This window comes from Trachemys scripta, chromosome 13 (assembly GCF_013100865.1).
Source record: "Trachemys scripta elegans isolate TJP31775 chromosome 13, CAS_Tse_1.0, whole genome shotgun sequence".
NCBI lineage: Eukaryota > Metazoa > Chordata > Testudines > Emydidae > Trachemys > Trachemys scripta.
Window position 1 is genome coordinate 9,173,221 of NC_048310.1, and position 69,715 is coordinate 9,242,935.

General features: G+C 43.3%; 1 protein-coding gene across 3 annotated transcripts; it reads right to left on the minus strand.

The window, feature by feature from the left end:
- Positions 1-2,363: 2,363 nt before the first annotated feature.
- Positions 2,364-49,197, minus strand: LOC117886616 (hepatocyte nuclear factor 4-beta-like). Of its 3 annotated transcripts, XM_034788602.1 has the most exons (12): positions 48,892-49,197; positions 45,023-45,028; positions 44,246-44,324; positions 39,816-39,987; positions 36,358-36,452; positions 16,843-16,949; positions 14,885-15,040; positions 14,158-14,245; positions 11,535-11,687; positions 7,754-7,990; positions 6,955-7,068; positions 2,364-5,036 (listed from the first exon to the last, which is right to left on the minus strand). In XM_034788602.1, exons 1-12 carry the CDS (start codon positions 48,961-48,963, stop codon positions 4,900-4,902), a joined length of 1,416 nt encoding a protein of 471 aa, XP_034644493.1. In that variant the 5' UTR covers positions 48,964-49,197; the 3' UTR covers positions 2,364-4,899. The 3 variants fall into 3 exon arrangements, with proteins under 3 accessions (XP_034644493.1, XP_034644492.1, XP_034644491.1); XM_034788601.1 differs by lacking the exons at positions 44,246-44,324; positions 45,023-45,028 and having other exon boundaries at positions 48,892-49,194; XM_034788600.1 differs by lacking the exons at positions 44,246-44,324; positions 45,023-45,028 and having other exon boundaries at positions 7,706-7,990; positions 48,892-49,194.
- Between the last annotated feature and the right edge of the window lie 20,518 nt (positions 49,198-69,715).

Here is a 69,715-nt window from a genome sequence, read left to right on the forward strand (position 1 = left end):
CACAGTGTCACCTGGGCTCTCATGTTACACGCCCAGGTATTCGCCTTCGGGCAGATTATCCCAGCCCCACTCCCCTGTCAGCATTCACAGACCACAGTAAGAACAGTCCCAGTTCGTCACACTAGTTAATACTGTAACTGTCCCTTTGAAGCATCACAAAACAAGCTTTGAAAATCAAGTGGTGGCTTTTCTTTAACATGCATACTTTGATAATTGGGATATTTCAGTAAACTCTTGAAAACTAGGAGCTAAAGACGACTCATTGCAAGACTTCTGCTTGGCGTACTTTTGTTCAGTTTTCAGATGTCTGCTAAAACGGCTTCTGAGCCTCAACTGAGGCAAAACCTACCTCCTGGTGTGCTAATCGGTAATTAAAATCTTATCCAAACCAATGCAGCCTCTTCCTTTACACTAGCTGACTCAAGTCTCTGGTTTATTTACAAAGTTGTGAAGGCTCCCATCATTATCCTTTCTTCATTCATGGCAGCTTGTATAGAAAACTACCTTAAATGCATTTATATAAACTTGTGCTAACACTTTTTAATTGTATTTTGTAGCACATTTTAACAATTTCTGATTTTGAGACGTTCATACATGAGTAGTTAAGCCGTACTGTAGTCACGGTTGTCTTTAAAGGTATGTCTATGTCTACACTGCAGCTGGGAGCGAGTCTTCCAGCCCGTTTAGACAAGCTTGAGCTAGTACACACAAAATAGCAATGTGGATGTTCTAGCTCAGGCTTTCAAGCCTAGGAGGTTGGGTGGACTTGAGAGCCTGAACTTCTGGCTGAGCTGAAATGTCGGCGGTGCTATTTGTAGTGCTCTACCTCAAGCCCTGTTAGTGTGTCTGCCTGGGTCATGTGTCCTCTCCTTCAGCTGAAATAGAAACTCCATAGCTGGAACTAAGGGGGAGGGATAGCTCAGTGGTTTGAGCATTGGTCTGCTAAACCAAGGGTTGGGAGTTCAATCCTTGAGGGGGCCACTTAGGGATCTGGGACAAAATCAGTATTTGGTCCTGCTAGTGAAGGCAGGGGGCTGGACTCCATGCTCTTTCAGGGTCCCTTCCAGCTCTATGAGATAGGTATATCTCCATTTATTATTATAACTAGCCAATTTATCCTTTGCTGGTTTAATTTAGATCAGGGGTTCTCAAACTTCATTGTACTGTGACCCCCTTCTGACCACAAAAATTACTACATGACCCCAGGAGGAGGGACTGAAGCCTAAGTGCCCCACCCCCCAAGCTGTGCTGCCCTGGGTGGGAGGGGCCAAAGGCTAAGGCCCCTCCACCCTGGGTGGGGTGGGGTCGGGGGGGCCAAAGCCAAATCCCAAGGGGGCCTATAACTGAAACCCTCAGGTTTGTCCTCAGGCCCAGGCCCCAGCAAGGCTAACTCCAGCCCTGGTGATCCCATTAAAACAGGGTTGTGACCCCCAGTTTGAGAACCTGTTTGAGAACTGATTTAGAAGTAATGTGGTCTATTTCATACTCCTTTTCTGAAGTCTTGAACTGCAGCTGAGACTAGTGTCAGTTTGTCCAAAAACATCTTTCCATATCCTAGAGGAAGCTGTCGTGTATTCATTTAAATACCTTCTCCATTCATTTCTCAGGGCTGTCATAATGCTCCATTGTCTTCAAGGCTGATGATGACTTCAGCAGAGAAAAATGTTCTAGAACTGTGCGCACTGAGAATGTGCTGAATACATTACCTGAATGTGGCTAATTAAGGTAGGAAATGAAACACTGTAGATGGAGTCTCTTAAGTGAGTACATGAACATATTGATGATCACCTGTTCTGCATTCACATTTTTTCATTCTGTTTGGTGCCATCTGCCTCAAGTGGCAATTAAACGTCTTTGCAATGCAAATAGAATATGAGGGAAAAGGGTCCTGCTTTTTATTTTGAAAATGTGACTTGGGCTGAAATGTCTGTATTCAGGTATAGCTTTCTGGTTATGTTCTGAATTTCTTATAGAAATAGGTACTGCTAGTAGCAGTCCTTTCAACATTTTCCAGCAGTCCCACAGTAGCAAATCAGAGTAACTTGTATTGCAACGGTATTTAGTACCAAAATAACAAAGTGGATGGTCACCACCACACATCACAGTTGCATAGTCTAGTCATTAATATAAGTGAAAACTTACCGTGTACTGAATATTTAAATAGTTTCCCTTGGGTCTATAATATAGTAAGAAGTTGAAGTATACACGAGACTGTACCTTAATATTTTCCACATGCTTTGATCTGGTATGTAAAAGACATATAAATAAAACATGAAAGAAGAGGTAACACCGTGCTTTCTAGGATATCTGTTTCTTTCAGTAAAGCAGTAGACATGCTGTCAAAGTATAGAAAGGTCTCCAAATTCATTCTTGCACCTTTATTTAAAAAAGAAAATCCAGAAATCTGATACAGCACGTGCTATAACAACTACCAAAGCATATTTGAATACACCTTAACAAATACATTAAATTGTTTTCTTTTTGAAAGGCCTGTGCTCTTGGTAAGTGGGGGGAAGGGGGTGTGTGGAAAGGCCAAAGAGGGTGTTTCCTTGTGAAAAATCATTCCAACCCTGAGCAGTGGTTTTTTTTAACAGATAAGAACAGTGTTTTTAGTAATGAGATGCTAACAACCAATTTGCAAAGATTTAATGTGATATCTTCTTTAAATGTATTTATAAGATCAAATATCAGTATGTTGCCATAGCAAAATATTCCCCTCCATCCTATTGAGCGATGAAGTGCTAATTACACAATGCTTATAAGCTATAGCGTGACTTTGTGGCTATGTCCAATTAAACAGGTTGGCATATATTACTTGCATGCTTACCAGTATCAGTTTGTTTCTCTAACCTTTATATGCTTTGGGTGAAAATCTTTAGCGAAAGCTCAGGAAAATCAGTGCAGAAACTTGAGCAACTTGCTACTAAAATGATTCGCAGAAACAAAGTAAATCAGAATGTGGAGCCTTTCCATCTGAGCTTTGTTTATACATTGCCATATTAACAATCTTCAAAGAATGGAACTTGCTCACTTGATAGATTTATATTTAGCTACATTTCATTCATTATCAATACATGAGCTCTGTGTACATGGGGGAAGAGAGGGGAATGGAAGTACATAATGCTATGTTTGTACGCAATGCATCTTTTATACTGAAAGGTTGGTTGTTTGCACAAACTAAAATCAAAATATTCTTCTAGCTTATTGGCATCGAAGGCAATTTCACAGAGTGCAAATTTGAGGAACAAAAAGTACATATACTGTTATATTACAAATTGGGTTCATAGCAGAAATTCAACCCTTAAGTATCCGTCTTTGTGCAACACTGGAAAAGACTCACAAATCATTAAAGTGGGGGAACTAGTTGCTGTTGGAAGACAGCAGTATTAATAACAAGTTCATTCTTTTCAACTGTGAGCTTATTCCTATTCCTCCAAAAGCCTGTTAAAAGTTCAGTGAACTTTTGTCTATGTAAAAAACAAAAACAGGGTTACGGTTAGTGGTCTTTAATGTACTGTTGATCAATGTAGGCAGCCAACTAAGGTCGTGTTTGGCTGCTTTTTAAGAATACTTTTGTTGTATACATTGGTTATTTGAAGTAGTTGGAGCCTGGCTAACTTAGGAATTACACATTTAGTACCGTGATACCCCATGATGTAATAGCACAGAATAACATTTTTTCAAAATATATAGCTCAGTGACAGATCCTTGGGAGAGTTGCTTTTTATATTTATATTATTATATATATTTATATATATAATATAATATATATAAAAAGTCTATAATTCAGGGCTGTGAAGTTTTTTTGTTGTTGTTTTTGTTTTTAAAGGATGTTTGTGTACTCTTTGCTCCATGAAGCTACAGCAAAACTATATATCTACGTGCTAGGGAAAGGATCTTCATGTTTTAAAACTGTCACTTTTCCAGATACAGTATGAAGCCAAGATGTTTGCATGTGCATAGTACAAGCAAATATTTTGGCAAGCCTATTTTGTTGGTTCCTTATACTTATTAGCAGTTGCGTTGTTCCCAAGTATTACCTACAATGTCATGATCAGCTCTCCTACCAACACATTAGATTTATAAAAGCCCTAATGGAAGTATCGAAATGCGGTAGCTGGGTTCCAGATATATAAACAAATACTGCCTCCTGCATAGTACAGCAAGTTTGTTAGAATCAGAATAAAGAACACTCCTTCCCAGGATGTTTAGCACAGACCAAATATGGGCTTCAGCTATTAAAATATAACAATTCTTGAAACCTGAACAGCCCTAAGCACAGGTTAATCTAAATTTAAGGTCCGTGACTCATAATCCACAGCATTATATGTTAGTAAATAACAGCATAAAAATCTTGTACAATACCAGGTCTGTGTGGCATAAGGAAGCCATAATCTCCTGTAGGTTATAAAGAGCATCTCTGATCTATGCTTCAGACAGGCTTTGTAGATTTAGCTTGAAGGACAGCAGGAGTGATGGGCATATACTTCAACTTTTAATAGGCAGTGTGAGAAGGTCTGTTTCTATTTGAGGTATAGCATGCTCATATAGCTATTGTTGATTGCTAATGAGATACTTATTTATATTTCTGTAGTCAGAGCCCCCCAGTGCTGTACAAACATGAAGTAAGAAGTCCCTGCTCCAACGAGCTTACAGCTTTGGTGGTTCTAAAATGAACAGCAGCTTCAAGTCCAGGCTGCTCCAGTAAAGAGGGTGATGATAGAGAACATTGGTGAGCCACCGTCTAATGACAGTGCCATTTTAATCACTGACAGGAAAGGGTGTCATCAGATCTCGTTATAAGCAGGCAATTGCTGGGCATTGCCATGGCAGAAAGCAGGGATGGTTTAACTTTACATAGGGACATTGGGTATTGCTGTTGGCTTCTTTTCCTGTCCCTTATAAAATCTCTTGCTTGGGTACGATGGTCTGAGGCAGTATTTTCACAACGGCCTCTGGCCCTGCGGTTGGGCCTAGTTTGTAGTCTTCGCTTCCTGTGCTGGTAGACGGAGAAGGAAGGGATGTTTCTGGAGATGCTGCAAGGGAGAAAAATAAAAACAAAGAATTAAAACCTATTGGGAGACAATATTTTTAATAGCACGGTACCTGGTTAAAGACACCAAAGTACAGTCGCAAGAATCAAGATGGTGGGGTAGATGCAAGTTCATGAATAGCACTAAATGTAGAACATAAGCATAGTTTCTTGACTATCTTGAGTTGTCTTTATGAAATAACTGAAGATGTGCTAGCTTTAATACCTTTTTTTCATAACAAAATTTCAATTTTTTTTTATTAGATCATTGTATTTAGGAAATGACTCTTAGGAACTTACATGGTCCCCATTACCAAAGTGTCTGAGCCCTTCAGTCTTTAACACATTTATTCTCACAATACCTCTGCAAGATAGGGAAATGCTAATAGCCTCATTTTAATAACCTGTTCTTAGTATTCTTCAGCAACCACTCTCAACACACTGCGTAAGGGAGGTAAGTCTCATCATACCCATTTCACAGATGGAGGAACTGAGGCATCGAGAGACTAACTGAATTGTCCGGGGTGCCGCATGCAATCTGAGGAACTGAATCCAGCTCTCAACTCGCAGCAAAACACTTAGGAGGACAGGTGGTACCAAAATGGTGTGGTAGCCGGTTGTGAATGCAGGTAGCCTCTTCCCCCTTTCACTTTATGATCAGGGACTTGGTGGAGGGTGGGTTATTAGGAGTTTCACCAAGCAATGTACTGCATTGTCTTATAAATAGTACTTGGGAAACTGTGTTCCCACTTCAAAGTGCTGATCTCTAATTAGAGCAATGGCTCTCATATTGTGCTCTGTGAACCAGTGGTAAGCTGCAGAGTGCTAACTGGTCACATGATGCTGGCTCTCCTCATTGTGCCTAGCTGTTAAATAGCATCGAAAATTGAGCTAAACTATCCTCCAGACATTATTGCTAATTACTTTTCCATGCACACATTTGCTGTCGTTGCTACGAGACAGGAAATGTGAGTATGAGCGGAAGAGGTGGTTTGTGGGAATGGGGAGGGCCAGTTGTCCACAGCGTTTCTATTAAGTTGCAGTCCGTGCTATGGAAAAAATGTAAGCGGGACAGAATTAGGGCCATTTGCCAATTCAGTGAATACCAACCTTAAGCTACCATGAAAGGAATAATAAAATCAGTTACCTAATAATGGGCTTTCTTAAAAAACCTCAACAAAAGTTTACTGGACGCTTTAAAGATTCTACACCTAGGAACTAGCCTTTCACGCAGGGTGAATGTTATAATTTCTATTTTGCTGACAATTTACTTTGCATATAATACTGGCTGCTGTGTGCCCTACTTTCTGAATGTTTACACTTCTACCTTTGCGCATATAAGATAGCGTTGCCCATGCTCCTGCTTTTTATTGAGAGTCTCATGCTATTTGGTGGTCTTAAAATCCCTGCTCCTAGATTCACTTTTTATACATGAAAGCTAAGTTTCTTGTCCTCATGGTTGTGGAAGAAACCTGGGAAATGTGTAATCTAAAGGTGCAAAAACTAGAAGGCAAATAAAAAGGACCTGGAATGTATTTTTAAAATCTCATAATTTGGAGGGATAGGATGGGGGGTGACTCATGACTTTTGAATGCTTGGGGTGTTGATTGTGAATATTCTCTTAAATTATAAGTGGAATGATGACACTGTCATAATAGGGCATAGTGAGATGTAAGGCCCAGTGCATCTTGAACCTATGTCTAAAGTTCTCCCCTTGCCTTCAGTGGCAGTTTTGCCAGGAAGGATCCTGAGGTTTGGACCCCTATTTTGTCTCCTGCTGCTGAATCTAACACGACAGGTCCCATTTAGTCCCACAAAGTCTAAGCGTGATGCTTAAATAATCAAACTAAGCTTATAGGCCCAGCAGCTTCCTACCCAATCCCCGCACTATGCCTGCCAATAGCATAAAGATGGACACCTACGGTTTGGAACTGTGTGAATCACAGAACTCATGTTTGTTAAAGCTGCGTGTCCTGGCAGAGGTTCCAGGTCGAGGTTGGAAGGTCCTGATTGGTACTGTACATCAAGAGTGGTTCCTGCATAGGAGCATGGAAAAGAAGTCATTCCCCCCATTGTTACTAAACTAAAAACCAGCAGAAGCATTCCGATAACCCGAGGCATATCACATATTTGTACAGGGAGTGGAAGAATTGCTTGTAGCGGGATGATCCAATTTCCTCAGTCCCCTGTGTCCCCTCCTCCTTCTCCCCTCTCTCCTGGGGTACCCCACCATTTCCAACTATCCCACTGTCTGCTTAGTTACCTAAAAGAACTTGATTTCTGCTGCTCCCAGCTCCAGCATTTTGGCTACTCATCCATGGCAATGGCTGACCACACTGTTTGCAGGTGCCCCCAGTTCAGCCCTGAATATGATGTTCTCACAAGGTTACAATTTACTTTTTGTATTAATACAAAATGTTGTACCCTTGGAGGTGTGTGTGTGGGGGTCGGGGGGGGGGTCAGTTCCATCCATGCGCTAATGAAAAAGGGTCAGATCCTCAGCTAGTATGAATCACCATAGCTCCATCACCTTCAATACAGCTATGCCAATTTATATCAACCTCTGATCTGGCTCCAAAGTCTCTTTAATCTGATCAATCTGAAAAGTTCCCGGGGCATCCCTAAATATGGCATTGGTGCTAGGACTGGTGTTAAGGCCTTTGAAATACTCACGGTTTTCAAGGCATGCAGGTAAGAAAGAGGGTCTCAGTAGGGTCGTACCTCCCAGAAGCATTTCTTGCAGCAAGCTGTCAATCCTCGCCACGCCAAAGAGTTTCATGAATTGGACCTGCTCTATCATTTGCCAGGTGATGCTCTGGAGGGGCGGCAGGAGGAGAAGAATGTCGCTGAACCGCCCTCGAGAGTCGTACTGCCGGTCGTTGATGTAATCCTCCAGGTTGACCTGCACCTGGAATCGCATGTTCTTCACCTTCCCAGGCTCACTCAGGCCTTTACAGTCTGGGAGGTAGAAAGATACAGACAATTTACATCCATCCACACACACACAAGCTGGAACAGCTCTGTCAATCATCCAGATTCTAGAAGAAAAGATTAAATACACCTCTATGGCAAGTGACTTTTTAAACAAAAAAATTCTCCTTTAGCCTAGAAGTTGGAATGTCTCCAGAGTAACGAGGCAGCTCAATGTGAATCTGTCAATAGTTCACATCCCACAGACAGCAGAGCAACGTCTAAAGGGAATGGTAGGAAAATAGGAGTTTGGTTCCTGCGGGTAGGATGATTAACAAGCATGGGGGGGGCGGGTATCAGAGGCCAGGGGAGGCTAAGCCTCCCCTAACCCAGGCCTATGGCCCCTCCCACACACTGTCCTGCCATCCCTCTCCCCTGAAGATGTCAGGGTGGCCTGGGGCTCAGGCCCACCAGTAGCTGGCCCACCAGGGGCAGCTCAGGCTGGAGCTGGCCAGTAGCCTGGTGCTGGGGCTGGCCTGGGGGTTGGGTTGGCCAGCACGGCTGGAGCAGGCCGGCCAGTGGCTTGGGGTGGCTGGGGCAGGCCAGCCGGGGCACCTCCGGCTGCAGGAGCAGAGGCTCTGGGCTTCTTCGGCCATGGGGGTCATGGCCTCAGGTGGAAGGGATAGGGCCGGTGGGCTAGCCTCCCTGAAGGGGGTCGTTCACCTGCCACCCATGTTAACAAGCAAAGGCAAAGATAGGAAAAACAGGAGCTTAAAATTATTTATGCCCCAAAAGAAGTGGGCGAAGTGCTGAGGACCCAGCCACTGCCATTGAATTTAGTGCATGCTTGGCCTTTCTGAAAAACCAGGCCACTTCCTTTGGGGCATAAATATGAATGTAGGGGCCTGTCTTTTATTTTTCAAAACCAGGGCCAGGATTTTTAGGTAAAACAAAGGGTGTTCCTTGGGGTGGAGAGGCCTGTGGGGAAATAGATTGTGAAGGTGGAGCCGAGAAACAGCTGTTGCATGAATGCCTCGTGTAAATATACAGATTTTCAATAGATTCCCCGTAGATTTTCTAGTAAAATTCAGAATCTTTCCCCCTATCTTCAAAGCACTCCACAGCCTGGGCACAGGAAATCTGAAAGATTGTTTGAAAGCTGCAGGATAAAAACTGCAGTTGACAACTCCCCTCCTTTGGCACAATAGAACTCTCAACAATAAGAATAAAGCTCATCTGTGTGGGGAGACACAACTTTCTCGGGGGGCTGGTCTGAGACTGCGGCATGAACTCCCCCAGTAACTAAAGACCTTCCCACACCGTACCAATTTCCATTTCTGCTGCAAAGCACATTTCTTTGACCTGCCTTCTTTAACATCAGAACAAAGCAACAACTATATTTATAGTTTAAAAAAAAAAAAAACTAAGACACACCCACTGTACAAGCTTCTCACCTCGGGAGAGGCTGAGAGAACAAACAACGTGTGACAGCTGTGTAGTCACATTTCTTAATGCAATCCTGGCAGGTGCTCAGATACTACAGTGATGAGCTCAGTATAAAAACCTATGTAGAATAGTAAAGGGCAATCGGGATCAAAAACTATCTATCCTACGTAGTGAAAATAATCCTGAATGGATTTTGGAACCATCCAGTGCATGCTCCATGAGAGACCATCCGATTGTCCTAGGGGACTTCAACTGTGCAAATATCTTTGTGGGAATGGCACAGTAACCTGAAAGGGCTAACTGCGGGATCACACAAGAAAAGATGATGCTCAGGGCACCTCAAACCACAGACTGGGTCTGAAATACACTGCCCTGCTGGACCAGGAAAGAGGTTTTGTATACTGTAACTAATGGAGATGGTACTTCTGGTATCTGCCTTAGCTTTTGCAGCGTATAAGTCTAGATGTGATATGCAGCGCATTTCTGTTATTTTAATTGGATTTTCTCTGTATGTTCCTAACAAATCTTTTCTTACTCCAATCCAGGCGGTTTTAGGCTGTTTGAAAATTTCATACAGACTGTCCCAAAGAATTGAAGCAACTTTCAATGTTTAAGGAGAGGTAGGTAGGGCTGGGTGCCTGCAGTTTAGTCTGTTCAGGACAGTCATGAAGAGTATGGACTAAGGAGACCTCTTCCATTAGGTATGTTGCTTCAAGGCTGCAGCCCTCCAGATACATAGGAAACAGCTCAGGGCCATGATGAGAAATGCGTTGAAGACACATACGGTGACAGGTAAGTGCCAATAGAAGAATGTCTCATTTAGCGTTGGCCTAGGTTCAGTTCTCCAGCTGTAAAATGGGGATAAAAGCACTTCTCTGACCCAGAGGAGTGTTGTGAAGGGCTCAGATATTACAGTAATGGGGGCCATGTGAGTAAAAGATAGGTGTGGGGGAAGGGACAGAAGGATGGATGGATCGCACTCAGCAATGGGTTATAGTAAAAACACAACTGTTCAAGACCATGTGAGCTAGGAAAGCAGCAGGTCTCTAAAGTTCTACTGCAGGCCATGCCTTTGATGTGCACTCCTCTCTTCTTGTATGCGAGGTGACCCCATCCTATCCCCTTCATTCATGGTTTGCTCTTCGTATTATTCCCTCTGTTGAGTCTAGCCCAGCGTTCAGCAACTTTTGGTCAAACAACTCAACTCTAATAAGTGATAAGACACCAAAAGAGCGTTATTTTTTAGAGCCCCGCCCATTTGTAATGCTCTCACAAACCCTGGAATGTGTCTTCATTTGTCTCACTTGGAGCCTAATCCAAAGCCACTGAAGTCAGCGGAAAGACTCCCATTCGTTCTGACGAGCTTCAGATCAGGCCCTAATTTCCCGTTCTCTTTTCCCCAGATCTTTTCTTTATTCTGTCATTTTGTACTCTGAGCGTGAGACGTTGCAGCATCCTTCCTGATGTTGATGGAAACTGGAGGCAATCAACACTTCTCATGGCCTAACTATTTGTGAATTTTATGCTCTCTCCCAGGCCCGATTTAATCCCCATTCTGTTGCTTGGTTAATTCACAGAAAAATAAAATATAGGCATGCGTGTCCTCATTTTCTATTGATATACATCACTAAGTGAGGCCAATTTCTGGAAGCAGCTCAGTTCCTGCAGGTTCTGTAAGGTTTCGCATGTCTCTCGGGCTGGAGTTAATGCTTTGCAAATAATAGAGATGTCTGCAGGAAAAGACCAGTTTTAGCTTGCCTGCTAATGCACTGCTAAGCATTATTCCTTTACAGCCGAGAGCCAACTGAAAAGCATAACTGTAGCCTGGGAGTTGTCATTAGTAGCCACGATAGCATACAGATTCTGGGAGTCCTAATCCTTGACCTAATGACAAATCCCATCATTTCTGCTTTAATACTTACAAACCTTGCAATTAGGCTTCTTAGGGGAGATGAGGGAATGGAGCACCACAAAATGGAGGAGGATCAACAATACTGGCATTTTCAAGAAATGCCATAAATGATCCATTTTTTTTCTCCCCTCACTCCACCCATTTATGTGCCATTTTATTTCTATCAAGATTCTTCTCTTGGAATCCCATGATCTGCCACTGATGATAGTGGTTTGGTAAATCTGAGACACTTACCCGGGTCAAAAAATATGATTGCTTTGAGGCACGCATACTCATTGTCATCAACCTGGATGTCACGTAAGGGCTTTACCAACTCATCCAGGATTCGAATGGCTACGCGAGCAATCTCCAGTTCTGGGCAGTGCATTGGAATGATGAAATCATTTCCTGAGGAGATGAAAAAACATCAGTATCAGCCATTTACACCAGTTCTTTGGACATGGTGCATTACAAAATCACCCATTTCGTCAGACACCGACAGCCATATTTGCAGAAGGCAGCACATGATTATGGATAATCTTGACTGTTTTTAGATGATAGAAGAAAACACCATCTTAAATTACAAGGAAATATTGATCTAATCTAAATTGGTTCTAATCTCTCTTTAGTATTTCTAAGGGACCTATCACCTTAATTTCTAGGCATCAGTGTCTAAGGGGATGTCTACATCACAGAGTGACGGTGATGGTAGCATGGTATGCATACCTCTGTCAGCTGTAATTTAGCTAGCACCGGTAACAATAGCAGTGTAGACGTGGTGGCACATGTTAGCAAGCAAAGTACTTATCCAGGGACCTCAGGGGGCTTGGATTCTGGTTGCTAGCCTGTGCTGAAACTGGTGCCACCACGTCTACACTGCTACTGTTACTCATGCTAGCTAGATTAAAGCTGACACGGGTATGCCTACCCACACTGCAATCACACCTTCCCTTTGCAGTGTGGACAGAGACAAAATGCTGAGTAGAACAGTGAGCATTCACTATGCATTAGCAGAGGTAACATTTACATGCTGTCTCTAACTAAAGCATCATTTTAATTTTCTGACTATTCCAGCTCCAGCACAAATACATTGAACCAAAACTCAAGGCCTCCAAGACCCATGTATGAGTCTCCCCACTTGGTCTGGAGATAAGGCGTGATCTCTTGTCTCTGCGATATTTCTCCCCTCGCTTTTGCCTTGAGCCAGTACCAAGCTATCCATGAGTCTGGGGATCTATGCAGTGGGAGTTCTATGGGGCCGAGAGGATGCATCTCTCCACTGGCTCTGTGGCGTTTCCCTGCCAGGACAGCACAGCTCTGGGCAGTAACGATCCTCCTTAAAGAGGGCTCCTATGGAAACTACTGACTGTGGAAGTCCTATCAGAGCAGCTCTCTTGGAGCACCAATGCTGTTAGGCAGCATAGGGTAGCTGGGCTCCTGCTGATCCTTCAGCATCTGTGCAGATCCTGGTAATACCTGGGGTCTGGGAACCAGCCTCATGACCTGTTTATTCCCCCCTCAGTGGACCATGGGGAAGAAAGGACCTCACAGAGAACCTCATGGAGATTTTCTCGCCCTTAGTCCTATGGGTTTTTCCTTGAGATGCAAAGATAAGGCCCTGAATTTAAGGGGTGACAATTACAGTCTTTTTACCTTTTTACAATTACCTACTTGGGGAACAAATATTTAATAATGGGCTCTTCAATCTATCAGAGAAAGGTATACCAGGAGCCAATGGCTGGAAGTTGAAGTTAGACAAATTCAGACTGAAAATAAGGCACACATTTTGAACAGTGACAGTCATTAATCATTGGAACAATTTACCAAGGATCATAGTGGATTCTCCATCACTGACCATTTTTAAATCAAGATTGGATGTGTTTCTAAAAGCTCTGCTTTAGGAATTATTTTGGGGAAGTTCTATGGCCTGTGTTATACAGAAGGTCAGACTAGATGATCACAATGGTCCCTTCTGGCTATGGAATCTATAATAATAATAATATATGGAGATATACTTATCTCATAGAGCTGGAAGGGACCTTGAAAAGTCATTGAATCCAGCCCCCTGCCTTCACTAGGCAGGACCAAGTACTGATTTTGCCCCAGATCCCTAAGTGGCCGCCTCAAGGATTGAACTCACAACCCTGGGTTTAGCAGGCCAATGCTCAAACCACTGAGCTATCCCTATCTCCTGTAGCAAATGTGGAACAATAATTTATTGTACAAGTCAATTAGATACTCAGAGGCATAAACCTAACAGAGAGCAAAGCATGCAGGTTTCTTCCTCCAAACTCATTGTAAGTCTGCCCTCCAGTGTTCCAAAGCTGGGTTGCCACAAGGCTTATTGTGCCTAAATTTAAACCTGGAGGGAAGCAAAATTGAGTAGCTTTATATCGACATTCTAGCAGTGCTATAGAAGCAGAGGGGTGGAAGGTGCATGTTTGCATGTAATTTGGTGTCATTCTGTAACTGAAGTTATCATGTCAGTGGGCCACAGTTTAGTTTGTATTTATTTATTTTTCTTAGTCATAACAAAAAAATGTCATCCTAGCAACCTAAATTATCAATACAGTTTGTTGGCTAAAATACAATGATGATCTTGCCTATTTATATATTGTCTGACATCCAGAAAGTTCCCCAAACTCTTTGGTTTACAAACAGATGTACAAGCTCTATGGAGAGAGAACTTTATCCACCATGGCAGTGCGGCCACCTCTGGAGAAAAGTAGCAACAATTTAACAGCATAAAGCATAACAGGTGAAATATATCTTAGCTAGCTGAATGCAAGGGGAATTGCAGATGGGTAGGATACATAATAATTATCCAGCATGTAAATCTGTGCAAACTTCAAAGCAAGAATGAATTATATTATTTTACCTAATAATAGAAAATCTGTATATGGTATTGACCGTTTAGCAACTCCCAGGAGTAGGTGCTCTCCTGCATGGGCTCTTAGCAAGACAACCTGCAGATTACAGGGAAGAAACAGAGCGTATTACACTTCAACAGCAGACAGAGGAACAGTCGGGTGATTGATGTGTAGAGAATGGGGAAAATTCTGCTTTCATTTAAATCAGTGCAAATCTGGAATAGCTCCACTGTAGTCAATGGAATTACTCCTGGGATAATTGAGAGCAAAATCTGACAGTAACTTGACTATACTTTGACTCTTTAGATGTTAGAAGCATTACATTTACAAAACATTAAAGCAAAACTCATTTTGCAAAGCAAAAGCAAAGGCGAACATGTTTTATTTGATATTGCCCTGGAAACAGTGGCTCTTGGACCCTTCTACCAGCAGATGATGGTAGAAAAAATACAACCTCCCTTTTGACCCATCATTCCCAGTGCTGGCTCAGCTGATCATATGCAATATTTTTCTTGTCTTCAGTGGGTGGCAATCATTTCTAATTAATTAGTAATAACAAAAGCCTGGCCCTTTAAAATTCCACCTCTCCTGCAAGGAATTTCTTGCTCTACATGGTGAATTCTATTGAATATCACCCAATTTGATGTTAAAGGGCAGGGACTATGTGTTCATATTAAATAAATATATTAAATATAAATGGATTGAGGGAGTGACAGAGCCAGAGCCCTATTTCACCTGGTCATCCAGTGGAAGTTCACAGAATGCTGGGATATATTTCGCCCATTCGACAAGGGCTAAAAGCTGCTGTTTCATGGACTCACACACATCATTGATGGTTGCAACCTTCTTCATCGCAATATCAGCACTGTGCACTGGACTCAGAGCTGAGTACTGAAAGAAAAACAAAGCAGAATTTGTATGTAGACCAGGCTTAAGTGTTGCTTTGTTGAACAAAATGCCTGGTCAAGTAGAGTCTAATAAGTGTTTCCTACATATCACGGGATTGATGGTTAACACGGGGTTTCTATAAAGCCATTCATTTTGTCCTATTTCAAATATAACGTTTGCTATTCACAATGATCTGAAGAGAGCTGTACGTTTGATCCAGTGTTGAACATCAATGACGCAAGAATGTTGGCAGTCGCCACCAGGTGGCGCTGCGTCCCAACAAAGGCATAGTGACTTGAGCAGCTAATTGTCAGTGTGTTTTACAGCCGACTCCTCTGACTTGATGAAGGGATTTTCTTTCTTTTGATCAAAAGCACAGGGTCTGAGCGCCCTGCTAATTATTTAATATGGCAGACCCAAAGAAGTAGCTCCATCAGCTCCCCCAGCCTCCCAAGCAGTGGCTTGTTATAAAATACAAACACCTCCATGCATCAATCTCCCGACCTCTTTTACAAGGTCAGTGGCGACAAATGGGCCCAGCAGTGTTAACTCAGGACTTGTTTGGGCCTCGCAAACCCAGGGGTGAATCTGCAATGTGCTAGCTTGCCATCCAGAAACGTCGTTTGTGGGCACTGCTGCTGCAGGCTAAAACGTCCATAGGGCCCTTGAATGAATAGGTTATTGCACTTCAGATTAGGGTGACCAGACAGCAAATGTGAAAAATCGGGACGGAGGGTGGAGGGTAATAAGAACCTATATAAGAAAAAGACCCAAAAATCGGGACTGTCCCTATAAAATCGGGACATCTGGTCACCCTACTTCAGATTCACGCCCGGGCCCCCACGTCCTCTGTAGACAAGCCCTGAAAGGCGAAGCTCTCAAATGCATGTTGTGAACGCAGCAATTCTTGAAGAAGTGAAAACATTTTTATATGTGAAGAAAATCTGCACCAGGTGTGTGGAAGAAAAGGACCATTTGTATTGGAAATTAAAAGGATGCCCTTAGTTGTTTGTGGTTGTTTTCTTAACTCAAACTGGAGCATGTGGTAAGGGAAGAGGAAGGAAGGAAGGAGAAGATGATAGGCTTCCCTCAGTATAAATTCAAGATCTGCAAATGTAAGAGCATTATTAGGGTAACAATTGTAGAAGAGCAAAGAGCTAATAAACTGGGATTTAAACCCAACGCTCCTAAGTTCCTAACAAGTTATATACTGTACCTACAGGAATTTCTTCATGCATCATTGAAAAGCAGCCACCTCTGGGGTGAAACAAAGCAAATGAAGTGGACAGCAAGGCAATGCAGCAATTTAGGATAAGAAACGAAGAAGACTACCGTATCCTACTGGACCGCCATGGGGAATTGGTAGGCGGAATGTAATTGCTCAGACCTGTAGCCAGGACGTAGATGGTAGGGTCCAGATCCTCAAAGCAATTTAGGCTTCCTGATTTCAGCGGAAGTTAGGAGCCTAACTACCTTTGTGGATCTGACCCTAGTTGCCCAACTCTTGCAATAGTTGCGATGGGATCTTTAATGTCTTCAAGTTGGCAGGAATTCAGTTTTGTGTCTCATCTGAAACATGGCACCTCCAGTAGTACAACACCCCCTATTAGGATGCTTGGGCACTGGTTCAGCCGTGACCCAGAGAGAACATGAGAAAATCATTAATATTGCTTCCTGTTGCAATTAGTTGTTCCATCTAAGTGCCATCCAAGGACTGAGTAGACTCATCCTTGCTCAGCTGGACAAGTTCACAGTCCGAAGTGGCTATAAACCCTTCCAAGAATGATTGTCAATGTGTTTCATACCTGCTGTGCCATCGCCTCAGCCTGGGTCAGTACAGTGATTGACAGGGATCCATTGTCCTCGTAGCTACTCCTGCGAATACTAATCCTGTCCCGTTCATTCTGCACAGCTTCAAAGAGAGAAAGAATGACAGTCACGTGATGCATTAGAGATTGCCTTTCCCTGTCCTCACTGGTGATGGCTATTTACGATCATCGAGAACTCTGCAATTTGCTAGTCGTTTTATGAATCAATAAAGACATACTATTCAAACTGTCAACAGTTTAAGTAGAGAGACAAGGTGGGTGAGCAAATATCTTTTATTGGACCACTCTCTCATCGACAAACAGTATTACATCACTCACCGTGTCTCTCTAATATCCTGGGATCAACGTGGCTACCACAGCACTGCAGACAGCAATTTAAATAGTTATTTTAATGTCAGTAACAATTTTATGAATATGTTGCATGGGGGGGAAAAGATTACCGGCTGCAATGGCTTCTCTAATGAGTATTCCAGCATGTCCTACCTGTAGGAGAGCACATGTGTGACATGCCCTTCAGTTTCAGGGCCTACTTCTGCTACTAAAGCCATATGGACAGATCCTTGCACCCACATGGAGTAGTTCCAGTGGTATTTATTATTTGTATTATGGTAGAACCTAGAGTCTCTCACTGAGATTGGAGCCCCATTGTAACCCACAGTAAGAGACAACCCCCTGCCTTAAAGAGCTCTCAGTCTAAATAGACACTAGAAAATAGTCAAGGATGGAAGGGAAAATAGGGGTATAGAGAGATGACATGACTTCCCCAAGATCACCCTGCAGGGTTAGTGGAAGAGTCAGGAATATAAACTTGTGTGCCTGGGTCCCATTGTCTCCAAACTATCCCCAAAGTGTTTCACAAAGTCAACCGTTTGTCTCTCTCACCAGCAGAAGCTGGTCCAATAAAAGATATTGCCTCTCCCACCTTGTCTCATACAAATCAGAGCAGAAGTAGGTGGGAAATCAGAGCCAGGGAGAAAAAATGAAGCCAAGAGTTGACAACATGAAGAAATACAGGCAGGCGGGACCAGATGCCAAGAGCTGCAGAAGAGGCAACTCATGAAGTAAGAGTGGCGAGCAAGAGTAAGAGAGGATGGTGCAAGATGAGCAGAGCAAGCTGGCAAGGGTGTAGAGAGAGAGATTAAGAGTCTCATCCAAAGGCTGAGGAAATCAATGGGAATCCTTTCATTGATTTCAATGGTCTGTAGATCAGGCTCTAAGCCCTTGAGATTTGATGCAGAAACGCCATGGAACATTTGAAAATCTGGGAAGAGACTTCTGAATGGGACCCTGAAATGAATAGGAAGTTGTTTGAGGTTTGCGTGATGTGGTCCCATTTCTCAGTGGTTTGTGTCCCCTATTGCCACACCCTATTGTTAGTCTCTAAGCTGCCACAAGTACTCCTGTTCTTTTTGCAGATTCAGACTAACACGGCTGCTACTCTGAAACCATCACCCCATTTGCCACACTTATAACACTGGGAGAAATGTTGTGTGATGTGCCTATGGAGGGTTACTTTATTTCTGTCCTGTTCTATACACAGTCTTATCCACATTCATCACCGTAGTATCTGAGCTCCTTCCAGCAGCGCATTAAGAAACGTGGCTACATCTCTGCCACATGTTGTTTGTTTTCTCATCCTCTCCCTAGAGTGAGAAGTGTGTGCAGTGGAGTGTCTTGTTTTGGTAGGTGTTTTGTTGTTGTTGTTGTTTTAATACATAGATGTGGTGCTCTGTGTTTGGTAGAGAAGGCAAGGTCAAAGAAGTGTGCCTTGCTCTTGGAGCAGAAAGCAGTGAGGTCTGTGATGGTCCTTAAAGGGTAAGAACTTGGCCATGTTCCTCTAGTTGCACATGTGACAATGGAAAATCCAGTCTGGGCCTCTGCATCAGGAGAACCCAACAACAATTGTACTGTATTTCCTGGTACTGGGACTCGGTCTCCAGGATGATTTCCCAGTGATGGGGTTGGGGGTTGAGGAAGAGCAGCAATCATCTCTATGATCACTGCATTAAAGAAACCCACGGATTCTGTAACCCTTCCCGTAAAAGACCAGCAGACTTGTTCATGATGCTGATCATTCCGTAGAAGAGATCACTCCTACTCAATGGACTATCTACCAAAAGAGGATGCTGGTGCATAACTAAGGAAGTAAATAAAGAAAAGATTTATGTCAAATTCTGGTTGAGGGAGACACAAATGATCGCTGCAAGAACATTTCAAAGTGTCCCATTAATAACAGCAACATAACTCCCCTTTGGAAACATTCTTCCCTTCGTACACAAGGGGGAACAATTCCCAGATCATAAATTGTCAGACATTCAGCAACTTGTTCAGACACTTGCGAAAGTTTCTCAGTTGAGAAAGTATCACACTGTCTGCCAGGATTTTCTTTCTAGACAGACAGACAAACCCACTCTCATCTGCTGGATACAATTGCACTGACCTTTCAGCTCGGGGCTCTACCACTCAGTGTGCTGCAAAAGAAAATGAATGGACTGATACCTGGCTTTACAATCAAAAGCAGTAAGAAAATCACAACTGGCCTTGGATGGGGTTCTTTGGTTCAGAGTGTTCTGCTAACACTGGGTTTATCACAGCCTCACAGCTTTGGGTCCCCACTGTTTAATAGTGACAGAACAAGGAGTAATGGTCTCAAGTTGCAGTGGGGGAGGTTTAGGTTGGATATTAGGAAAAACTTTTTTCACTAGGAGGATGGTGAAGCACTGGAATGGGTCACCTAGGGAGGTGGTGGAATCTTCTTCCTTAGAGGTTTTTAAGGTCAGGCTTGACAAAGCCCTGGCTGGGATGATTGAGTTGGGGATTGGTCCTGCTTCGAGCAGAGGGTTGGACTAGATGACTTCCTGAGGTCCCTTCCAACCCTGATATTCTATGATTCTAAGCACCAAATCTCTAATGGGAAGAGCTACTGCCTTCAATGACAGCAGCCAAACACCACAGAGGAATCCTGTTTATAATGCTGAGCGCCATACTCCGCTCACACAGAGAAACCCAAGTGCTTGCTTGGCTGACGTTTTGTCATCCCAGGTGAGTGCTCAAACTACTGGGCTAGAGTCAGTATCTTTTGCTCTGGCCTACTGAATATTTAATTATTTATGCAAAGAGAAATAACTCCAACAGGAGCACTTGAGAAAGCCCGAGACTATGGCCCGATGGGTAGGGTGCTCCTCTGGAACGTGGGAGACCTGAGTGCAAGTCTCTGCAGATGAGACATTTGTGTTTAGATCTTCCACTCACCAGGTGAGTTGGCTCTTCTGGGGGGGTCTCATGTTTTTTCATGAAAAATTTCGAATGGGCTCAGTTCCTTCCAATGAGGAAGGACATCAAATTCTGAAACGTCAACATTTTTCATGTAATGGAATTTTTCTGACCAGCCCTAGATACAGTTGAAAATTGCCATTCTTGTTTTCAAAATGGAATTTTCACCCTCTGGCAGTTGGTTCATAAGCCTCATTTGCCGAACCGGGGGGAACGTCTTTGAAATAAATTATTTGCAAATACATTTTTTCCCATGGCTCAACCAGACTTAGCAACTCTTGACCCTTGAACTTTGTTAAGTACATTGGGATACAATTTGTTTACAGGATGCTCTGCAAAATAAAATGCTCTAACTGTAGGGGATTTGACTATTGAATAAAAGCCCAGCCAATGAAAAAAAAACCCTCCCCTTTCTTTGCAAACAGAAACTAGCTCTGAAAACGGTCTGTTCTGCTCTGAGCACAGAAAGCGGGTAAAGTAATAACAGAGTAACAAGTGGCTTTGCTGAGAATTACAGCTCCCTTTCATTTCTGCATCAGTTTAGCCTGCGGAACTCTGTTCCCACACTGTGGACTCGCTGCAGCAACGAATGATCAGCGCGATAAGCATACGCGAGGAAAGATCCTGAGCAAAGACTCAACAGTATCCTGACAGATCAGACATTTTGGCACAGTACGGCTCAAAAATTCAATCCGTGGTTTCGTAAAGCTCAGGGAGCAGCAAGGTTTAGCCCGTAACAATAGTACAGTACATCTCTACCTACTCCTACGGACATGTTTGAAATCAAAACTCCCTTTGGTTACATACCGGGATGACGCAGATGGGCAGACTAGGTTTAACTCTAGCAAGCAAGGGTTCTGCTGCCGTTCTTGATATAATATATTAACCCCCTTGGACGTTGCACGTTTATATTATTTAACTATATATGTTATATATATTTAACTATATGTTGTAAACTCCCCGGGACAGGCTATTCTTTGTCATATGGATGGACAGTGGCTAGCACAATAGGAATGTTCTTTAGGACTCCCAGGAGTTGCTGCAATGCAAATATTAAATAATCATATTGTACCCAACCATGTTCTCCTAATTATCCCTTTAACCATCAGTTTAAAAGATACCAGTATTCTAAGGAGTAGCTGGATGGCGCTTGAATAAAAAAGCAGAATCCATGAAGATGTTTCATTAGCCTATGGAAAGAGTTGTGCTTTCCTATTTATCTTATTTACTTCCTTGTCATCTTCTTTTTTTTTTTTTTTTTTTTTTGGCATTTCAAAAGGTTTTGCTTAAAAGCCACTCATGTCCTTAAAATACCAGACGGTTTAGGAGCAGCCTAAGATGCTATCAGAGTGGGTGAATGGCAATGAGTGACAAGCCTTTGAAATGGATTTAGGTGCCTAACTCCCATTGGCACCCTTGAGGATCTGGGCCATAGTGACCAAATGTTCCCCTCCGTTCGGCAGCCTGAGTAAAACGAGCGTGGGGGTTTCTTCCTTTTAGGCAGAAAAATGACTGGTGCTCTTATGGGGGTCTCAATGAAAAGACCGATGACCAGGGCCGGCCTTTGAGGTGGGCAATATGGGTCCCCGCCCAGGGCAGCCCGCCCAAGTGGGGGCCGTGCGCAGGGTTTCCCACCTGACCTGCTGCCGAGAGGCCAGCTGGGCTGATGGAGGCATGAGGGAGTGGGAGAGACGACCAGCCTCGGAGGCAGGTGACTCCTCCGGAGCAGGAGTTCCCCTCTTCTGCTCTCTGTGTTCCCCCACCTTGCCTTCTTCCTGGAGTCGCCCCTGGCCACTCCGGACTGGGAGCGTCCTCCTGTCCACTCTGCGGAGGGGGGCTGATGACGGGGTGTCCCTATCCCCTGCACCCATGTACCCAATTTCCACTAAGCTGGGGTGACGGGACAGGGGGAAATCTGTGTGTGCTGCTGCCTCTCTGGGTCCAGAGCTGCTGGCAGCTGCTTGTGTCTGAATAAGCCTAGTTCAGGCTCCTGACCCTGAGTGCTTTCTGAAAGAGACAGCGCACTCCCCCACTCAGGCACACACAGACTCCCCCCAACACAACACACTCCTTCACCCAGTCCCCCCAACACACACACCAGGGCTCCCTGTGTCCAGGGCACTTCCCACCTGGGCTGTGCTGAAGCATCAGGAGCTGCTGCTCTCCTGCCGCAGGGAAAGTGACCTGGATGCAGGAAGCCCTGACATCGCTCCTTGCTTTCCCCCCCCCCCCTCACAGCTCCTAGGGCTGCACGGGGCGGGGGAGCAGCAGTCCAGTGTAGGAGCGAGCAGAAATGCCAGTTGCTTTGTGCATCCAGGTCAGGTTCCCCACGTGAGTGCAGGAGGGGGATGCAAGGTTTAGGGGAAAAAGGGTCACAGTGCAGGGGTTAGGGGCTCAGGGGGGAGGTGCAGGGGTAGAAGTGAAGGGGCACAGTGCAGGGGGTAGGAGGACAGGTGTTGAGGTGCAGGGGCAGGGGTTTGGGTGAAGGGGGTATGCACAGTGCAGGGGTTAGGGGCTCAGAGGAGAGGTGCAGGGGGTAGGAAGTGCAGGGGTAGAAGTGAAGGGGGCACAGTGCAGGGGGTAGGAGGACAGGTGTTGGGGGGCAGGAGCAGGGGTTTGGGTGAAGGGGGTATGCATGGTGCAGGGGTTAGGGGCTCAGGGGGAAGGTGAAGGGGTAGGAGTAAAAGGGGCACAGTGCATAGGGTTACCATATTTTGAGCCTCCAAAAGGAGGACACTCAACGGGGCCCCGGCCCCGCTCCCGGCCCCGCTCCCAGCCCCGCCCCAACTCCGCCCCTTCCCCAAAGTCCCCGCCCCAACTCCGCCCCCTCCCCTGCTTCCCGCGAACATTTGATTCGCGGGAAGCCTGAAGCAGGTAAGGAGGGTGTGGGGGGAGGAGGCGCGGCCCAGTCTGGCCCCCCCGGCGTCTCCAGCCTGGGTCGGCTCGGGCCCTGGGGTGCTGGCCCCGGGCCCGGCCCCCGGCCAAGTACCCCCGGCCCGCCCAGCACTGCCGGTCCCCGGCCCGGCCCCCGGGCCCCCGGCTGAGCACCCCCGGCCCGCCCAGCACTGATAGTCCCCGGCCCGGCCCCCGGCACCACACCGCCGGCCTGGCCCCCAAGTCCCCAGCTCGGCACCGCACCGCCGGCCCGGCCCCCGAGCTCCCGGCTTGGCACCGCCAACCGCTGGCCCGGCCCCCAGCCCAGCACCACTGGCACCGCATGTCCCGATTTTCCCGGACATGTCCGGCTTTTTGGGATTTCCCCCCAGACAGGGATTTGGAGCCCAAAAAGCCGGACATGTCCGGGAAAATCCGGACGTATGGTAACCCTAACAGTGCAGGGGGTAGGGGCACAGGAGGGGACAAGTGTTGGGGTGAAAGGGGCACAGTGCAGGGTTAGGGACTCAGGGGGGAGGTGCAGGAGGTAGGAGTGAAGGGGGCACAGTGCAGGGGGTAGGGACTCGGGGGGAGGTGCAGGCGGTAGGAGTGAAGGGGGCACAGTGCAAGGGTTAGAGGCTCGGGGGGAGGTGCAGGGTTAGGAGTGAAGGGGGCACAGTGCAGGGGGTATGAGTGAAGGGGGCACAGTGCTGGGTGTAGGGGCACAGGTGGGGACAAGTGTTGGGGGGCAGGGGCAGGGGTTTGGGTGAAGGGGGTATGCACAATGCTGGAGTTAGGGGCACAGGAGGGGGCAGGTGCTGGGTACATGAGGGGGCAGAGGTTGGGAGTGAAGGGGGGTGTAGCGATTAGGGGTGCAGGAGGGGGAGCAGGCATTGGGGTAAAGGGGGCACAATGCAGGGGATAGGGAGGAAGGCAGGGTGGGGCACATGGGAAGCCCTTGGGGGCCAGGGGCAATGGGGGGGTGCCATGTCCATGGAGGCCAGGGGCACCAAAATGCAAGTGCGCCCAGGGTGCCATTTTCCCTAAGGCCGGCCTGCCAAAGACTGAAAAGATGTGGAGACCGAACTCCCTTGGAGGTGGCTAAAATACTTTGGTGGCAAGGAAGCGCAGGCTGCCCAAGATGTACATGGGCTGTAGAGAAGTCTTCAGGCTCCAGGGCACATTTCACAGACAGTAAATTCATGTTAAGGAAAATATTATCCTATGAAAAAAAACAGTATCTCCCTCCAGACCCTCCTCGATGTGCAAGAAAGCTGCTATTACTGGTAGTTTTCCAGCCTTGTCATGAGACTGGAGATTCCAGAGCTCACACCAGTTTCTTACTGCCAAGTGGAAACTGGGTACATCTTGAAGGCCTTGCATCAGGGCTTAAATTCAGCTGGAGCTGTCCAGAGCAGAGCTCCAGTAAATATTGTCAAACCCGGGGGAACCCTGGCATGCCCCAGGGGCTAAAGCCCCAAATCCCATTGCACCCCGCAGGGCGAAAGCCTTGAGGCTCTGGGAGGTACTGGGGGAGAATTTAGAGAGATGATGGGGCACTAGGTAGGGCGCTCGATAGAACCACTTGTCTGCCCTCCTGACCCAACTATATTAAGAGCCAAGAAGGTGAAAGGAGCCAATCAGTGACAGGATAAATATTTTCTGTTATCTACCCTGTTCAGAAATACAGTATTTGGCTCTAAATAATTTGAGTTTGCTGTGTAGGTCTTCCCTCTTTTGGGGGGGCAGGGGATAACAGCGTACACTGCATGATTCCCATACAAAAGAGTCACTGGAATATTGTGTAATGCTTAGGTACTGTGTGTACACATCCCTTCTAAGACCTGGGCCGCCCCTCAGTAACACGGGGAGCACCTTCTCTTTTAAAAAAATGATAATGCCTATTTCTTAGATGGGGCTTTTCATCAGTTGATCTCCGCAATCTTTAACGCATTTCTCCTCACAACCCCCTTGGGAGGGAGGGAAGCATATTATCCCCATTGTACAGATCAGGGACTGAGGCCCAGAGGGGCTAAGTGTCCCAAGGGCACACAGAACATCCATGGGAGAGCAGAGGATTGAGCCCAAGTCCTTCACATCCCAAACCCGTGCCCAACCACTGGGCCATTCTTTTCCCTTAAAAGACTACCGTATTCTACCATAGGGGGTTGGCGCCATTTCTGTACAACCCTGGGCTGTTCTTATCTAAAGGCAGATATGAGAAGATCTGATGCTCCAAAGCCTGGCTTTCATAGGATACCTACACTTGAGTTACATGCTAACCGTTATCGCCCATTCACAGGTGTATCAGGAAAAGTCAGCAGTGATTGCAGCATGCAGAAGAAATCTCACCGTCCACTGTCTTAGAAAGCCAGTCATGAAATCAACTAGAAACAAGCTTTGCTGAATTTTACACTACAATCGGTAAGGAACTTTTTGCAGCAATCAAACTTGGGGCTTGATCCTGGAAATCCAACTCACCCACGTAGCCCTGTTGTGTTAAATGGACCTTCTCGTGTGAGTAATGATTACACGTGTGAGGAGGGTTGGAGGAATGGGCTATATAACCAAACCCCACCACTTATTTTATAGAGGTCCCATAAAGCGAAATAAACCCATTAATATTCCCATAATGATCAGCTCCCTTTAAAAGAACTGAATTGTTCCTTGTTTATCTCACACAAGTTTCCAATATAGATTTTATGGCACATATTTCAGTACTTCCCACACACACTGATAAGGTCTATCTTCTAGTGTAAGTGGATGGTACAGAATGACTTTCTCAAGGTGATTTTGTTGTTATCACTAAAAGAACCTAAGAAGCCATCGCATAACACATCTAACGTAGTTAATATTTTACATACTATGAAATCAAGCGATTGCTACATGGTAACTGCATTGCAATATTTATTATGCTTGTAAAAATAGGGGAGAGGTCATCTGAAATGCTGCATGTGGCTGTGATGGCTGAAAGGCTGGTAGTCCAAAAAATGGATGGCCCCAGCAACCCAAACATCATGCTTGGAATTTGCATTGGAGTTGGCAGACTTGTACAAAGGGCCAAATCCAGTGCAGTATCCCACAGCCACTTGTAGCCTACTCTTTCCAGGAGACGTTTGTTCCACAGTTAGGGCAAGACTCAAGTACTCCAAGACCACACATTTACTTGCCCCTTGAATAGTGGCTCAAGACACATTTCAAATATTGGCAGAACCTGAAATTGCATCAAATTGTCCTCTCTGGAGTGAGTGCCTAAGAGCTTGCCTACAGAGCAATTGAATGCGTGGCAAGCCAGAGTGTGACTCCACAACGCACTAGCCTGCTGGGCGTGAAGGGCACATCTACACAGCAAAAAACGGCCTGTGGCAACCAGTTGCAGAGCCCAGGTCCACTGATGGCAGTGTGGACGTTTGGGCTTGGATTTGAGCCCAGGCTCTGAAAGCTGGCGAGGGGAAGGTTCTCCAGCCTGAGCCCGAACATCTACACTGTTAGTTTTAACCCCGTACCAAAAGCCAGAGTCCGGTGACCTAGCCTCAGACTTACTGCCGCAGGTTTTATTTTGCTGTATTGACAGACCGGGAGTCACTGTGTGGAGCCTGCTACAGCCCACACGAAGTTCCCTAGCATGCATTGACACACATCGGTAGCAACATCCACACCAGGACTAAAACATGACAAGCTCATGTGCTGTGGATTCACACCCTGGCTTGCTGTGCACTAAGTCACTGTGTAGACAAGCCCATAGTCACAGGACTAGGGCCATGAGGGGATGTTACTGGTCTACGTGCACTGAGATTTTCCGGGTTGCTGTCGGTGTTGATAGCGTGGAGGAACATCCTTTACCTGTAGGGCTCTATGCTTGGCGTTATTCGCAAAGGGCAGCAGAATACCTGAGGCTCAGAATACCTGAGGCAGGAGATCTGGGTTCCAATTCTAGATCTGCCACTAATGTGCTGAATAGCCTTTGTCGAGTAGCTTTCGTTGCCATTGAAACACCACCTTTCCACAAAAAAGCCTTTCGTCAAAATAACTCTGACCAGCTGTAATCATTTCCCAACCGGCTAGAGGAATGGAAAAAGCATAAGAGCTGAGCAGACGTGAAGAGAGACCTCAGCTGAGTCATAGACAGACCTCCTGACCTAAATGAGAAATGCAATTCCCTCAAGGCCCCCGATACACTTCCTACAGAGGGGAAATCCACAGCTCAGGCCCGGTGGTTGAACAATGCCTGCCCCAGACCGTTCCTGATTAATAGAATGACTGATACTACAGCAGACCAACCTGTGCTGACTCTAACATCTGAGCAGGAATATGGGGCGAGGCCTCTATATTGTGTGTTGTTAGTGTCTGAACCCATGTTGTCACACTCAGCCTGTGAAAGCTTTACTCACCTTCAGACTTTACTAGCCTCTCTCATAAATCCCGGTCTATCACCCTGCAATTATAATATCAACCAACCCACAGGCGAAGTGATAGGGTGGAATAGACAACTCTTGTTTTACAGCCAAAGAACAAAGGAATAGTGCATTGGGGAATGGGCAAAGCTGTAGTCTCATTTGGGTTTCCTTCAGCCCACTACCCATCCAAAAGAGCTCTGCCACCTATGCTTGCCCCTGTCAGAGTCCGTCAGTGCACACAGTGCTGGCTGGAGTGGAAGTCAGTGCTACAGACACAGCAAAAAGAGAAGCCAACCTTCTGATGGCAGCAGCTGCTGGGCGATGAAAGGAAGGGTATGCCCAGAACTTTTCAATAATGAGGCGGGAGGGAAGGAACCTTGGCATGGGACCCTGATTACTGCTTAAGCCTGTGTCCCTGAAGAGACAAACAGGGAATTTGTTATAGCTACAACCAACACGCTCTGGCATGTTTGAACTATCCTGACTGTGCAAAGCACAAATCAAACTAAATACGTTCTCCATCTGACACAGAAGAGAGAGCTTAAATCGTTAGAGCTGGCTTGGACCTTTCTTCCATCAGGAGTGCATTAAATGTGCTAGCCAATCAGAATCCAGGCAGATTGCAAAGCACTGCACCTACTGGGCTCCTGAATAAACAGTGCTGTGTTCGTCATCCTTGTAGTGGAATTACAACAAACAGACCTTGTTTCCCAAACCTTTCTGTCCTTGCTCCATTGCCACACAGGCTAGAACGGGGAACAGAACACGAGTCATGATTGTGCACCAACCTGAAATCCGATAAATAAAAGTGTCAACATTGATTCCACCTCAGCAGCAGCAAACCCATCCCTCTCCATAGAAGTTTAGGCAAAAACTCCCGTTTAATAACCATCCGTCCAAGTTAATTGTTCTATAACAGTCAGCGTCCTCATTTAGCTTTGCCAATCTTGGAATGATCTCAATAAGCCAACTGGAGGTCCTGAAGCAAGTGCGTGTGTGTGTGTGCAGATTGACAACTATGAGTTACACAATAATGAATCTGGCAAGGAGATCTGGTGACATCTGGTGAGCTTTCACAATCTTCTGATCCACAGTAACAAATTGACCCTTTCTGTTCCCTGGCCTGAGCAGAAGAGTGTGATTTTTCAAAAGGCCTGAACCCGACTTCTGATGTTGTAGGTGTGATTTTGCACCTGCAACTAAACTGCACTATCCATGTAACTGCCTGCTTTCTGAGTACACTGAGGTATAGAATACACATGAATGCATTCAGCTGTGTCTGCAATTACTTGTGGGAGCCAAATTATGGCCATAGAATCTGAACTTCTTGTTTCAAAATCAGGCAGAAAAGATGTGAAAACTACAGCTAAGAACCAAGTTATGAATGTTTTGAACCACTAAGCAAGAAAACCCTGGATACCTGCCTAGAAAAAGAAATTGAATAATAATAATAATAATATAAATATAATCCTTTCTACTTCTGCACATGCTCTTTATCAGAGGAACCCAAGGAATTTTACAAACATTAATGCTTTCCCTCAAAGGGGTATTGAGGGCTTAAATATTAACTCTATTTACAGATTGGTAAACTGAGTCCCACAAAATTCAAAGCTGGGATTTTCAAAGGAGTTGAAAGGAGTTAGACTCTTATTGACATTTAGGGCTTGTCTACACTTCTGCTTAAGTCAATGTAACTACCGCTAAAGTTGATGTAACTTACATTGACTTACAGACTTATAGCGGTGCCTACACCACGCTGTGATGCTCTTCTGCCAACAGAGCTTCCGCCTCTCATTGAGGTGGAGTAATTACGTCGATGGGAAAGCGCTCTCCCACCGACATAGCGCGTCTTCACTAGACGCGCTACATCAGCACAGCTGCATCGACGCAGCATGGTAGTGAAGACAAGCCCTCAGGGCGATATGGGCACTTTACTCTCTACACTTAAACACACTTACTCTACACTTCAAATTTATATTGACCTAGCTATGTCACACCCCGGAGCACCATAGTTAAGCCGATCTCACCCCGGTGCAGACGTGGCTAGGACGGTCAATGGAACAATTCTTCCATCGACCTAGCTACTGCCACTCGAGGAGATGGAGTTCCCATAGTGACAGCAAAAAACCCTTCTATCCATGTAGGAAGCGTCTATGCTACAGTGCTGCAGTGGCACAGCTACGGGAGGCAGCCCAGAGATAGCCTACGGCTCTGGAACTATACTGCTGATGTGCCTGTAGTGTAGACAAGCCCTTGGCCTTCTTTGAAAATTCCAGCCAATATAAATGGATGCAAGGTTACACCAAGTCAGTGCCAGGGCTAAAACCAGCCCCCAGTGTCCTGATTCCTAAGCATTAGATACACTTCCTCCTTTAGTGTAAGGTAAAGTGTACACTGGTAGAAAACTTACATGGAAGCATTGTGAAAGGAAACAGGGCTCAAAGCTTTGCCTACCCAAAGCTGTTACATCAGGAATGAGAACGAATGTGAAAATTACAGTAGGGTATATTCATTTGATCTCAACACCTAATCACATCCCATTCTGCTGTGTAAATTCCATCAGTGCCCTAAGAACCCTTTCCCTCAGTCAGCAACCTCAGAGCAATTCTCCACTACAGACATTCAACTAGTGTCCTGAGAACCTCTAAGCACGCTCTGGTCTCCTTTCTGTTACTTCGATCTGCAGCCTGAAAACTTCTAGTCACATTCTGTTATCTCCAGCCAATTCTACCAATGAACTAAGAATATTTAATGCCTTTCAACTAACCAATCTATATATCCTGCTGCATTCTCCTAAGCCAGTTCAACCAGCAACCTGAGAATGTCTGGTCACATTTTAGTCTCCCACATCAGTTCCTTGAATGACTTGAAACTTGTAATCTCTCCAAAACTGCTCAGAAACACGTTCACAGTCCCAACTCTCAGGAATCAAAATTAACAGAAGAGGTAGACTCTTGGCTTCAGGGTTAGGCCCTTTAAATAAAAAGTGAACATTTAGGAAACAACAAAAGGACGGTTAAAGGTAAGGAAAAATGGTTATATCCCAGTGCCTTTGCCCCACAATTTCAGATGCTGCTTACTCTATGGTCCTTAAAGTGTGTTATTAAAATGTACTTCATATTATACAGGTTTTTAAAATAGTGCTCTATTGTCAGAGATTCTACACCAGGATTTTCAGAAGTGCTCAATTTTGGCCTAATTTTGCTCTGTTTGAAGTCAATGAGACTTTTACCATTTACTAATTCTTTAAGCCAAATTCTTTAGTTTGAAGTATACATTCATTTTGGGCGTCATTCAAATGAGATGTAAAACCAAGATCAGAAATCCAATGATACTTTTCACAAAAACAGGTGGCAGCCTTAGGCTCTGGCAAATGCCAGTTTGGATAACAACATCCTGGTTCCCTAAATCCCAAAATTCCAGTTTGTCAAAACCAGATCTGCTTGGGAAATAAGACTGGGTTAGATGAATTTCTCAACTTCTCAAAATGTCAAGAAATACCGTTTCGAAATTTTCAGAATATTTCATGTTGACATTTTTAAAATGTCAAATTCCAGTTTTTGTGGTTTAAATTGACTTTTAAATTAAAAATTTAATCTAATTAGTCCAGAAAAAGTTGAAATCAAACGCTCATTACATTTTACATGTAGCGGCGTGTTCACCCCACTCCTACCCTGAGAGGGTTAAAGCAGCCCTGGAGAGGGCTGTGGTGGAGAAATGCTAGGCTGATTGGACGAAGCAGCCACTGGTGGGGCCACAACCCAATCAGGCCATAGCTGTCCCTATAAGGGGGCTGAGGGCCAGAGACTGAAAAAGGCATTCTCTCTCTAGCTTTGTGAGAGAGAAGGACCTGGTTGCCTGGGAAGCTGAGGTGGGTACTTAGGGTGGAGCAGTGATGGGAACAGCGCCGGCTCCAGGTTTTTTGCATCCCAAAGCAAATAAAAAAAAAGGGCCAGAGTGCTGCCCCTTGAAAAGTGCTGCCCCAAGCACATGCTTGGGATGCTGGTGCCTAGCAAAGCCCCAGCTGCAGGCCTGGTTAAGGGCCCACAAAGGGGTACAGGGGCTGCAGAGAGGCAGCCCAGAGATAGGCAGAAGCAGCTGGTCCAACCCCCCTTGCCAATGATGAGTGGTTTATAGACTGCAGTCCGCCCAAGGGAGCGGGGGCTAGATGGTGACTGGCAGTAGCCACTGAGGCAAGGTGGGGATAGAGGGTTGGGGGTTCCCCTGGTGGAGAGACCCAGAGTGTGGGTTACTGCCAGGGCAGAAACCTGACATAGAGGGGCACCGGGGTCCGGGAGGGACATGGGGGCCAGCGGCAGGCGAGACACCAGCCTGCAGAGGGTGCCCAGCCCTGGACGACCAGCAGGAGGCGCCACAGCGGTGAGTCGTCCCCTCGCCACATTACAGATAAACAAAAAGCATTTTGAAATTATTGAAACTAAACATTTCAATTGACCCAAACCAAAGAAAATAGATGTATGTGTTGGTTCATAAATATTTTTGAGATTTTGACTTTTATGTCTGATTTTAGACAGGGAAAAATTTCTGAACTCAAAAATGTTTTGCAGGATGGAAAAACCAGTTCCCACCCAGCTCTATTATTGTACTCCAGATACAACATGCCAGGTTATTGATGAGTTTCGTCAAGATGAAAACATTTTAGGAACACAAAGTTTCCAAGCTTGTGTCTGAACATATTCAGCAGCAGGTGTGACGGTGGTGATCATACTCTGTAGTGATGATGATACAGCCTCGTAATACCACACCCAAGGCACGTTCTGAATAATAAATATCTCAGATCTCTTCCATGTACTGTGAGAAGACAGTGTTATTGCCACATCCTGGAAAGCCTGGTTGCTATTACAAATAAGCTTGCTAAAATATAGTGATGAAGAATGTGCCAAATTCCACAGAGTTGTGTCTAACTGTCTCAGTGTGTTATGGTGAAATAGTGGGTGCAAGGGCAATGCACAAATGTTTCCACTATCACCCTAGCTATTGAACAATCAGAAGACAAGTTTTTCTAATGCTTCTTCATAAAGCTGAATATTACCTAGAATTATTCAGAGACAAGAACTAGGTCGAATTTTTGTGCACACCACCGTGCAAGAAAATGATGCACACTTTTTGCATTCAGTATGGTGTGCAGTCAATCAAGAAACTGCTCTAGGTCCATCAAAATATTTCCTACCGGTTTGCAAAAAAATCAAAATCAAAATCACAAAATCAGCAGTGTTCTCATAAGTTGAACTTCAAAGAATTTGATTATGTGGAACTTACAGAGTCACCAAGCTGCAGTCAATATTAAATGAGTAAGCCAAAGCTTTACAACCGTTACTTTAAAATCTATTTTGAAAAATGAAGCTACAAACCAAGTAATGGTGCTGATCACTAGATTTCAATATTTCCAGGCCATGAAACATGTAACCACTCCATCCACTATATGCTAACATTTAAGTTATATTTTATTGAAGGAATCTTTTTTCAAACATTATATTCGCTGTTCTCTAAAAATAAAACAGTTGGCATTCTTGCTGCTTCCTATCACAAAACAATTCCTATGCCAAATTTTAGCACACTCATTTTGTCCAGGGAAGACACAGTCAAAAGTCTGGCAAGAGATTTGATCTCAGTGGGTAAAGTCGTGGCTCCACTGAAGTCAATGGCAAAATTCCCACTCAGATCAGTGAAGCCAGGATTTCACCCAGTGTTCTTAATGTATCAGTATAGACCAGTGGTTCCCAAACTTGTTCCGCCGCTTGTGCAGGAAAAGCCCCTGGCAGGCTGGGCTGGTTTGTTTACCTGCCGCGTCCGCAGGTTCGGCCAATCACGGCTCCCAGTGGCTGTGGTTCGCTGCTCCGGGCCAATGGGAGCTGCAGGAAGCGGCGCGGGCCGAGGTCAAAGTGGGAGCGGAAATCAATCAGAGCTAGAAGACAGCCTTTGCCCAATAGCTTACAATCTAGGTACAGAAGTATCACCAGCAATGTTCCATCAAGCAGGTGATAGATGATCAGGTGTCAGAGATACCATAGTAAATAGCAAGGCAGTGTTTTTCATAGTGTAACTCAGGTAAAGTAGCTGTTCAAGGCTTTCAAGCAGCATCTCAGCTGAAGCATTTTCCTAATCTATGACAGCATTTTGGTACAAAGGTCTTTCCTGCCAACTGATGCTGCTTAGACGCATCATAATACTCCAGTTATCTCTTCACTTGTGAACCAGTTGGAGATGTCAGAGTGCATCTGATAATATTTGATAGAACAAGCTGGAGTTAAATGGACAGTCTACAAACAGAGGCTGAGCGTGACAGCAATACTAATGAAGGCCTTCGTCTTGTTCCAATAAAGTCAATAGCAGTTTCACCAGCAATTTCAATGGGAGCATGATCAAGACCTACTTGTTGTGAGAGCTATGAGGGACATGTTGGTGCTGCACATAAACAGGAGCAGTCCTGGACCTATACTAGATAACACTTAGTCCTGCCATGAGGGCAGGTGACTGGACTAGATGACCTCTCGAGGTCCCTTCCATTCCTATGATTCTCCAGCTCTCCTGATTCCAGATTGTGCTAGTATCACAATCATAGAGTCATAGTTACAGACCAAAAGGGACCATCAGCCCATCAGTCAATTAAATCTCAAAACACTCCTCTGAATCAGGCAAGTATTTTGTCAGAAAATGCTGATTCATTGAAAGCAAAATTCTTCATGAAACAGTGTCAGGTTTGACGAACCACCAGACTCAAGACTATTTTGATTAAAATGGTTTCATAATTGTTAAAACATCCCATTTGGAGAATCTTGAACTAGACAGACAAGGTGGGCGAGGTCATATCTTCTATTGAAACAACTTCTGTGGGGGAAAGAGAGCTTTCAAGCTACTCAGAGCTCTTTACCACTTCTGAGAAAGGTGCTCAGAGTGTCACAGCTAAAGCCAAGATGGAACAGATTATCTAGCATAAGTAATTAACACATATTGCAGGAGACCATTCAAGGTGAAGTGGCCAATTAATGCCTCTGCAGTCATAGGACAAAAAAAGGGGATTTGAGAGGTACAGATTGGTGTAATAAACTATAAATCTACTAAAAAGAACAAGGAGTGCTTGTGGCACCTTAGAGACAAACACATTTATTTGGGCATAAGCTTTTGTGGGCTTCATCGGATGAAGTGGGTTTTAGCCCACAAAAGCTTATGCGTTAGCCTTTAAGGTGCCACAAGTACTCCTGTTCTTTTTGCTGATACAGACTAACACGGCTACCACTCTGAAACATATAAATCTAGTGTCTTTATGAAGACCATGAATTTGAGTGTCTAGCAAAGCTGTAAAAAGCAACAAAGAGTCCTGTGGCACCTTATAGACTAACAGATGTATTGGAGCATAAGCTTTCGTGGGTGAATACCCACTTCGTCAGATGCATGCAATGGAAAATTCCCAGAGGCAGGTATAAATATGCAGGCAAGAATCAGTCTGGAGATAACAAGGTTAGTTCAATCAGGGAGGATGAGGCCCTCTTCTAGCAGTTGAGGTGTGAACACCAAGGGAGGAGAAACTGCTTTTGTAGTTGGCTAGCCATTCACAGTCTTTGTTTAATCCTGAGCTGATGGTGTTAAATTTGCAAATGAACTGAAGCTCAGCAGTTTCTCTTTGAAGTCTGGTCCTGAAGTTTTTTTGCTATAGGATGGCTACCTTAAAATCTACTATTGTGTGGCCAGGAAGGTTGAAGTGTTCTCCTATAGCTGTGAATTTTAATTCCCAGACTCATCTTTTGAAGATGTTGTGCAGGTTTCCTTTGATGAGCAGGACAGAGATCATATATGGGGTGATCGTTTTGTGAAAAGAGTTTGTCCACTGGTGGTCTGATGTCACTCACCTTGTCTCTCTAATATCCTAGGGCCAAAACAGCTAAAACAATACAGTCAACAATATTGAACCAGGACGGGTTTTTTTTCTTTTCTTCTTTTTTTTTTTTGAGTCAAAATAGCTTTTTGTTTCTAAACTTTTTGGAAATTAATCTTAAAAAAAATTTAAAGGAAAAACATTTGAAATCAAAATGAAATGTTTCAAAATAATTATCAGAATGAAACATTTTGATTGACCCAAAACGAATTTTTATTTTTTTATTTTTCAGATTTTTGGTTCATGAACATTTTCAAGATTCTGATTCTTTATCCCGATTTGGGATGTGAAAATTTTTGAAATGTCAGCAATTCTCTTGGGATAGGAAAACTGTTTCCCACCCAGTCCTAAAGAGAGCCACATTGTGGTAGATGCAGAGGAAGAGAATCCCTGCCCTGAGGAGCCTTTAGTCTTGATAGATAAGACAAAAAGGTGGGATGGGAAATAGAGGCTCAGGTGTGGAAATGCCTTGCTCAAAGTCACAGTGGTACAACCAGGGATAGACTCCAAGCACACCGTGCTTTGCAGGCTCTTTCCCTGACTACAAGACTACACTCCCGCTGTAGTGTGTTATGGAGGATGCCCTGCAAAGTTCATATGATTCTGTACCGTACAGTGAATTAACCGTAAAGAAGCAAAGGGTCTATACACGCATTTAGAAAAATAGATACTAAATGGACTTTCTGCTTCAAGAAAAGGGTCATGGCTCTACATTAAATTCTTTTTTAATGGAGATATACACCTATCTCATAGAGCTGGAAGGGATCTTGAAAGGTCATTGAGTCCAGCCAATGACCTTGCGGGGAGGGATAGCTCAGTGGTTTGAGCATTGGCCTGCTAAACTCAGGGTTGTGAGTTTAAGCCTTAAGAGGGGCCACTTGGGGGATCTGGGGCAAAATCAGTACTTGGTCCTGCCTAGTGAAGGCAGGGGGCTGGACTTGATGACCTTTCAAGGTCCCTTCCAGTTTTAGGAGATGGGATATCTCCAAAAAAAAAAAAAAACGAACCCATAGCTTTGAAATGATAGAGGACACAAAACCTTACAGTACCTACCTTCTTTCTTCATCCCGGCCCTGAAACACTTCTTCAGACGGCAGTACCTGCATTGGTTTCTCTTGTCTTTGTCTATCACGCACTGTCTGCTGAACCTGAAGAAAGCAGGGCAAACTTTGAGGAAAGTCCTGTAAATTATTATTAGGTGAATTATAGTAGCACTTAGAAGCCCCAGACAAGATCAGAATCTCATTGTGCTTCAAACTGTAGTGAAATACAGCCCCTGTCCTGAAGAGTTTACAATCTAAGGGCAAGCCTACACTATAGTGCTACATCGATGCAGCTGCACCAATGCATTCGTGCTGCCGTAGTGTGTCTGGAGAAGACATTATGCTGATGGGAGAGTGCTTTCCTTTCGGCATAATTACTCCACATCAGCAAGAAGCAGAAGCTACGTCGGCAGGAGACATAGGGCTGGTGTGGACAGCACGAAACTTGCATAGTTTTGGGTGGAGGAGGAAATGGGACTTTTTCACACCCCTGAGCAACATAAATTATATTGACTTAGGTTGTAGTGTAGACCTGCCCTAAGTACACAAGGCAGACAGACAATGAGTGAGAGGGGAAACAGTGACCTCCGGCAGGTTGCTTCCCCTCTAGCAGAATCCTAGGCTACTGTCCTAGCCACTGGACCATAAATAAACAGGGCAGCAAGTTGAAAATTTGAGTTATTGACCTACAATCAGTATAGAAGGGGAAGGCAGTCACTCTCTCTACCACAGAATTATAGCTTGAAATTAAAGCACAACAGTAACGCCATCATTCCTACATGGAACTCGACTTCTTTCGTAGGTAGTACTGGTCAGAAATTTTATGACCGCACGGTTTGGGGGTGGAGGCGGGGGCTTGGAAAATGCTGATGCATCGAAAGTGAAATATTTAATGGAAACGTGCTGATTTTGACAAAATTGCATTTTGGAGAAAAAAATGTAATCCAGCTTTCTGATAAGGTTGAGATGTTCCATTTCGACTTTTTTGGAATGGAATGTTTCAATTTTTCCTTTTTGAAACCACTCTTTGTGTCAAAGTTTTCTTTTTTATGATATAATACAACAGGTTTTTCTTCTGCTGAAAATTTTGGCAAAAATAAAAGCTCTGCAGTCTTTTACCGTGTCCCTTGTTCTGTCCTGTCTATAGACGGTCTTGGTGATGGGAAGAAGTGTGTGCTAGGAGTTCCTTCCCACAGTGCACCATGGGAGATATAGTCTTGCCAAGGAGCCTGCCTATATGGGAGAATGGGAATCAGGGAGTCATAGAGTTTAAGGCCAGAAGGGACCGTCAGATCATCTAGTCTATAAAATACAGGAAAGTCAGGCCTCCAACACCTGCACACTAAACCCAACAATTGAAATTAGACCACAGTATTACAGCCCACAGGAGACACAGACAATATTAAGTACCACAGGCAAAGAATAGGAGGAACTGAGGTGCACCTAATACTTGAGGCCCCCCACAATGGCAGGAAAATGATTGAGTGAGATATACCCAAATAATCCTAGCAAGTGACCCACACCCGCAGGCCTCAGACAAAGGGTAAAATCCCTCCAGTGACAACTCTCATATAGCACCATGATGCCTTTAAGAATAGAAATACTGGGGTTTGGTCAAAATGTGTGGTTGGGTTTTTTTTGTTTTTGTTTTTTTTACTGGAAACCACAAGCTTTTCATTTTTTAGGCATTTAGTTTGTCATCAAAATTTTCAGGAGAAAGCAGATTTTTTTCACGAAATTTTTTAGTTAGTGGAAAACCCAATTTCCTGTCAAAAAGTAGTTTCGATGACAAATTTTCAACCAGCCCTAGTTTAGACTTGACACACATTGACAGGGCAATGTGACTCCATGCCACCCCTGCTGCACCTGTTCTGTGGCTAGACAAAGCATTTTCAGCCTCCAGAAACCACAACCTGGTACGTTTCATGAGCAGTAAGTACACATGACAACTTTTAAAAAGTGAGACCAATGGAGCATGAATCTACCAAAGGAAAAAGCTGTGCTCCCGTATGGTCAAAAAACATCCATTGGTTTCACAGAATGGCACAGCAGCCTGATTAACAACCCAAGAACTCTCTGAGGAATTGGCATCTGTGATAAACAATGTTGCTCTGAGCGAAGCTAAGGACAGAATGGCCCAAATAGCGATTCAGAGGATGCTTGGTGGGTGCTTGTCATTGAGTTGGATTTGAATCAGAAGCTCTTCCCTAAGATGCTAAGTATCACACTGTGATTCATAAATAAAAATAAATAAATTAATTAAGGGAGATATCTTATCTCCTAGAGCTGGAAGGGACCTTGAAAAGGTCATTGAGTCCAGCCCACTGCCTTCACTAGCTAGACCAAGTACTGATTTTGCCCCAGATCCCTAAGTGGCTCCCTCAAGGATTGAACTCACAACGTGGGGTTTAGAAGGCCAATATGCAAACCACTGAGCTATCCCTCCTCCCAATTCATAGATTCTAAAGGGATAATACAGTGAAATAACTACTTTAATCTTGGGAAGACGGGAGCAGCAGCTCTGAGAAATCTGAAGAGATTTCCATTTTCCTGCTGAGATTAAATATATTTGGTTGGGGGAAGTGCAATCCATCAACCCATTGTCTTCTGTGGACGGAGTATTCTGGAGTGATAAGTGCCTTATATGCAGGTTCATCTAAAATGAACAGGGAGGCAAGTGTTTTACAAGGTTGGAACTCCTTTAACTGAGGAATATCGCTGCAGCAGAATGAAACTTCTCAAGTTCCAGTTCTATATGAATAATCCTCTATACTTTTTTCCCTTCTTTTAAGTAAACAACATCTTTCTAAAGTCAACCAAGATAACTGCTGTATCATTTATGGCCCATTCCTAGCAAATAATCCTCCTGGGTATACTTTTGCGTGCCAGAACGTAGATGAATCATAGCTGCCCCCATTTTTGTAGAATAATCAATATATGGCAATATGCAAGCCTTTATGTGTTTTTAAAAAACAAAATGAACAAAGAAGCTTTGGAAACCTGCAGATTTAAATTGTAATTAACACAGAGAAAATGCAATAATCCCCCTGTTTGGAAACCAGGCTGTGGAACTTTGACTTCCTGCCACTATGGCATTCGCTAAGATCGTTGGGTTACCCAGTGAGAACCTTAGTGCTTTACATACATTAACCAATCCTCAAAAGTTCCCTGGGGATTTAATTGTCCCCTATTTTACAGGTGGGGAAAGTGAGAAACAGAAACATCAAGTGGATTATTTCAGGTAACAGAAGGAATCAAGGTCAGAGATGGAACTAGAATTCAGGAATTCCCGGCTCCCAATCCTGTGCTCAGAAAACCAGATTTCATTATTATTATGTATATTACAGTACCGCCTGTGGACCAAACTGAGATAGAGGCCCCATTGTGCCAGGCACTGTACAGAGACATATAAGAGATGGTCTCTGGCCCAAAGAGCTTACAATGTCAAAGCCCGGAAGTGTTTAATACCTGCACGAATAGACGTGATTCTTGCGGACACTTCTTCTGAAGAACCCTTTGCAGCCATCGCAGCTGGAAGCCCCATAATGTTTCCCAGTGGCTCGATCCCCACAGATGGAGCACAAGGAGCTGATGCCATTGGCTAGCAGGCTGGCATTTGTCGACTCTGCTGGTATGGCTTCTGCAGACCGGACACAGAGTCAGTTAGGCCTTTTCAGCAAGAACCAGGGTGAAATGAAAGCATTGAAATATGCACATAATTATACAACCCCACCCTCCACCCTAAACATATGTACACACACCACCCCTATGCCATTGCTTCTAGGCAGAGCGGGAATCCATACCATTTTCAGCACCCTCGAAGTACTAACAAGGATGTGAACAGGGCCATTTTGTTGAAAACAACTTCTAAATTTCTTCCAACGAGCCCTGAAGCCACAGCTACCACTGCCTCCTATCAAGGTTAATGAATGTCTTTCCATGGACTTTAATGGGAGCTGTTGGGTGTGTAAGTTAGGCAGTTAAATAGCTAATATTAAGAATCCACATCTCATGCCCTCACAAAACTTGCAGGCACAAGTTTTAGAGGATGAAATTGACACCACTGTGAAAATTTGGCCCTTACAATTTACACATTTTTGAAAATTCTGCACTGACTTTAACCACAAGACCAGCCTTCCTCTTAATCCTTATAATTGTGGTGCAGTTTGGAAATGAGACACTTTTGAAAAGAGCCAGATGACGCTGATCGCTGCTTCGGGGGTGCCCAGGTGGAAGGTTTGTGTTAGCATTAGTCAGGACCGTGTTTTTCAGTATATAGGGCCTGACTCTGTGATGTCGTGAGATCATCATCAAAGTCAATAGCAGTGTTTCTCAACCTGGGGTCGCTGCTTGTGCAGGGAAAGCCCCTGGCGGGTCGGGCCGGTTTGTTTACCTGCCCCGTCCGCAGGTCTGGCTGATCGCGGCTCCCATTGGCCCGCAGCGGTGAACCGCAGCCAATGGGAGCCGCGATCGGCCAGGTCTGCAGATGGGGCAGGTAAACAAACCGGCCTGGCCCATCAGGGGCTTTCCCTGAACAAGCGGCGACCCGAGTTTGAGAAACACTGGAATAGCAAGCCCAAATAGGAAGAGGTAACACAGGACCCCGAAGGATACTCAGAATTAAAACTCTGAGAATGTTCTTCCCAGTTAGAATGGGTGGCCATCAGAGGTGGTCAGAAAATGCTAATTGTTTTATAAGGGAAATTTCAAAAAGAAATTTGCTTCATTTCATTTTCATCAAAATTTCACAAGAAAAAAAAANACGGGGCAGGTAAACAAACCGGCCCGACCCGCCAGGTCTGGCTGATCGCGGCTCCCATTGGCTGCGGTTCGCTGCTCCAGGCCAATGGGAGCTGCTGGAAGCGCAGGGACTTACTGGCCGCCGCTTCCAGCAGCTCCCATTGGCCCGCAGCGGTGAACCGCAGCCAATGGGAGCCGCGATCGGCCAGGTCTGCAGATGGGGCAGGTAAACAAACCAGCCTGGCTCACCAGGGGCTTTCCCTGAACAAGGGGTGACCCGAGTTTGAGAAACACTGGAATAGCAAGCCCAAACAGGAAGAGGTAACATAGGACCCCGAAGGATACTCAGAATTAAAACTCTGAGAATGTTCTTCCCAGTTAGAATGGGTGACCATCAGAGGTGGTCAGAAAATGCTAATTGTTTTATAAGGGAAATTTCAAAAAGAAATTTGCTTCATTTCATTTTCATCAAAATTTCACAAGAAAAAAAAAAAGGTTTTTCCCATGAAAACCTAAGTCTTTGGTTTTCAAAAAATGAACATTTTTACCCGAAAAGTGACATTTGTTTTTGATGAAACGCTATATTTTTGTTGAAGATACTTTTTCAACCAAAAAATGTCTACCAATTCTAGTGACTTCTTCATTAATGATTAATTATTATTATTATTATTAATGTGGTAGTGCCTAGTGAGCAAGCTGGTCAGGGTCGCAGTGTGCTAGGCATTGTACAAACATAAAAAGTGACAGCCCTGGCCCCCAAACGCTTTTACACTAAATGACAAGATGTAACAGGTGGATGAGGCAAACAAGTAAGCCATACATATGGGATAGGGGACAAAAGGTAGCTTAATAAAATAATAAATAATAATTAATAATAAGTTCATAATTCTTAGCCAATAGTATGTGCAGGAATCACAATTTGCTACTTTTCAAATTCTCTGAGGTGCGGTGCCCCCCAGCTTTGACTGATGTCAATGAGTGATGAGTGGTCAGCCCTTTGGAAAAGGTGCTCAATATCGCACAAGTTAAAGCCGTAGGCAGCAGATAACCCAAGTTTACACTGATCTTGCCAGTCTTACATTTGTGACGGTTAAGCATAGAATGGACTCTATTGGAACAATATCTCCAGTGTACTGTATTGTGTCAATATCAGCTGAAGCTTCTTGACCCACCTATTTCTTTTCTGAACAAGCATACGGTTATCCTGGCCACAATGAACAAAGTCTCACTGGTTATTTGATTTTGAGTTCTGGTAAAAAAAAAAAAATTGCACTACAAACATTATCAATCAGGAGGTCAATTCTCTCAGTTACGTCTATGCAACCCACATTGACTTCAGTGGAGATGGGCCAAGGCAACTCAGGACAGAATTTGGATCCAATAGGCTTTTCATTTTTCAATAGAGCCCAGTTCTGCTGGGCACATATCCCAGCAAAGGGCCAGACTGTGAAACTCTGGGTGAGTAACTGCTCACAACATCAGTGAGGGTTTCCCTACCTGGTCCTAAGTCAATGGGAGTTTTGCTTGAGCAAAGGCTGCAGGCTTCACCTCCAGACTTTTGGGACCCAGTTCTGCTAGCCTTTCTCACATCAAGTAGTAGCTCACCTCAGCGGCAGGTGATTGATTTCCCATCAAATCCCATCGATTTTCAGTGAGCAAGGCATTACTCAGTGAGTAAGTGGGGCATAATCTGGCCCTTTATTAACACACTGGTAGCTCACTGTATCTAAGTACACCCACAATGTTGATGATCATTAGAGCTGGTCGAAAAATTTTAAATGAAACATTTTCTCATCAGAAGAGGTTTCATCAAAATTTTCTCTGAGAAAAGATCAGTTGGGAGAATGTTCCAATGGGAAAATGAGAAATAAACATTTCATTTTGTTTCAAGTTGGCATTAATCTCTGCATCTGCCTAGTGGGAGTTGTAGTTCTGGGTTCCCCGTCCTCTTCTATGGACCCAGTTCTGGCCAGACTACACCTCCCATGATGCACCACAGTTTCTCCTTGTGGCTGAGACACCATGGTGCATCATAGGAGTCTCATGATCTCTTTGAAGTTAAGGACCAATTCTGCTCTAATTTACACCCATGAAAATGTCACTGACTTCAATGGAATTGTATAGTTGTAAAATTAGGCCAGGATTCATTAACCGAATGCCGCGTAAATCAGTCCAAAGTTCAGGCCACCGTGTGCACTGACGTGTCCTTTTCAGAAGATGATAGTGATATGGTTGGCAGTAGTTAGCAGCTCAGCCAGTGTGTGTACAAATGTCAAATCACTATTTATACCCAGTCACAAACTACTGACTGACTCTGAATAAGGAAGAGCAAATGAATAACAAAAATCCTGTTTTCATGAAAATGTCACTAGACACGTGCTCAAGTGGCAAATGTCGGATCTAGATTTCCAACCTACACAAAATTTGGGGGTGCGTGCGGGTGGACTGAGCTCTACTAAGAAAGGCAGAGATACATAGTCACTAGAGGACATATACTTAGTCCAACACAAAAACACAGCATTGTGTAACAGTCACAGTTGCTCGTCCCCATAATATAACAGAACTGTCTTTAAACAGAACCTTTCCTAAAATTTTTCCTGTGAGACGTCTGTTGGTCTTTTGCTAGAAGGGTGCATCTGGTGGTGTTCTTTCCAACAGAGACCAGCCATTAGATACAGTCTGAAAAGCTGATCTTAGTCCTGGGTGGTTTCTGGACAGAATAGAATTGTCATTGCAGTGAAAATATCAGTCTACTCCCTGGGAGTATCACTGAGGCGTATTTGCTGCCAAAATTCTCTGGCAGAAAAATTACTCTCGAAATCCAAGACTTGCCTGAGTTTCAGAAGTGATGTATCATCAACATAAAATCTGGGAATTTATAGCCTAGCCTGATAGCTAAAAATTATATGAAAACCTCTGTCAAACTCAGGAAAGTTCAGATCTAGATGGGAGATCAGAAATTATCTCTGGTATATACTGTGTATAAGCATAGCATAGCATGGCTGAAATGAAATTATGCAATTACAGCAAATGAGAGAAAGGGTGGTTTTGTGGTTGAGACTGAAGAGCAAAGTCTGTCTTATATGGCTCACCATGCTGACATGATTAGGCATGTCTGTTTCCGCAGCCAACAGTACACAACGGACTGATGCAGCTACCATCATGTCTAACCAACTTTGACTTCCCTAACCTTATGGAACAGGTACCCATTCTGCAGCTGGGTGAGCAGGAGGTAACCTTTCAGTGCGAGACTGAGCAAGACGAATCCATGACTGCTGTGATTGCAGTCGAGTGCCTTAACCAGTCAGCTACCGCTCCTTGTGAAATTTATGCTACCTGGGTTTAATTCTCAGCTTAATTACTGAACTGCCACTTGCCCATGGACAGTCACCTCTCTTTCCCCTCCAACCTTTTTGTTTTGTTTATTTAGATTGGGGCCCTGATCTTGGTGGAGTCTACTAGATACTACTGCAATACAAACAATAAATAAGAAGAGAAAATGGGCCTTAATCAACACCCAAGATTTGAATGCCCCAAAATTTGGACTAGGGCTCAGAATTCACTTCAGATCTGAATTTTGCTTTTCAGAGCTACCTCCAGTAATGATAAAGTCTTTAGTGGATATCTGTAGAGGGATGATAGAGCCTTCCATCCATGCCCCAGACTGACCTATTATATCTTTGCAGTAATCTAAGTCCTCATTTTAAAAAACTGTTTATGCACCTAAAGTGATATAGCAAAAGGGGCATATGGGGTGCATATAGTGTTCAGTTACCAATTTTGAATGCACTAAAACTGGATTTAAATGTGCCAGATTTTCAGTTTTTGTTTGTAAATCTAAATGGGGGGGGGGGGCACAAAAATGTGAGTGGTATTGTCAGCTCCAAAATGGCAGCATGCAAATTCAGAGGCAGGATTGGAGTCCACTTTGAAACGTGGCTCTGATGCAATTCAAATACATTATAAATCAGTTTTGCAACCCCCATCAATCCGAGGTGAGGTATTTTAAAGATCAAAATCAAAACCAGCCTAGATTAACTGTTCCTAAACTCACACAGTAACTGACCTATCAGAGAGCTATCAGCATGCTTGATACCTTGTGGAATATTCAGGCATTCACACCCTCTAACTGGCAGAACATTTCTTATTGCTTTAAAATTATCTTCATTAGCTGGACTTGTCCTTAACTATGACTGTACAAGGGTCAGATTGCAGCTTGGCTGAGAGTGAGTTTTTAAAAGGGTCACGTTAAACTCTTCAGACTCAGTTTGGCGGTTGAATGCTATGGAAGGTAAAGGAATCACCAAAGACGGGAGCTTTATTTATACTGCAATTGGCCAAGTGATTAATGTAAATTTACAGAAAAATGATAACTGTGATGAAATATGTGATGAGCACCACATAAAGAACTAAGTAACAAGATAGATGCAATTGTAGCCAAGATAAAATAAAACAAGATTGTACCAAGAAGGAATATTTCTCCAGTTAATAACACGGTATAAAGGAAAGAAAAGACTGACATTGATTTTCCCTTTTTTTTTTTTTGGCCACTCTTTCTGTCTGAAATAGACAAAATTATAATGCCCTCTTCCACTCCCGCAGTGGATTCCTTTATTCATTTCTGAATTAACCTTTGCTACATTAACCACATTTGCCAATTGTATATAAAGTACTAAGAAGCTTGAAGATTCAGAATTAATTCATAGGCTTCCCTCATGTAAAAAGAAAATTATAATAGCTAACAAAAAAGTAGGGTTAACTCAAGAGTTGGTTGAAATTGTTCGATTAATGGCAAATTTTGATGACAAATGGTATTTCAAAGAAAGCAAAAATGTTTTACAAAACAACAATAGTTTCCTTGAAATTTCCTATTTTTGACAAAAGTTATAATTTTCATTGGGAAAAATACTTTCTCTTGCTTTTTTACTTCTCCTCCCAGATTCCAAAGGAGAATAGAAGAAAAGCAAGAGAAAATAGTTTTTTTTCCCTCATGAAAATAAAAAAAATACAATTCTTGAAAAAATTCCAAATAGTTCATTTTGAAATTGTTCATTAAAAATCATGTAAACCTTTGAAATAAATGAAAAATGTTCATTTCCTTTGAAATTTTTCATGATATATACTCACCTTTTGGCTAACTAGCTCCACTTAACTTATTGCCCACTTATTATTAGTTTGTGGGTACAACTTATCTTTGATAAGCTGTATAAAGAAAATACTAATTTTACGGGAAAGCCAAATTTCAAGAGGTGCCTCTGATATTGCCACAGTATTTGACAAGTGTCCAATTCTACTAGCTTAACCCAGAAGAACTGACAATTTCACTGAGCTCCTTTGAACATAACCTTTTATCCATAGCTACCATAATTATACAAACATGAAACTATGATTATTTTAAATGTTAAGGAAACATTTAGACTAACACCCTCTACCATTGCCATACTGGAACAGACCAATCTTCCTGCTAGTCTGGTATCCTCTCTCTTAGAATCACTAGTGTTATATATTTCAAAGGAAAGTGTACATCACCCAAATATAGTGCATTAATATACTCCACAGAGGAAATAAGTTCCTGTTCTCAGCTCATGATCATTTTATGCCTTGAAATTTGAGGACTGAGAGCCCTTAGCTAGGATTTAAAAAAAAAAGATAAATATAATTATACATTCTATTTTTAAATATACCTTTATATCTTACTTATATTTTAAAATAAACCCGTAATCACTATTGGCTTCTATAATATCTTGCAGTAGTGAGTTCCACAGGTTAATTATAAATCACAAAAAGACCTAGAATTTCCTGTTCTCCATTTTAAATTTGCTGCCATTTAATTTTATTAAGTGATTCATAGATTTTAGAAAGAGGCTTAAGGGCCTGATTCTGCTTTCATTTACCCCAGGGTAAATCAGGAGTCACTCCACTGAAGTCACTGGATTTATACCAGTGTAAGGATGATCAGACTCTTGTAAACTCAGAATAAGGCCCTAAATTCGTTAGAATATATATATTGAAGACCTGCTCCTGCTCCCACTAAAGTGTAGAGCCAAATTTCCATTGGTTTCAGTGGGGCAAATTAGGGTCCTAAAAAAATGTATATAGATTTAATTTGAACTAATTCCCTGTTTTTTATAAACACTATCTAAAGTGAGAATATTTCTCTATTTTAATACTTCGTAAAAATATTGCTAAAACAGATTGGGAAGTCATGCATCCTGAATGCTGTTGGTTTAGAATACATTTTCATGCAGAGAGATTTCACCTCTCTTTTTAAAACTATTCTTACAAACAGTAGAAGAGGCTACTTACCAAAGACAAACAAGCTAATTTCAAAACAGCTAGTTCCTGAGAGAGCCAGTTACTTATTAACAATAAGGCAAATAGCCCAATACCAACCTAGATAGCCTTCGCCTTTAGAAAAAACTGAGCCTGTAATTTTTACCTAATGAAACACCACAACAATACAGGGTTTTATGTCACAATTACAATGGATTTGGGGACAATTTGTGCAATAGATAAAAAATGTATCTTGTTCAAGAAGCGAGTGCCAGGGCAAAACATGTTTACTGAAGACATAGTATCAAATGGAAACCGTTCAGTGAAAATAACATGAAATCTGATATACTCAATTTTGAGCTGCCAAACTTTTCAAAAGTTCTTTTCCAAAGGATGAACTTTTCTTGAGACCAGTTGACAATTCTAATTTTCTTTGGGCCTTTTCATTTTCTTTTGAACATAAGCTCTGAAATCCTTTGTGTCCCTCATAAGCATGCATAATAACTTTGAGTTGCTGGCAAAACACATTTCAAAAGCTGTTGTTCCTGATTTCCTTTTGATGAAACCACTAATGAGCAAGCATAAGTGATGCAGTAAGAAATTAATCTTAACTAGAATAAACCTCTTGACATTTCACTTACTTAGACTATCCAGGCAGGCTGGACTATTCCCAATTTTATTTATGATGTTGGCCTTACATTGCATAATTTACAGTGTCCTTCACCTCACATTTCAGGCGATGGACAATTAGTGTTTCTAGAAGAGCATTTACTATTTAAAATGACATCAAACAAACTTCTGAATGCTCCAGTCCCAAATGCTGCTGTGCAACTTTCCTGGAGTTCTCTGGACAAGGCAGATATTTGCTAGGGTCAAGCACACATTACAGTCATGTTCCTTGTGTGTTGAAAAGACTTGGGTCAAGCTTAGTAAATGAGCTCTAATTCCCAGGTAGTTGATCAGAACATTTGGATATTTACTTTACTAGCTAAAAACCTTTGAATAAGTGACCCCAGCTCACAGTGTATTTTGTGAGTAACAACATAGATGGCGCTTATAGGATTAAATTGCTCAAACCATGTATATATACACTTGTCTTTTTTCCCCTATAAGTATTGCCATACATTTGTGTCTATGTCATTTTAGGAGAACATTTTTTTCTTTGTGTGTAAAGTAATTTCCCTGCTCCTTAGATATAAAACAGAATGCATATTACAGAGCACCAGAGATATTGAAACTGTTCGTAACAGGTTGCAAGCTCTTCTGGGCAGGGTCTTTACTTGCATCATACCTAGCACACTAGGGGGTTGAATAAATGATTAAAAACAACCCCATGCATTTCAGTTTTGAAGGGAACGATCGTACTCTGGCCTGAACACAACCACAGCCACAACAAAGGCGGATAGTTCCTCGCCTTAAATATTACACCTTCCACCTTTTGCCCTGCACCTCCTATCTATCTTTTCTAGACGTCCAACTTTTTCAATAAGGTAACCGGGGTTATTTAAGAGGAATTGAGTAGAAATCTCACCAGTGTTAGTTGGCAGCACCCGCAGGTTTTCAAACTCCAGCATGGTGTAAGAGGAGTCCAGGGATTCGACATAATCTGGCATATCCATATCCATTATGGCTTGACAAAGCTTCATTATTACTTGTCAACAGCAATGGAACAGGCCAAAACAGCCCTGCTGTCAATCATGGCCAAGGTTTCCTTTGCAAAGAGAGACAACCCCAAGACCTTGGAGTGACAAATCATTACCTAGCTCCCCCACAGTCCCCTCCCAGTGCCAAGAGAAGGCTGGAGGGGAAGAGGTCCAGTCTTTACCTCTCTCTCTCTCTCTCTCTCTCTCTCTACCTGCGTGTCTGTGTCCTGTATCATGATTATATGACGCAGATAAGGCCTGGGCTAAATCAGCTTGGATTGCATCCTCGGTTCAACACCATGTGGTTTATGGCAATCCCTGTGTAAACATTTTGAAAAGTGTAGCAGTGAGGCATTCACACACTGAACTGTTCTTTCAGGACAAAGCTCTGGGTCATGTCACTTAGCACTCGGGTCACTTCAATGATACTTTTCTCTGCCATTTGCCATCTGCCCTTGTAAAAATGCCAGGTGGAGTCACTTGAGCCAGTGTGGGTGGGGGGCGAGGAAGGGGGGGCGGGAGAATCAGTCCCACAGATGGCCAGAACACACAAGGCTTCACATGTATGTAGTACTTGCTTCCTAATCCGAAACTCAGTAAAGCCAATGGAGGGAGGGATAGCTCAGTGGTTTGAGCATTGGCCTGCTAAACCCAGGGTTATAAGCTCAATCCTTGAGGGGGCCACTTAGGGATCTGGGGCAAAAATCAGTACTTGGTCCTACTAGTGAAGGCAGGGGGCTGGTCTCAATGACCTTTCAAGGTCCCTTCCAGCTCTATGAGATAGGTATATCTCCATATATTAAAAGACTTCCATTGACCTCAATGAGCTTTCAAACCTCTCTAGATAGGTGAGTACTGCAAAATAAATAAAAACAAACAGAACTCTCAGACTTTCATTCTAACCCACCCCCCACAAAGTCACATCTGTGATATTCACAATCTGTTTGCCACAAACATTTATATAGCCCCCCATTACCACAGTATCTGAGCAGTGCCATACAGTCTTTTATGTATTTATACTCACATCACCCCTGTGAGGTAGAAGGAACCTTTTATAGATGCTACATTTGACAGATGGGGAATTGAGACAGAGAGACTAAGGCCCAGATCCTCAAAAGGTAATTAGTTGCCTAACTCCCATTGATTACAATGCAAATTAGACATCTAAATACCTTTGAGGATTTGGACCTATGTGACTTGCCCAAGCTCACACAGGAAATCCACAGCAGCAATCCCAGGCTAGTGCCCGAACCATTGAACCATCCTTCCTTCCCATTCATGAATATTCATAGAGGTGATTTATTCTTGTTTGGAAGGATGTCTGCAGAAAATGAAGTCTTGCAAATACTCATGCATATATGTGTTTGCATGAAGAGTCACGCCAGAAGTCATCACACAGAAAGCTTGAAATCACCATAATTTCCCCTTTCCTTTTTAATAGAAGTTTCATTTATCCAATTAGGTATTACAAACAACGCTATGCGAGATTTAGCTGACCAATCACACCCCAGGAATAACAAAGCGCAAGCCATGAAGAAGTGTTGTGGATGCAAATAGTTTGCAAACAAACCTAAGACAGGGAGAGCTGTTTATATACAATATTTGAACAATGAGCAAATTCATAATAATTAAGTCTGTTCACGGATAACTTGCAAACAGAAGAAAGGACTAAGTTCATTGAATATATTAGGCGTTTTGTCCATTTCTAATTGCAACTTGCATCCAAACGTGTCCCACAAATTATAGCCCTAAACCTGCCATCAGTAATAGAAATGTTGCCAATATAAAAAGAGCAGGATCAGGAGATGTTGTGTACAATTGCATATATGGAACTTGACCCCCCACTGAAGTGCTGCCAGCTCTGAGGTAACCATGGCAACTAATTAACAGTAGACAGCTCAGTTTAGAATGGGAGTGAAGATGAGCCCTGCTCCCAGTTGAAACTACAGAGGACTTCAAGTATCAGAGGGGTAGCCGTGTTAGTCTGGATCTGTAAAAAGCGACAAAGAGTCCTGTGGCACCTTATAGACTAACAGACGTATTGGCGCATAAGCTTTCGTGGGTGAATACCCACTTCGTCAGACATAAATCTTATGCTCCAATATGTCTGTTAGTCTATAAGGTGCCACAGGACTCTTTGTCACTTTTTACAGCGGACTTGTAAGGTAGGCAGATGTAATTAACCAATTCAGAATTTGGGCAGGACACTGGAGTTGATATCACTAGTCTTGTGCCAGGGCATAATTAATGTCCACAAGTGCATCGATAAATGAAACCCATGATAGAAAAATGAACAACATTGACAATAGTCAAGACCTTAGTTTTAATTCTCATCCAATACTACTGTCATCATATTGCCCCTAACAACATGGAGGCATTGGTTCAGTACTGACCCAATGGGAGACGGTTACATCTCCTGAATCACCAACATCTGCTACCTACAGCATCTCTGTTGTTCTCCCACCTATTGTCCAGGCTCAATCTTTCAGTGTTCATGAGACCATGGTCTAAGTTGTTGTTGATAAAGGCCCATATGGCAGAAGGTACCAGTCAAAGTGAAGTGTTGAAACTATTAAAATAGTTGGAAGCGGCATGCCAGTGTTCTGCACAGTCTTTTGATATTGCATTTGTCGTTTGGTTATGGACAGTTCAAAATCATGCCAATATAAACATTTGTTTCTCAATAACAGTCTGTGTTTTGAAGTCAGGCAATATTCCAATTTCTCCTGTCGAGTTCCAAGTGCTCCATATTTTCTTTTCTTTTTATTTCAGAGTTTTGCATAGAATCTCAAGATTTTTCGTTATTAAGATTGAGGAGTTGGGAGCAAGAAGACTGGAAATGAAACTCTCACGTGCAGTGGTGTCTGTTACTAATGCAGTATATACCTTTATATGTTTGGAACTCAGGAGTTATCACCAGCCAGGTGCCTTGACATCTTCCCTCATTTTACAACTCCATCCTCAAGGACATTGGGGGAGAGGGAGAGCTCAGTGGTTTGAGCATTGGCCTACTAAACCCAGGATTGTGAGTTCCATCCTTGAGGGGGCAATCTGGGACAAAAATCAGTACTTGGTCCTGCTAGTGGAGGCAGGGGGCTGGATTCAATGACCTTTCAAGATCCCTTCCAGTTCTATGAGATAGGTATATCTCAATATATTATATTATTGCTTGTGTTTCAGAGACTCCTTCCTACACAGGCATTCTACGGGATCCAGTTTGACATCCTGTTGAATTTGGAGGAGAGAAGGGTCTTGAGGAACAGGCAGAGGCTTTTCCAAAAGGAAGACTCATGGCAAGATTAGAGGTTGCCAAATAGTCTGAACTCTGAATGAACCCATAATTAGTGGAGCGCAATGTAATCTAGCAAACCCTGTAATACAACTGACAAGAAAGGTGCCAAAATCAGATTTTGAAAAATCTTAGATTCGCTCTCTTTGACCTCATTTACTCAAGTCAAATTTACCTTTCAGGCAGCAAGGATTTCCTCCATGTATCAGGGAGGTATCGTAGACTTTGCAAAGTGTTAATCGTAGATGGGATTTTCCTAGATTTCTAACTCTCTCTCTCTCTCTCTCTCTTTTTTTTTTAAAAGAATACGTTGTAACTAATCCTACACAAATGACTACCCGCTTAGATAAGATTTATTTTTTTATCCTTGGACTGTGCCCCAAGGAACAAAGTAATGCCAACATCAGCTAAATTAGCATCTGATTAGTCATTCTTGCATCTTACTCAAAACCAGCCTTGACTAGTTCTATTAATCTACATCTTTGTAAGATGCAGGCTGGACCCAATCCTGCAAGGTTCTGAGCACCCCTTCCAAGGAGAGCCAAGCGTACACAGCATCTCTCTGGGACCCCTCAGCACCTTGCAGGATCAGGCTATATTAGAAGGTCAATAACAGAAGATTAGCCTGGCTCCAAAAAGCATTCAGGGAAGGAAATAGATCTTACTAATCTCATTTTATTTGCTTCATAAAAGCAAAACTCATAGATACGGGAGGGGACTATGGGGCTGTTATGTTGATGACCCCTTTTTTTATATGATTTTATGAGAAAATATTTGTTGTAGACATGCAAGTTCTCAGAGCAGAAACAAGCTTCACCCGCCCCCTTCACCTCCCAGGACATCACTGTTTTATTTCTTATATAGGAGTGCAGTCTTTAAAATAAGACTGGCTCAAATTAGTAACCCTGGCAGAAAACTCCTAGTGTGCACTGGCTGTTTGGTAGCCCACAGGAGACAAGTGAGGGACGTCAGCCTGATTCCTACTGCCCGGCGTTCCACCCCACTGAAAAGCACCATGAGAGTCGCCACTCTTGTTGATAGTTATGACGGAGATAGAACGAGCATGGAGAGGACCCTGGCAGCCCTAAGTCAGGGCTCAGGCTCATTCGCAAGGGGAAACGGGAAGTAGCAGGTGTGCTCTCACATTTACTATTCTGTGACATAAAGAGAGATTCAGAGTCAGTTTGTCACTTTTCACCATCACTCTTGACCTGAACAGCCAATGGCTCAGGCCCAATCTGTCAACACCTTTTCCATGCTGGTGAGCAGCTATTCACTGGAAACGTCCCACTGATTTGTCATTGTTTTCCCACCTCCTCTCTACTGTGCTGCTACTGCCCCTTGTTGCGTCACAGCTGCAATTAGATTTTTAAGTTCTTCAGCGTGGGCAACAAGTCGTCTTATTGGCACTGGAAGGGGCCTGCCTCGCTTTTAGGCACCATAATCCATAATAAATACTGCCATAGTAGTAAAGCAAAAGTCTGTCCTAGTAGAGACCGGGCGGATCTGTAACTGCTTTCCCAGTTACCTTCTCAAGAATCCCACCTGAAGAAGCAGACTAGAAAGCTTGGACAGAAATCTGAGGGAGATTTATAAAGGCACTAATGGGCAGAATAGGCATTTAACTGCCATTTACTTTGAACAGGAGTTAGATGGCAATTAGACACCTTTGCCCTTGAATGAGAGCAAAGGACAGGCTGTGTGAAGTCTGAAAGCTATTCACTTCCTACTATGGCCAGCATCTCCCACTGCTTTCTATACCCCAAGTACCTGCCCTGGTGGCCATCAGTTGAAACCACAGGTAGTAGAAGCCAGCCGCATGACAAGCATAGCCATATGAACTCTAGGGAGAGGCGAAATCTCAAGGCGTTTATGCTGAGGGACACTGGTGAGGAAGGAATCTGTAAGTAGAAAGGGCTGGGTAATATTTGGATCTCTTCCCTTCCATTATCTCAGAGAGTTTACTTTGTGTACAGAGGATGTACAGAAAAAGTAACTCTAGGGTGGGCCCAGTGATTTGAACTCTGGCCTGTAAGGCTTACAGAGTTATAATAAACCATCTGGGAAAGTGTTGCTAGCATCTCTCTTCCATTAAAAGAAACAGAACCCCGGACCTGCTGATGGTTCTGAAGTACACTGACCAAAGATGGGTAAAGCACAGTTGACACCTCGCTCAGCCCCTATATACACTGTGATCTTCTCTAAAGAAGGCCCCTTTTGTACCAGCTGTTTTAAAATCCCTAAACACAATGGGCTCAAGTGTCCATAGGGTGAAATTTACCCCTCTGCAGGGGACTAACCCAAGGCCTATCCACCACTTAAATTCTACCTAAACCTTATTTTTAAAGACTTATGTGAGCCTTAAGTGGTACCTAGGCCATTATTGGCCCTCTGTGCAGGGTAACTTTCACCCTTAAAAAAAGCTAAGAAACAGAAATAACCCACCAGAGCAGGCCTCACTGACTCCATGATGACAATGCATCTCTTGCCATGGCTGTCACACTGTAGCTGCACAACCTGTGGCCGAGTACACCATGGCCTAGTATCTCAGGAGCTCCGATTCCAGCCTCTCTCGTTGGGGTGGAAGGCCAGGACAAGATCCCCTCCAGTTACCTTGAGTTGGCTGCCTTGGTGACGTTATCCCCAAGCTTCTTCTTTAGCGCTGGATTTGAAACAGACTGAAGGAATGAAATGTTTTCACTGTACTGCAGCAAAACTATTTCCAGTGTCATGAGTCACCAACATAGGGCAGCAGGTGCCTCTTGGGTTTCTTTAAGCTCCAGCCAAAGTCAAGTGTCAGAGAAAGGGAGCCAAATGTTTCAAGTGGACCGATGCATGAAATCAGGCTGCATCAAGTGGATATTATCACTCCCTGCTGGTGTGTAAATACCATAAACCTTTACTTGTTGAATTGTTAAGAGATACTGGGGTGAGGGGGGCAGCATGGCCAAAGAGGAGAACACGCTTAATTCAACTTTAATTTTTTTTGTTTCATTGTAATTGTTCCCTGAAACAGTAGAGTCCACCCATTCGAGTTCTTCCTTTCCCATGTTTACTGTGGAGTGAAAGATTTTCCCAGCGGATTTCTGATTTATCTTTCCATGGAAAATTCAGTGGGGTGGAGTGTGCATCATCCCTTCTCTCATTAGCTGTGGGAAGGGAACACCCAGGCATGGGTTTTGTGTAATCAGTTCAATGGAGCCATTAAATATAGGGGGGGGGGGAAATAAGTAATTATAGACGTCAGTCGTTCCATCTCATGCATCATAGGGGGATGTGCCTCAGCAGATTCATGCAAGGAGTCAGACTAGATTGTTGCAATGGTCCTTCTGGCCAAAAGGGATCATTGTGATCATCTAATCTGACTTCTTGCATAACTTTGACCATAGAATTTCACCCAATATTTCCTGCACCACATCTTGTGGCTGGGCTAGAGTATATTTTTTTAGAAAGACATGCAAACCTGATTTGAGTGATGGAGAATCCACCCACCCCCATCCCTGGGTAAGCTGTGAACTGGATGATTGTCAAGCCTGACCTCCTGCATATCACAGGCCAGAGAATTTCAACAAGTGATTCCTGCATCAGGTCCATATCTCCTGGCTGAGCGGCAGCATAGCTTTTAGAAAGACATCTGATCTTCATTTAAAGACTTCAAATGATGAAGAATGCACAAGATCCCTTAAGCAAATTTTTACAGTCCTTAATTACCCTCATTGTTAAACATTTGCATCTTAATGTTTGAATTTTTCTAGCTTCAGCTTCCAGCCATTGGGTCATATTGTGCTAGCTTAAAGAGCCTCTATTCTCAGATATCTGCTCCCCATCTAGGTACATATAGACTGTGATCAAGTCACATCTTAATCTTCTCTTGAATGCACTAAATAGATTGACCTTCCTTAGCCTTTCATGGTAAGGCAGGTTTTGCAGACCGCAAATCATACTTATAGCTCTTTTTTGATCCTTTTTTAAAGTGTGGCCACCAGAAATGTAGAATGTCATATACAGTGGTTCTAACACCTCCCGTGCTCAGTAATACCCTGATTATACATCCTAGGATTGCATCTGCCCTCTTATGCAAACTACAGAATAGAAACTTTCTTATAGCACCATCTTCCTTCCGACAACTACAGCTTTCTACAGTACATGATTAAAGACAGAGCAAGTATTTTATTAGCTATCTGTAGATAGGTCTGGTAATACTATAGACAGTTCTCATCTGCCCTGGTCATGGGGAAGTCATTTTATCCTGTCCAAACAATCACATTTAAATCTTTATTTTTTTTTTTTGTTCCCTGTTCTTCTAGCTCATTTGTGCAATAGAAGAAAAGGTAAAGGAAAAAACATCTACTTCTATCCAAACTTTTCTGTGTCACCGTATTGTTGCGGTTGTGAGAAGGCAGCAGCCCAGCTGTTGAACACATGAAAATCTCCTCTAGGGACAAGAGCAAATCTTTTCCATTGTGTAAATATGTCATTTGTGCAAGAAAAACTGTGATGACCTAAGCTTTATCCAGCAATCACTACTGTGTGTCTACTGGAGTCTTGAGATTTGAACTGTGAATGCTGTGCTCTGCCTCTCCCAGCACATAAATGTGTTACCTGTGTCCTTCCCTGCCATCTGGGAAGGATGAAGAAACTGCCTTACAAGGGAGGAGGAAATGAAGGATTAAAAGTACCCGCTCAGGGGTGCAGCAGTTAATGCAATGCCTCTATTTTTTACCCCTGGATATGATGGGGAAAACTTTTAATTTTCTTCAATAAGGATTGCCCCGTTTTCAGAGTGGGCTGGCTGTGTAGTTTATGGCCCCCTGTTCCGTATTTGGGGCTCAGAGAATTTGGTGTCTAAGCAGCTAGTGCAGGGGTCGGCAACGTTTGGCACGCGGCTCGCCAGGGTAAGCACCCTGGTGGGCCGGGCCAGTTTATTTACCTGCTGGCGCAGCAGGTTCGGCCGATCGCGGCCTCCACTGGCTGCGGTTCGCCGTCGTGGGCCAATGGGGGTGACGGGAATCCGCGGCCAGCACGTTCCTCGCCCGTGCTGCTTCCCACCGCCCCCATTGGCCCGGGACGGCGAACCGCGGCCAGTGGGGGCTGCGATCGGCCTAACCTACCGCATCAGCAGGTAAATAAACTGGCCCGGCCCGCCAGGGTGCATACCCTGGCGAGCTGCGTGCCAAACGTTGCCAACCCCTGAGCTAGTGTATGGATGTAGGTGCTTTGTACAGTAGCCACAAGTCAAATTGAATGAAATAATATAGGCACACAAATTTTCAAATTGATGTCAGGCCTCTTGAATATAAACATAAATAAAAGCAGCCCGGAATAGAATTATTTTCTTAATACTGCCCATTTGCATCATTGAAGAATTGGGGAGAACGTGTTGGAGAAACAAGAATTTTCAAAGCAGTGCTCTCGTAATAGGTCAATCTGGTTTCTTATATATCTAAAGAGAACACAGAATGAGAACAATGATGAGCACATGGTTTCAATGAGAGGACACACTTATTCCTAGAAACTAAGAGAATAGTTTTGGACAAAAAAAAGATAATAAATCTTTGATGAATTAAGACAGGTTACTGACTTCAGAGAGATCTTAGTTTGATGCAAAACTCAAATTGTTTTGGCTAAGCAACTGGCCGGAGAAGATGTTTTCAGACTTCAGTGTTTCTATATTGATCAGTGTGATCTATTTTTAAATACAAATGAGGCTGTACTGTATGCAGAGGTAGAACACTGAGATGGTTATTGATTCAGACATTTAAGTAATTAGTGGAAAAAGCAAAATGATGCTAAAAATATTAAAATTTGGTATAGAGATGATACTGTAAATTTTCCATCACTCATAAACCACAATGCATATCTATATACCCTTAAGAGAGTTTAATAGTATCAAAGAACATGCGATAATGAAGGAAATTCAAAGATAAAGCCAGAATTCCATCCTGAGCTAGAACTGTGTATAAAGGATAGGGCAAAATCAGGCTTCAACTTAAATTTTCCTCTATTCATCAGCTAATATGCCAGTGTAACCAACAAACATTCTGGCTGTGGTGCTCTGTCCCATCTAGTGGCACCGAGACCACTTAGAGATTAAGGAGTCTGCTGTACAGCCTTATCTAAGGGCCACGTGGCTTTTAGCTCATGCAGTAGAGGCTCATGCATTTAGCTCCAGAGGTTCAATCCTTCCCGCCAATAACCAGGGTCCGTTGGTGTTACACTAGTATCACCATAATATTATTTAATAATAATAATATTATCTAATACTTCATCATATTTTATATCCCTACATCTCCACATGCTTCAGAAAAATGTGGGGATTTACCCCCATTTTACAGATGGGAAAACTGAGGCTCTGAAAGGTTAAGTGGCATGACCAAGCCTCATGACCAAGTATTTTGATTTCAATGGAGGTTAGGAGCCTAAGTAGCTTAGATCTGGGCCTTAGTGTCTGTGCCTCATCTCCCCACCTGTAAAATAAGGGTAATAGCACTGCCCTGCCCCACAGAGATGTTGAGAGGATAAATACATTCAAGATTGTGGTGACAGGGGCTATATAAGCGCCTAAAATAGATAAATAAAGTTAGGCTCCTAAACCTATATTAAGATAACTAAGTATAGCTTTTTTTAGTTTCTTAAATATAGAATTAAAAGCCTAACTTTAGGTATGTAGGATTGAATATTTTGGCCAAAATGTCAGTTCCAGCGTGCCCCAGCTCTCCAGCCACGAAGTGGGAATAATAATCTTTCCTGCCTAAAAAGCGTTTTGTGAGGATAAAATTATTGTGCATGAAGTCCTCAGACACTACAAGTGATGGGGGCCATATAATTACCCACTTAGAGAGGTGGTCTGTAGGTAAGCGCCATAGCCAAAACACAGAAACCAGCAAACCATTTATTTTGGGGGAACGTACAATTAGGAACAGCACACTGCTGAAATAATAAGCAGTGTGAAATCAAATCATTAGTGGATAATTTTATGGCTGCAGACATACATTTACCAAGACCAGATGGCTATAAAATCAGTCCCTTTGTTTCTACAGTGTAATTTTTTACTGCTTGTGTTGTATTTAATGTTGAATAGATTCCTAGGGTGTATTTAGCAGCCAAACTCTGTTGCTCTTGTAAGTTATTTCCCTTGACTACAAATGCTGCTATTCCACTTGAACAGTGCTGTGCCATTTATTGTATAGTAAGTGGCCATTTGATTTTTTTGATATCTATTGATAAGTATGCTGTCTGTCTCTATTTGGCAGAATTATTAAAACATAACAAAAAAGTATTAAAACAACCCTATGGTTAATAGTATTCTGCCATCCTAAAAGGTATAAAGATTGTATTTGTATTATGACGGATCATATTTTTATTTTAATTTGAATTTGATTTGGGGGGAGGGAGAGCTCAGTGGTTTGAGCATTGGTCTGCTAAACCCAGGGTTGTGAGTTTTAATCCTTGAGGGGGCCATTTAGGGATCTAGGGCAAAATCAGTACTTGGTCCTGCTAGTGAAGGCAGCGGGCTGGACTCGATGACCTTTCAAGGTCTCTTCCAGCTCTATGAGATAGGTATATCTCCATATATATTTTAATAGGCAGCAGGTTTAAAACAAATACAAGGAAGTTCTTCTTCATGCAGCACACAGTCAACATGTGGAACTCCTTACTTGAGGAGGTTGTGAAGGCTAGGACTATAACAGAGTTTAAAAGAGAACTGGATAAATTCATGGTGGTTAAGTCCATTAATGGCTATTAGCCAGGATGGGTAAGGAATGGTGTCCCTAGTCTCTGTTTGTCAGAAGATGGAGATGGATGGCAAGAGAGAGATCACTTGATCATTACCTGTTAGGTCCACTCCCTCTGGGGCACCTGGCATTGGCCACTGTCGGTAGACAGGATACTGGGCTAGATGGACCTTTGGTCTGACCCGGTACAGATGTTCTTATGTATATGGTGCAATCCTTAAGATTTCATTAGCAATATGCACCAAAAATCATTATTGTTAATTTTTTTAATAGACAGGTAAGAATTAGTCTTTATTATATACTGTATCTATGGTGTAACAATTGCATAATATTCTGTATCCCAGCCAGTTTCACCATTAAGTCAAGGTGAGCAGTCTTGCACTTCTTATTGGTGCATGCTCAGTTCCTGGCATATATGTTTCTTTCTACCTACCAGTTAAGTTACTGGGCTAACCCCTACTGAATGTAGGGAAAGAAGATTCAGACATTCTGTCCTCTGAGATCTCTGGGGCAGAGACTATATTTATTTTTTATTTCCGGATCATGCTGAGTATACAGTCAGTGCTAACAGAATAAATCATCATCAACAACTGATACGTTTGTAGAAGCAAACTGTTCTACAGCGTATGCTCCCACTCCTCTGAGCGTATTAAAAAGGTAAATTTGAGAAACTTTCAAAGTGAAGAGTATGAGCTGAAACTTTAAAACTACAGTATTTATTTTATGTCCATATATGCTGATAACAGAGGCATTAACTAATCTAATTTATAAATTAATTGCGATGTTTTGATTTTTTTAAACAAACATGAATTCACAAAATGTTTCAATGTCACAAAATCTGGAACTTTTATCACCACCCTACCCACAAAAAAGTTTTGGATGAAATGTTTTTGCCCAGCTCTATCCAAATCCCATAAGCAGCTTTTGAAAACCTCAGCCCAACGTTCAACCCTGCAGCTCTCTTTCAGCACTGTCAGAAACGAGGCTAAGAGCAGAAATGTTATTGTTTGGCAGATATTTCTTTCTCCAGGGCTTTAGCCTGCTTTCATTGAAGTCAATGTCAAATTTCCCATTGATTTCAATGGGAACAGGTCTCTGTTCTGCAGCTAGTTATCAATGATTTGCTGTAACTGGCATGAAAAAGGCCAGACATAGCAGAAGCATGGTGCAAAATTCCAGATCATTATTGTTACTTTTTTTTTTAACAGACAGGGAAAGTTATTCAAGATGAAATACTTATCTTTACACAGTATATGTATGATGGCAATAATTGTGCAGTAAACTGTACCCGAGGCAGAATCCATTATTTTCAAAGTCATAAAGTCATTATCTACACTGATCTGATGTAGCTTTTAAGGTCAGCAGATACTAATGATGGGTGAATCTCAAATAGTTGTGTGGATAACTATCCAGAATATTAAATGAATACCCACGCTTCTCTGAACCTCCTTTGTATTAAAGCTAAGCTGGAAATCTTGTGAGATCATTTCCTGGCCTGAAATTTTCTGCACTTCCTGATTGCCTATAAGCTAATAAGGAGAGAGCATATCCTGCTGTTTCCTAGTACACCTCTACCTTGATAGAACGCTGTCCTTGGGAGCCAAAAAATGTTACCGCGTTATAGGTGAAACTGCGTTATATTTAACTTGCTTTGATCCACCGGAGTGCGCAGTCCCGCCCCCCCCAGAGTGCTGCTTTACCGCATTATATCCTAATTCATGTTATATCTGGTAGCGTTATATTGAGGTAGAGGTGTATCATTGCTTCCTGTCCTGGCCAGAACTAGTACGGCCTATGAAGAGGACATACAAACAAAGGGCTAAATCCTCTGGTTCTAATACAGCAAAACTCCCATTGACTTTAATGAGAGGCTTGCTCCACTGAAGGCTGCAGAATTTCATCCAAAGAGAGGACAAAATCCAGCAGCTTTTACTCAGTCCCCATTCAGCAGTTGATTGTGCCACTTGGGCACAGTTCAGAGTAAAGAACAGCACATATCCCGAGGGAGTCCTGGGAGGCATTCTGTCTCAAAAGGTTAAAATGCCTGTTGGAGCTCCTGGCTGGATGGAAATGGCCTCCTTTGTGGGGCGTGGCTGATCTGCTTAGCAGGCCGGAGCATAGCATGGCAGAATCATGTTCTTTCTTTTCCTTTCCCTCTTTGTGGCACTAGATGCCTCTGGGAAGAAGGGAAAAAAGCCGCTATTCCCAAGCACAGGGGCTGTGATTCCACTTTTCTGTTTGTTGGGCTACTAAAATGGGGGTACCCCATTTGCCCTTCATATTGTGGATAAGGGACAGCAAGAATTTGTCCTACAATAATAACATTCACATTGAAGGCAGTGGACATTTTGACTGGCTAAAGACTTGGCCTAAGGAAGAGCTAGCCAAATCTTTTTCCAAACCTCAAATAAATCTTGGGTCTGGTTTGGTGAGAGTTTTGGGTTGCCTCTTGTTTCAGCTCCTGTAAGAAACTCAGAGCAGAAACAGTGGCTCCTCACTTTCCAAACATCCCCCTCTAGAGTCTAAATCCACCAGCTATAGGGCTCCTCACAGGGGCTCAACGTGTCTGGAGCACAGCCCACAATCAGGACCAGGGAGTCACAATCTGAGTGAGGGGCCAAATAAAATCTAATGACCTCAGGATTTGGTCTAATAGCTCTCCTTGTTGATTCCTTACCAAAAAGTGGCACCACAAAGGTCAGATACAGACAACATACCACACCAGCCATCCCATTGCTACAACTGCCACCAAGGGTTTCCTCTGGACCTACTGCACCTACCGTGGTGATGGCATTAAACACGCACCCTCTTTCACATCCCAATTATTGTTATATCTTAGTATCTCCTATTCTCAATAGAGGAAGATACCTTGTTTGCTGGAAATACAAGGGGCAATGAAGTTGGTGTATTTAATGGTATTTGTTCTACGGGGTGGGGGGGGTGGGGGGGTGGAAAACCCAATAACCTGGGAATGCTATTTAAATTCACAGAGAAAACTTCAATTCACAAAGGAAGATAACTCAAGGGTATTTCTTGTCTTCTTCTGATATTGAGTTTGTGAACCTCTCATCTGTGTCCAGAATAGACTAAGCCAACACATTCCTTTCTAGTGAAACATCTTTCAAAGCTTGAAATATTCATGATTGGGGCACTACTACTGCATGCAAATATGTTCCGGATTTCTATGCTTGCGTCATTTTGATGCACTAAGTCAATCTTAAGGGGGTATCTTTTTGGTTTAACTGATTTCTTTTGCTGAACACATTTGGAAGTTTGTACCAGAAAGATTATTATTGGGGTGAAATTCACCCCTGTGCAGAGGAAACACACAGGGATTAGGCGTTCTCTAAATAGCACTTAAGTGGGAATTAATGGTGTAAAGTCATTATCCTCTGCACTGAGGTGAATTTTGTCCAGAATGACCTGTTTGCAGCCAACCACAGAGTATAAAACAACTCACAACAAATTAATTTAATATTCCTGCTAGAGTCAGGCATTACTCAGCATGAGTAAGGGTGCAATAGTAAGTTAATTCAGTTTTAATTATAATTCAAGTAATAATTAATTTGCCCCTAACAAATCCTGTTCACACACACAAAAAAAAACTTAACTCAAGTGTGGTAGTCTTTTCAAATCAATTGGGCTGGCCTACTGGGGCTAAAGGCTACTGCTAGCTTGAGCACAACTCCTCGTCTGTTAACACAATCACTCTGTCGTGTGGATGCAGGCTAACTTCACTGCCAGTCCTTCCAAGCCTTCCCACAGTTCCTCCCCGAGCCCAGAAAGCACAGACAAATCCTTCCAGAATTCACTGGGAAACAGATCCTAGAACAGCTCCATTTACTGCAGAGTAAAGAACCATGGGTTGTGACACAGAAGTTTTAGGGCCACACTGAGTGAATCCAGCACCGGGGCGGACATAACAGTGTGAGTGTTTCTTCACGGTGTGGCTGCTCTCACTGGACCTAGACTAGCTCACATTTAGACAATGAGAGTTGTCTGCAGGGAGGACATACCCTCAGACACTGAGCCTCCAGGATTTTTGAGGCTACATAGGAAAACCAAAATATGTGACTAGTAGGTCACTTCCTTCATTTTTCTATTTTAAAAGCCTCTTTTGCTTTGTTGCAGTCAGACAGATTCAGTGAATTAATTGTTTTGCTTTTAAATCAGTTCAAAGTTGAAGCTTCAATTCTAGCACCCAGGGGAAAATAGAAACAGCAAGGCAAGCTCTGGTCATGCTGATGAGCAAATTCCATTAGTGTGAAAACTATTTTTCTAACTTCTTTTTGCCTTTGAGTGCTTCTGCCATCAGGCTTAAATGATGGATTCTAGTACTTTCACGTAGCCAAGTGCAGATCACACACGGATGCTGGTGTCAGCCAAGATTTAAAATTAATGAATTCAGCATTCAAATTCCCAGTAATTTCAGCACTGTTCTAATTGTTTGGCTGAGGAGCAATATGGATTGTATTTTGGGAATGAAACTAAGATGTTCTGCATTCCTGCAGTGACCTGCTGTTCACCTGAAGATTTGCCCTTTGTGAGTTCTTTTAACTTACCTGCCCTGACTCTGGTGCTATAATTACAATATATTGTTTCAGGGCCAGATTTCCAAAAGAGCTCAGCTCCCATTTAGGCATCTAAATGGAACAGTCTGATTTTCAAAATGCTGAGAACCCAGGAGAACCCGGGGCAGGTTTTTCAAAAGGGTCCCATATTTTGAAAATATGTCCTCTAAAGCCCTGCCACCCGACCCAAACCTGATGAGACCTGACGTCAAGTGTCAAGTTCAGGCATGAAAACAACCCAACCTGCTCGGGTCAGGTCGGTTCTGATGACCTTTTCCTGCCCAAGGGTCAGCACATCGGCGGCTGTGTGTCCCGCTCCTGCTGACCACCGCCACCTTGCTGCGCTGTGTGGGCTGGAGAGTTGCAGCAACTCTGGCTCCGCAGTACACACGCAGTGCAGCAGGGGGCCGTGGCCAGCTGGCAATGGGCATGCAGTTGCCCCCACACTGACGACTCAGGCAAGAGGCAGCCTTGGTGGCAGCGTGGACTCAGGTTCGGGAAGAAGCATCGAGATTGGGTCCAAAAATAACTCAACCTGCTTAAGTCAGTTGGGTGGGCTTGGGTCCAACTGGGCTTAAAAATTAGGCCAACCAAACCTCTAATATCTGCTACTTTTAGGTGCCTCAATGGGACCTGAGTTCTTTTGCAAATCCTGCCTCTTATTTAGGGACCTATATGGAGGCTCCTGGGTTCTTAGCTCTTTAGAAAATTTGGCTGAGTGTCGCCTTTTAGCGAGAGCTGAGCGACTTCTGAAAAAAAATATTCCCAGACGGTGCTTTGGATGAAAGCAAGGTATTTGCTTCAATTCATCACAAGCTCTTTTATTTGCTCTCTATAAACAATATTTTGTTAGTAAGAATAAGAGTTCAGCAGGAGGAAGTAGCATAAATTATCTTGCCACCATGTGTCATGTCCACACCAGAACCATCATGAATACTTCTGTTAATTCAAGCTGGCTGGGGAGTTGTCATCTCATCATTTTTTCCACCAAAAAAATGCTGATTATTCAAAATGGAAACTGTTCATGAAACAAGGTCAGTTTTGAGGAAGCTTCTGGCTTGAATTTTAAAAAAATTAAATTAAAAAAAAGGTTTAATGTGGTAAAAAATAACCCATTTTGAAAAATCAAAAAAAGTGGGTTTTTTTCTTTTCAAAAGACATCTTTTCATTTAGAAATTGTAATTAATTCATACTAGAAAAGGATTTAAAAGGAGAGCGAAAAGTCAAAATCAGAACAAAGCATTTCAAAATTATTGAAATGGAACATCTGAGTTGACCTGCTCCGAACAAATTTTCAGATTTTTGGTTTGTGAAAATTTTTGAGATATCGACTTTTTGTCTCAATTTGGGACACTAAACATTTTTGATATCTCAAAAAACAACAAACAAACAAAACCAGGAAATCCATTTCCTTCCCTGGGCTACTGTTTATGTACGTTCCCACCAAAAGTGATTTGTTCAAGCTTTCCTCCTGTTTATAAAACTTCTCATTAAACAATCAAGGATCCGATGACTGGTAAATAATAGTGCAAATAGTGACCTATGAAGTGAGAATTGAAAAGGCAAGGTCAGCTCCCTTTCAGAGCCATCTGACTAGGCATAGTGGAGAATCAAGCCCAATTTATCTGCCACAAATGGCAAAAAAAAAAGGATAGTCCAAATCTGAGTCTGGGTTCCTGACATGGGTTTCATAACCAGCCTGCCCTTCCTCTTCTGCTAAATGGGGTCCTGGCTAGTTCCCTGCTAGATGGGAGGGGAATTCTCAGCAGAAAACGCTGTGCGAGGGCAAAGTGATTTTCAGGGAAATAGGTGGGGATATAATTTAGAAGTCAACGAGATGTCTGCATGGTGCCCTGTGAGGAACACGAAGTGACAGAGAAGTGACGGTCAGTATACAAGAGGACTGTGAAGTCAGTGACAGGCGCCTATAATGCAGTGAGACAGGAAAATGACTGAAGGGATACACTGCAGCTGCAAATCAGTGACAGACTCACTGATTCACTCTGATCAAAAGCAAAGGAAGGGTCACACTGCAATGTCAGTAGGGAATTACTGTCAAGGTCCAAGCCATGCTTGACAATGGCAGAAAATACCATAATCAGGCTGCAGCTAAATGCTGGTGCTGTGATGTTCTTCTGAAAGGGTTTTTTCACTGGCTAGCTGGTGACACTGCCCCTAGCAACTGGAGAGGAGAACCATGGTCTAGACCAGTGGATTTCAAATTTTTTAGGCTGTGTACCCCTTTCCAAATAATATAGTTTATCACATACCCCCACCTGAGATAGGGTCATAATATACCTATGATTAGATTGCCAAGTCTTACTAAATAAAATGCATCATCTACCATTACAGGATTTTTCTCGTGTATCCCCTGACGAGAGCTCGCGTACCCCAGTTTGAAAACCACTGTCCTAGACACATTTTGTGACCTATTATTGATGCTCCATGAGCTGTGAGCAGTGTAGGATCTATGACAGTGGTTCTCAAACTTTTGTATTGGTGACCCATTTCACATAGGAAGCCTCTGAGTGCAACCCCCCCTTATAAATTAAAAACACTTTTTAATATATTTAACACCATTATAAATGCTGGATGCAATGTGGGGTTTGGGATGGAGGCTGACAGCTTGCAACCCCCCATGTAATAACCTCACGACCCCCAATTTGAGAACCCCTGGTCTATGACAAACAGTTGAGCAGTTTTGATTCCATCCAGGAGATGGTGAACACACACAAGCTCATTACCATATTAAGATTAGCAGATTTGCTAAACTCTAACTCATTCGCCAACAATAATCTGTAGATATTCTAATCATTGATATTTTTGCTTTTACCCATGGATTCATAGCTGCTCTCACTCTTTGGTGATGGGACACACTGTTTCTACTAACATTCCTCCTTTTTGCTTTCCATCTGAGCAGTTCTTCCTCTGAGCTTACCCGGAAAAATCCACAATCAAAGAAATCACAAGAGTTTGGGCTAAACACTGCTCTTTGTTAGAACAACCACCACCTCCCCCAAATTATTAAAATTATTAAAATAATCTACATTGGTAAAATAAGCTTTAACAGGCTTTAAAGTTAAAGTTAAAGCATCGTGAAGAGACAGGGACTTGGCTGGCATTCCTGGAGCAATCAACAGGAATTTGGGGCTTGATGCAGCTTTTACTGGGTAAAGTGCTATGGCCTATGCGCTGCATGAGGCTGGACCAGCTGATCACAATGGTCCCTTCTGGTCTTAAAATGCATGAATCCAGGTGTGCAAGTAGTCAGGATCCGACCCTGAAGAGACAAATCCCAGAAAAGAAGAATGTCCTCTCACAGAGAGAGTTTATTCTCCTCTCACTCACCCGGATATAAGAACATAAGAATGGCTATTCTGGGTCAGACCAATGGTCCATCTAGCCCTGTCTTCTGGTAGTGGTCAGTGCCAGACGTCTCAGAGGGAATGAATTGAACAGGGCAGTTGTTGAATGAGCCATCCCCTGTCATCCAGTCTCAACTTCTGACTGTCAGAGGTTTAGGGACACCCAGAGCATGGGGGTTGCATCCTTGACTTATTGTCCTTGTTGGACTTATCCTCCGTGAGCTTAAATTCTTTTTTTGAACCCAGTTACACTTTTGGCCTCATCCCCTGCCAATGAGCTCCACAGGTTGTCTGTGCATTGTGTGAAAAAGTACTTCCTTTTGTTTGTTTTAAACCTGCTGCCTATTAATTTCATTGGGTGATCCTTGGTTCTTGTGTTATGTGAAGAGGGTCACTTTCTCCACACCATTCATGATTTTATAGACCTCTATCATATCCCCCCCTTCATTGTCACTAAATGAAACGTGTTGCAGTCAAGGGGAGTTCTGCCACTCACGTCAATGGGACCAGGATTTCACCCTATAACTCCACTATCATCAATGGATTCCCCAGTGTGAGAAGAGCATCAGGCGCTTGCTATCTAGTACATGATCAACTTCTTGGTCTTTAAAAAGTTTCCTGCCAATAACATCCATCCTTTCTCCCCCAGCTATAGAACGGCATGAAATTACCCAGGGGAACTATAAATTATTTTTTTTCTCTTAATAACCACATAAAATCAATTTTCCATGCCCCATCAAAGCTGATGGTGGTACATCCGCCTTCCAGTGTCAAGTAACACATTGGCCAACACATGCCAAAATAATTAAAATAAATTTCCACTTGGGCTTTGACAAATTGAGAGCCAACGGATATATCCTGTGAGACATGCCAAAGCTGGCTCCAGCCACATTCCCCAGGCTCTTTATAATCCCTCTGAAAAATTTGAAAGCAAATATTTGAATATGTAAAATACAGTTTATTGGAACAGCACACGGGCCAACAAAATAGTCGCTTCAAAGTTAATAAATATAAAGGAGTTTTGAGAACAAAAAGAAAGCTATAAAATACTTAAATAAACATGATTTCAAAGTTGGCTTGCGTTTGTTTGTAATGCTTGTCAGTCTTAATCAGCAGAGGCAGTTATATATTTAACAAAGTAACTTTACTAGGGGTGGGGCAAAATATCAAAGCTGATTGGGACATTTCAAGAGGTCATGGGCCTAGGGAAAATGTGTTCCACTTTCTGAAATGCTGCATTATTTCTGCGTGATCAGTTCTGTTCCTGATTTGGGCGGGGGGGGGGGGGGGGAGAATTAGAAAGGCAAGACAGTGGGGGGTCTGGCACAAAAACACAAGTCTGCTTTTGCTGTAGCCTACAGGAGTTTTGCCATTGAATTCAATAGGAACCAAGATCGGGCCCTTTAAGAACCCTGGCTGAGATTCTAAGCCAGGGGTCGGCAACGTTTGGCACGCGGCTCACCAGGGTAAGCACCCTAGCGGGCCGGGCCAGTTTATTTACCTGCCTACATGGCAGGTTCGGCTGATCGTGGCCCCCACTGGCCGCGGTTCGCCGTCCCGGGCCAATGGGGGCGGCGGGAAGCCGCGGCCAGCACATCCCTCGCCCGCGCCGCTTCTCGCCACCCCCATTGGCCCGGGACGGCAAACCGCGGTCAGTGGGGGCCGCGATCAGCTGAACCTGCCGCGTCAGCAGGTAAATAAACTGGCCTGGCCCGCTAGGGTGCTTACCCTGGTGAGCCGCGTGCCAAACG

What these genes read in the sequence shown, in the direction of transcription:
- LOC117886616 (XM_034788600.1), bottom strand. Translation starts at nt 49,006, where the DNA reads ATGAAGCTTTGTCAAGCCATAATGGATATGGATATGCCAGATTATGTC. An exon ending in GGTGCTGCCAACTAACACTG is followed by an intron (nt 39,988 to 48,891) that starts GTGAGATTTCTA and finishes TCCGGTCTGCAG; the next exon opens with AAGCCATACCAGCAGAGTCG. An exon ending in GATTCACACAGTTCCAAACC is followed by an intron (nt 5,037 to 6,954) that starts GTAGGTGTCCAT and finishes TCTCCCTTGCAG; the next exon opens with CATCTCCAGAAACATCCCTT.